Below are 71,520 nucleotides of genomic sequence, written 5' to 3' on the forward strand. Positions count from 1 at the left end.
GGGTTTCCAGGGAATGTGACAGACACCAGCCAGAGCTGAGAGAGGAGCAGGAGTCACCCAGAGCAGGGCTCCTGCCTGGGTCATTTCTGAGCTGGCAGAGGGGGGTGGAAGATAAGAAGGAAGAAGATGTGAAGGCAGCATTTTAAAGGCCATGGGCAATGAGGCAAGTCAGGAGGAATAAAAAGAGCCCTGTCTGCATGAGGACTTCACTTACAAATAACTTCTGGAAGGTGGCTCTGAGATCGCTGTGATTTCATACCCGACTGAACCGTGGTGCAGAGTCCTGGAGGCAGCTTACAAACACCATTTCTGCTCTGAGCTGCTCACAGTCGTGATACTCCAACCACATTTACTAATGGTGCTTTCCTCTGGGGCTCTCTCAGCACACCCAGGCTTGGTGTGGGCAGTGGGATGGAGGCACAGACCCCTGCCCCCAGCCCAGCTGGCACAGGGGTTCCCCAGACCCCATACCCCCAGCCCAGCTGGCACAGGGGTTCCCCAGACCCCATACCCCCAGCCCAGCTGGCACAGGGGTTCCCCAGACCCCCTGCCCCCAGCCCAGCTGGCACAGGGGTTCCCCAGACCCCCTGCCCCCCAGCCCAGCTGGCACAGGGGTGCCCCAGACCCCCTGCCCCCAGCCCAACTGGCACAGGGGTGCCCCAGGCCCCCTGCCCCCAGCCCAGCTGGCACAGGGGTGTCCCAGACCCCCTGCTCCCAGCCCAGCTGGCACAGGGGTTCCCCAGACCCCCTGCCCCCAGCCCAGTTAGCACAGGGGTTCCCCAGACCCCCTGCCCCCCAGCCCAGCTGGCACAGGGGTGTCCCAGACCCCCTGCCCCCAGCCCAGCTGGCACAGGGGTTCCCCAGACCCCCTGCCCCCCAGCCCAGTTGGCACAGGGGTGCCCCAGGCCCCCTGTCCCCAGCCCAGCTGGCACAGGGGTGTCCCAGACCCCCTGCCCCCAGCCCAGCTGGCACAGGATGGAGCCCTGCACCCCACACCCCGGCATGAGCAAAGGGATTTGCCAGGCTGCACTTTGGGTCTCCAAAATTCAACGTTCTCAGCAAGAGGGAAGGCTGTGGGCATGTGGGGGTGCTCAATAAACCCCAAAAGCTCCTGCAATGACCCCAGTGCCCATGTGGGAGTGACACTTCAGCCCCAGGGCACAGAGGGGACCTGGCCTGATGCTGTCCTGCATGCCAGGCTTGCTCACATTTAGCAGATTACTTTGGAATTTGCATTCAGGCAATGGGAGTTGAAACAGCAACATAAACCTGATCAGTCTCATGTATAAGGTGATTTACACAATTTCCTATTTGCACGGGGCTCTTGTTTAATTTTTTCACCCCTTGTATGATCAAATATACATACTTCCAGATGAAATGTGTTTCAAGTTTAGAGGATTAACCTGCCTGCAAGGAGTGACAATGTTAACAGCTTGTTATCGCCAAAATGCAATTCTAGGATTCCTGCAAGCTGGAGAGGCTCAGCTGCCTCCATCCCTGGAATGGCATCACTTCCAGGGCTTCGAGAAAGAAGTTCATACCCAGGACTCCCTTTCCCCCTCCTAGTGCCTAGGGCTGATGGGGGTGACAGAAAGAGTTGCCAGGTTTGGTGTCCGAGGCTCCCGGCTCCCACAGGGGTGCAGCATTGCTCCTTGTGCCCGGGATGGAGCCGGGCTGCTGCTGCTGCTGCTGCTGCTGCTGCTGCTGCTGCTGCTGCTGCTGCTGCTGCTGCTGCTGCAGGGACGGGATCACAGCCTCCTGCATCCCGGGGACAGGATCACAGCCTCCTGCATCCCGGGGACAGGATCACAGCCTCCTGCATCCCAGGGACAGGATCACAGCCTCCTGCATCCCAGGGATGGGCTCACAGCCTCCTGCATCCCAGGGACAGGATCACAGCCTCCTGCATCCCGGGGACAGGATCACAGCCTCCTGCATCCCAGGGATGGGATCACAGCCTCCTGCATCCCGGGGATGGGATCACAGCCTCCTGCATGCCAGGGATGGGATCACAGCCTCCTGCATCCCAGGGACGGGATCACAGCCTCCTGCATCCTGGGGACAGGATCACAGCCTCCTGCATCCCAGGGATGGGATCACAGCCTCCTGCATCCCAGGGACGGGATCACAGCCTCCTGCATCCTGGGGATGGGATCACAGCCTCCTGCATCCCGGGGATGGGATCACAGCCTCCTGCATCCCAGGGACAGGATCACAGCCTCCTGCATCCCAGGGACAGGATCACAGCCTCCTGCATCCCGGGACAGGATCACAGCCTCCTGCATCCCAGGGACAGGATCACAGCCTCCTGCATCCCGGGACAGGATCACAGCCTCCTGCATCCTGGGACAGGATCACAGCCTCCTGCATCCCGGGACAGGATCACAGCCTCCTGCATCCCAGGGACAGGATCACAGCCTCCTGCATCCCGGGACAGGATCACAGCCTCCTGCATCCCGGGACAGGATCACAGCCTCCTGCATCCCAGGGACAGGATCACAGCCTCCTGCATCCCAGGGATGGGATCACAGCCTCCTGCATCCCAGGGACAGGATCACAGCCTCCTGCATCCCGGGACAGGATCACAGCCTCCTGCATCCCAGGGATGGGATCACAGCCTCCTGCATCCCGGGGGTGGGATCACAGCCTCCTGCATCCCAGGGACAGGATCACAGCCTCCTTCATCCTGGAACAGCAGCTGCTGGGCAAGGAGCAGCTTTGTACCCGGCCTGTAGGAGCGATGTGCACTAAATTATTGCACTGGGAGCTGGGATAGCACGGGCTCTGTGGCTCTGTGGCTCTGTGGCTCTTTGGAGGGACAGAAGAGCTGTGCCATCACTGCCTGCCTCAGTTTCCCCACACCAGGTACCAGGATGGCAGTGCTGGCACCATTTTGAATAAAATTTTGGTCTGAACCCAAAGTGAGGCTTATGATCAGGTATGGCTGATATATGGACAAAGAATGAAAAGTTGCTGTTTTAGTTTGGAGGACAGGTGTCTGCTGAGAAAGGCAGGAGCTTCTCTCTGAAATGGAGAATGTAAACCCCCTCCCTCCAAATTATTATAATTAACTCCTCTTACCCTTTTGCTTCACACACATCTCCTCCCTGTGGAGACTGAGAAACATCACCCCAGCAGGGCAGGGGAAGCATGAAATCACTCCCATGGGGCAAAACTTTCAATCCAATAATTCTGACTAATTTGAGGAAATGGGACGCTCATTGGTTCCCTCCTCATCCCGCTCCTTTCTGCCTCAGTCTTTACTCCTTCTGCCTCCATGCTCCCACAGAAGTGCTGTTTTTCCTGGCCTGTGAAAAACCACTTTTCTTTTGTCCAAAAACCAAGTGGCTGCATCTGGAGAGCCATTGTTGGATCCTGCCTGAGCTGCTCCTGCAGCAAACAGCCCTGGCCATCCCACAGCAGCACATCAAGCTCCTGGGGCAATGGATGGCCAGACAGCCTGGGGGTTTCAGTGATTTCTTTTTTTTTTAGTGATGCTGTTTTAACTCAGAGAGTGTGAGCCTCCCAATGAATCACATCACAGTCAGTTAGAAGTTTCCTGTCAGTCGTGACTTCTTGGATATTTTTCCCAGCAGTGTAAATGCCATGCTTGGAGCCAAAATTGAGCTCAGCCAGGGAGAAACCCTCACTTGTGTAAATGAGGAGAGGACCCCCCAGACCCCTCTGGACACCCCCAAGTAAGGTCCCCTGTTGGACAGACACGATAAAATTATCGAGGTGGGATGTCTCTAAGAGGCGATATACAGCTCGGACTTTGCGTTGGTCCCCTGAAGAACACCTCTGCTGCCAAGTAAAGGTTTCCCTGGCCGCCAGCACAAACTGGTGGGTGTGGGCAGAGGCAGAGAGGTGGGGGAACCCTGGTGAGCCTGAGCCTGGCCATGTCCCACCGATTAACGCACACCCAAGGAACTCTGCACAAAGCCGTGACAATGAGCGTGGGGGATGCCCACAATTATCACCCCGACTCGCTCTGTCCTGGCCAGCTGCACCCGTAAAGAAAAGGAGGAGTGCTGAGCATTTAACGGCACTCAGCATGGGAGGTGTAAATGGGGAAAGACAATGATGTGCTAGGATCTCAAGGCAAGACACGAGAAAGGGCAATCAGAGATTTGTTCACAATATCCAGAAGAGAAATGCCAATCGAACACCTCTTCCCACTTGTGGACGATGCAATCGCTCGGTGTGGGTAGGGGGAAAGCAAAAGTCCGTATTTATGGGTTATTTTCAGGTGAATGAGTTATGTTATGACAATACCCGATTAAATATGTGTGTCATAGAAGGAAAAATGTATTGGGTGGGCAAAAATCTTAAGTTTGAGAATGGATTAATCTCGGACGGTAAACCAACCATCATCGACCTACTTGAAGAAAATGACAAACGGGTTTGTGCCCAATTCAACAACACTTTTTGTTTCTCCAGAAACAAGGAAGGCATGGATCCCGAAAGCAAAATAGAACAAATAGCCTTAGAACAGAATGTTGTGTCGAAATTGATTATAGAAAAACTATAAGGGATCTTGCTACAGAAATAAAAAGGGTGGCACATGTCCCAGTCCAAAAGCGGAATTCCATTCTCCAGGCATCTTGGTGAGAACAGTTATTCTCGGGAGCATAGTGGAAAAAATTTTATTCTTTATCCTGTGCTCAGTAGCTGAAATCATCTTCCTACCATGCTTGATACCTTGTTTAATCAAATTAATACACTCAGTGGCGCAGGGCATGCAAATAGCCGCTGTGCCCATGGACCCAGAATTTAAATCTGGAAGAGTGAACAGTAAAGCATCCAAATTACTGAAATCGGGAGAAGGAAAGGTAAACCAGTGCAGTAAAGGCACTTACAAAATTTGAAGAACAAATAGGAAAAAATAATCTCCCTTGCATAAATTATCGAGAAGAGTCAATGAAGGGATGGAATAGCAGTGATAAATCTGAAGAAAACTAAAAAGGGAACACAAATTAATTTGGTTGTATAGAAGGAGAGGGGTTGTGATATACGTTGTTATAATTCGTGTTTATATATAAGAAAGTTGTATAAAATAAATAAAGTAAGAAACTTTCCAGCCACTGCCCCCCACACCCGAAGCCACGGACAAAGGCCTTAATTAGCATCTCAACAAACCCAGCTCAAGGATCCTGAGACAACCAGAGGGACAGATCATCGGTAAAGAACTGTCAAGTACCGATATCAGAGCCCATCACCGGTTCCCGTAAGTGAGATAACAGCACTCCCAAGGAATTACACATCAATAGGGAGCACACACAGCCCCCATCACACCCAGGAGGGACTTTTGTGCAGGGCAGCACCAAGGAAAGGTTTAATTTGAATATGAAATCCTCAGCAGAAACAAAGGGAACTCTTGCCTCAGGCCAGAAAAATCCGTATAAAAACTGGGTTCCCCGGGACGGCAGTGCGATAGAGGTCAGATCAGCGTGTGTGATCTGCCGGCACCCAAAACCCCAGGAAAAACCCGGAGAAACCGAAAAAGATTTTAAAAAAAGGTAAGTTACCCGAAATAACAGAGGACAGCCCGCTGGGTTAAATGATAGAACACGGGGAGGGGAGTCCCGATAAGAGAAATAAGTCTAAATAAAAATTAATCCATGATTGCATAGAGATTTGGAGAAGAGGAGGGGACAGCTGCGGGTCCCCTGTGTCCTCCGCTTCCAGAGCGGGGCGGGGGGCAGTAAAGGAAATTTATCTAATTCGGCTTGATTTGGTTATTATCTACAACAGCTAATGAATGAGAAGTAAAAACTAGATTTTTTTTTTTAGTTTTTTTTTTTTGTGTGTGTGTGTGTTAGCCTATATAGTTGAGAGAGAGTTTATTGGAGGATGATAGAGGATATTATAATATCCTTCTAGTACACTTTATTACTTTATATAATGAGGTATGTGCCGAAAGTAATGCATTTTAATTGTATATATACATTTAGTTTTAGTTGCAGTAAAGTATAGATGGTGACTGTGCTCTTTAATAAATAGTGGTATTTATATCTGGTTTTAATTCAGTATTTTATTTTTTGGTGGTATATAGTGTGTTGTTTTATTTTTTGGTGTTATTGACTATGTGGATGAATTGAAGTAGGTTTTTAAAATAGACTTTTGATATGTGTGATGGGGATTTTGGGTAGGACCGGCTCTGCTGCTGGAGTTTTGGCTGTGAATTCATTAGATGGCTTTTGTTAGGTGCAGTTTTTAATATTTGAAAGTTTTTTTTTTTTAATGTAGTGCTTTTAAGATGGTTTTCTATAATATAATGTATAGTTTTGTTTTGTTTATACATGGTGTATGATAAGGTCTGTGGTATTGGTAAGGTTTTCTTTGAATTGTGTTTTACTGTTGGGTTTTTTTTTTGTGGGGTGTTGTTTTTAAAGGATATGTTTGTAAGGTTTACGATGGTGTTATGGGCTGTAGCATAAGGCAGAGGATGGGTTTTTAATTATTTTGTGACGACTTTTATTATTGTGAGTATGTAGCGGTTGTTTTGGTGGGTTTGAGGTCATGTCATATAGCTAATTTATTAGGCTTTTTTAATAATATAATTGGAACATTATATACGGGGTGTTATTGTATGCTTATGTTGGTTTATTATTATATCATAGGGGTTTTATTTATTTGGTTTGATTGTAACACATGTTTTATAGTTATGGATAATTTGGGAGATACTCTTTATGGTAAAATTTATCTTATTTTGTGTTTATTTATCAGTGGTATTTTTGTTTTGATGGTTTGAGGCATAACGAGTTCATTGAGTTAGGAGTAATTTTAGTTTTGTGTTGTTAAGTTAGGTTTATTTGGGCTATTTTTATTTTTGTAGTTTGATTGATTGATTGGCTGCTTTGGTGTCTTTTATTTTATTTTAGGGAACATGGATACCTATAGGGTGGATTTTTAAAGTAGGGTTTTGGTTTGTTTTTTGGTCTTGGTTTTTTTTCCGTTTATTTTCTAGTACTTTAGATTCTTTTAATGATGTTAAATGTGATTTATGACTTTTTCCATGGGGGACATGTGATATTTCACTTAGTACATAAGGGGACATGTTTTATATCACCTATTCTATATAGGGTGAGCCGTATATCGCTTTTTATATTTATTCTGTCCATGTGTGTCTGTTTCTGAGTGTCCGAGTGTGCATGAGTGTGTCTGAGTTTCTGGGTGTGCATGTGTCCGGCTGGGTCTGTTTCAGTTCTCCTGAAGCTACACGGTGTTTGTGATAATGCTTAGCTACTGTGTTAGAAACTCTCAGCTGGAAAGTGCCTGTAGGACAAAAGAGTTGCATCTTTGCTCGTTTATAGTTATGGGTATAACTCAATTCTTTTGCTTAAAGCTGATTTTAATTGTCAGAAAATCTGATTTTCAGTTGATGAATCTGGGGATGCTTTTATAACTACTCTGCCTGTGTGAGAGCTGCCCCAGCCTGGATGGGTGTGAGGATATCTCGCTCTTCCTTAGGGCTTGGAGCGTGGCAGGGTGCAGACCTCACGGTAAATCTTGTTTAAACACTTTTAATATCAAAATAAGTTCAAACAGACTTTGCAGTAATAACACACAAAAGTCCATTGCAAGCCTAGGTGCAAGCTGTCCTTATTAAAGATCCACGTTGATGGATGTTTTGTCTAACTATTCTGAGGCCAGAATGTGTCCAAAGCTTTGTTAACCCCTTGTCTTCTGCTTGGTAGGGACAGCGTCTTAGCCCAGGTCTCGGGGGCTGTGTGCACATTCCTCCCTGGAGCACGAGGCAGAGATGGGGACATCGAACCAGGTATGGATCTGTTTCTATTTAGCAATTGTTTTTGGCGGCTTTAATATCACAGCTGCAGCGTTCCTTCAGACACTGTGTCCTGCGAGAGCAGTTCCAGCTCCTGAGCTGGGCAGGGAACAGTACAGAGCCTTTAGGAAATACATCCAAATAAAGGGACTCTGCTTTTCCTGCTGTTTTCCTCCCTGTTTTCACCTGGGCTGGAAGGACGGGCATGGCCTGTATTTATCACATGAAAGTGATGTTCCTAAATTTCTCCAGAAGTTCTGATTAATATCATTACTCATTTTCTGGCAGAAAACACGCTCACTTTGCCTTTCCCACGTTGTTTTCTGGTGCTGCCCTGCTTTGGGGGGTTGGGGGCTTTGTTCCCCCCTACTCTTTCTCGATGTAGCATTTCCTTCCCATTATCATGGTAAAGGAAGATCCTCGGGCCGCACCCAGCTGCACCCAGCTCGTGATGGGCCATGGGCAAGGGGAATGGGCCAGGGACAAAGGGAATGGTCCATAATAAAAGGGAATGGTCTACGGGCAAGGGGAATGGCCCATAGAAAAAGGTAATGGGCCAGGGACAAAGGGAATGGCCCAGGGACAAAGGGAATGGCCCAGGGACAAGGGGAATGGCCCAGGGACAAAGGGAATGGTCCATGGGCAAGGGGAATGGCCCAGGGACAAAGGTGATGGCCCAGGGACAAGGGGAATGGCCCAGGGACAAGGGGAATGGCCCAGGGACAAAGGAGGTGGCCGGGTGGGGCTCGCTCTGTGTCCCCCGTGTCCGTGGGGGTCGGGGGGGAAGGCAATGATCCGGGAGTTTGGGAGAACCAGTGTAGATCCAGCCAAGCTTCAGCCGTGCCACATCACCTCGTCTCTCCTTAAGCCAGGCCTACCCTGCTAGGACAGAGTGCAGCTGATGTGCCCTGAGGCTCCGGGCATTCTTGGGAGATGGTGAGCAGTGAAATTATCAGGGTTTGGCTTGTGTGCTGCTGAGAGAATGCACCGATGCCTGGTTTTCTTTATTGTAGCTGACTGAGACAACAGCCCAGTGATGGCAGGAGTTTCCCAGACAGTGGAACAGCTCTTCACACCTGATTCTAATACACCTGGTTCTTCACACACCTGATTCTTCTCACCTGGATTCTAATCCCTTGATCTCTGACAGATAAGTGCAGGGGTTCAACCCACAGTGGGGATGGGAATGAGTCTCTGGGTCTGGAATTGTTGGGGGGGATTTTGGGATTGGTCGGGATCTCTGTGCAGTGATTGCTGGGCAGGCGGGGTCTCTGTGAGGGCCCCTCTGAGACCCCTCCTCAAATTCCCCATTGTCTCTCCCCAGAACCTGTGGGATGCTGCACTCGGTGGATCAGGTGAGTGGGGGGTCCCAGGGGGGGTCAATGGGGGTTTTCAGACCCCTCTGACCCCCCCTTGCTCTCTCCTCAGTACCTGAACATCAAATTGATGGACACCAGCGTCATGGACCCCAAGAATATCCGCACATGGTGCGGGGTGGGGGGCTCAGGGGGGGTTTGGGGGGTCCCAGAATCGCCGGTGAACAGAACGTCCGCTCGTCCAGCGCCGCCTTCTCGTCTGACACCGACAGCGCCCGGAGCTGGAGCTGCTCCAGCACCTCCCGGAGCCCCCCGAGCTCAGGGGGGGCAGGGGGGGACATGGGGGGGGTCACGGAGGGGGACAGCGGGCACGACCCCCCTGAACACACAGAGACACCTGAACACACAGAGATCCTCCAGAGCCCCCCGAGCTGGGGGGGGGATGGGGGGGTCATGGGGGGAGGACACCGGGTTAGAGCCCCCCAAACCCACAGAGACCCCACAGAGCCCCCCGAGCTGGGGCGGGGGGACAGGGGGGTCATGAGGGGGTCACGGGGAGGGGGGACAGCGGGCACGACCCCCCCCATAGAATCCACAGAGACCCCCGGACCTACAGAGCCCCCTGAGCTGGGGATGGGGACAGGGGGTCATGGGGGGGACACCGGGCACGACCCCCCCAGAACCCCCCAGTGCACCCCAACCACCCCTGAAATGTGGGATCCAAAAAAAGGGGGCGGGGGAGGGGAGGTGCTTAGGGGATGACAGAACGCCCCCCCCAGCACTCAGGACCCCCAAAATAACGTCCCTCAAATTCCAACCCCCGTCCCCATCCTCGGGGTCCCAAAGCAGCTCAAGGCCCCCCCCTCCCAAAATTCAACCCCACCCGGTGTTTCCCCGGTGGTCCCATCCCCTGAAACCCCTCCCCTCGCCCCCCTGGTGATCCCCCATCCCCGATAATCCCACCGCCCAAAGGTCCCCCAAAGCCCCCTCCCCATTCCCCCCACGGGGGGGCAGCGCCCGCACCAGGGTGTGCATGAAGTGCCCGAGGGGCTCGGACAAGGCCGGGACCCCTCCCCAAAAACGGGACCTTCCAAAACCGGGACCCCTCCCCACACGAGGCCCCCCTCGGCCGGGCGGGCAGTTTTGGGGTAAAACGCGGCGGTTTTGGGCAGGGTCTCACTGGGACAGGAGAAGGAGGAGGAGCAGGAGGGCGGAGGGGGGAAGGAAGGGAAGAAGAAGAAAGGGCGGAGCCTTCGGCCTCGGCGCTGTGGGGGGAGGACAGGGGGCGGGGTAGCGCCGCTGATTAACGTGGGCTCATTAACGATAATTACTGGGGTGCGGTGGCTCCTTGGAAACGTCCCTCGTGCACAAAACTGCACAAAACTTGAGTGGGGAAGCCGCCAGACCCCCGAAAATTCACCCACGCCCCGAAATCCACGGCCCCGCCTACCCATAATGCATTGCGGCCCCGCCTACCCGTAATGCACTGCGGCGGGCCCCTACCCATAATGCATTGCGGCGGGCCCCTACCCATAATGCATTGCGGCGGGCCCCTACCCATGATGCATTGCGGCCCCGCCTACCCATAATGCATTGCGGCGGCCGCCTACCCATAATGCATTGCGGCGGCCGCCTACCCATAATGCACTGCGGCCCCGCCTACCCATAATGCATTGCGGCGGGCCCCTACCCATAATGCATTGCGGCGGGCCCCTACCCATAATGCATTGCGACCCCGCCTACCCATAATGCATTGCGGCCCCGCCTACCCATAATGCATTGCGGCGGGCCCCTACCCATAATGCATTGCGGCGGGCCCCTACCCATAATGCATTGCGGCGGGCCCCTACCCATAATGCATTGCGGCCCCGCCTACCCATAATGCATTGCGGCCCCGCCTACCCATAATGCATTGCGGCGGGCCCCTACCCATAATGCATTGCGGCGGGCCCCTACCCATAATGCATTGCGGCGGGCCCCTACCCATGATGCATTGCGGCCCCGCCTACCCATATTGCATTGCGGCCCCGCCTACCCATAATGCATTGCGGCGGGCCCCTACCCATAATGCATTGCGGCGGGCCCCTACCCATAATGCATTGCGGCCCCGCCTACCCATAATGCATTGCGGCCCCGCCTACCCATAATGCATTGCGGCCCCGCCTACCCATAATGCATTGCGGCGGGCCCCTACCCATAATGCATTGCGGCCCCGCCTACCCATAATGCATTGCGGCGGGCCCCTACCCATAATGCATTGCGCGGGCCCCTACCCATAATGCATTGCGGCCCCGCCTACCCATAATGCATTGCGGCGGGCCCCTACCCATAATGCATTGCGGCCCCGCCTACCCATAATGCATTGCGGCCCCGCCTACCCATAATGCATTGCGGCGGGCCCCTACCCATAATGCATTGCGGCGGGCCCCTACCCATAATGCATTGCGGCCCCGCCTACCCATAATGCATTGCGGCCCCGCCTACCCATAATGCATTGCGGTGGGCTCCTACCCATAATGCATTGCGGCCCCGCCTACCCATAATGCATTGCGGCCCCGCCTACCCATAATGCATTGCGGCCCCGCCTACCCATAATGCATTGCGGGCCCGCCTACCCATAATGCATTGCGGCCCCCGCCTACCCATAATGCATTGCGGCGGGCCCCTACCCATAATGCATTGCGGCCCCGCCTACCCATAATGCATTGCGGCCCCGCCTACCCATAATGCATTGCGGCCCCGCCTACCCATAATGCATTGCGGCGGGCCCCTACCCATAATGCATTGCGGCCCCGCCTACCCATAATGCATTGCGGCCCCCGCCTACCCATAATGCATTGCGGCGGGCCCCTACCCATAATGCATTGCGGCCCCGCCTACCCATAATGCATTGCGGCCCTGCCCAATCGCATTATGCATTATATATAATGTGATTTTTTATTAATTTAATTGATATTAATTAATATTAATTAATATTTTATTTAATAATATTTAATATTATTAAATAGTTAATAATATTAATTATTATAATTTTGAAATCAAGGGGTTTTCAGGCAAAAATATGGAAATTAGGAATAACAGTTCTTTTCTAGGGAAATTAAAATAGAAATACAGCACTACAAAGAACAAACCCCAAACCCTGACACAGTCAGAGTACAGCCTGACACCCGTCAGGCAGGGTGTTGGCAGCAGTCCCATCCCATGGTGGCTGCATCCTCCTGCAGTGACAGATGTGGCTCAGCTGGAGCAGTGCTCCTGTACAAGGTGCAGTTTCCCTCCGGAGCTCCAGTGGGGATGTGGAGAAATCCGGTTTTCCTCTGGAGTCCAGTGGAGAAAGGGGCTCCCTTAGTGTCCCAAAACCTCTGTTTTTATCTTGGTAAGAAATGTTGGGCTCTTCCCCCTGGCTGGAGCAACTCCCAATGGGATGCAGTAATTTTATCAGTCCCACAGTGGGACTCAATGGCCATGAGCAGAAAATGACTCTCTGGAGGAAGGATGGGTTGTGAAAAGATAAAGAACAATGCCCTGCCTGATTTCAATGGATGGCCCATTAGCAGAATATCTGCCGTTGAGATAAGGATCACTGCCCCCACCCTCAACAGATGGTGATAGAACAGATACCTTTTATCACACTCTGTATTGAAACGTGCGGGTTATAATCAGGTGTGGCTTATGTATGGACAAAGAACGGAAAATTGCTGGCACCTGGAAGTGCAGCTTATACTCAGTGTGCCTTATAATCGCGAAATTACTGTTTGCAAAATGAGCTCTCGGGCAGCAGATTCACATCCACGTACGTACCCCTCTGCCCACAGACGGATCCACCAGAGCATGAGTCAAGGCAGCATCTGGCTCCTGGCTCAGGGAGAGGGGATTGTCCCGGGGTGGCAACGTGAGCGAGGGACCCGCCCTGGTCCCTGCCGAGCCCGGGGGATCCTCCATCCTCATCCCCTGAGTGATGAACGACTCTGACAGGAATTAATATTTAACATAGCCTTCCTCACACCTGCCATGCTGGCTGGACAGCCCAGGCTGCTTTTCCTCGGTGGGCAGAAAAGCCTGCATTGATCTGCTGCTAAAAATAGGAGCCCCAGGTTTGGAGGCAGCAGCACCAGCTCTGCCAGCGAGGCTGCGAGAGGTTCCTCGCATCTGTTGCCTGGCAGAGACCCAAAGTATTTTTCTGGTACAAGGGGCTTTTTTTTTTTCATGCATCACCAAAGAACAGAGCTGCTATTTTTAGCTCTAATAAGCATATTTAATTTCCTACTGCCTCGTTTCTACTGTTTTGTGCAAGTAGCGTTTCTGAGCATGACCCTGGGGAGCAGGTGAGGATCTTGTCTGCATCCCCTGGGTGCCCAAACTGATGCTGTCCCCTCAGCACCACCAAACCCTGGGATTCAAGGAGGAACAATGCACTGGGGCTGCCCCAGGTGCAAACCTGAGGCTCTCAGCTCCCCTGGCAGGGACTCCTCAGTGCCCCTGTTTCTGTCTGGGGCAGCAAAGGGCTCCCATTACACAAATAATTAATCAACACAGCATCGAAGGTCACTCATTGACATTCTACCGTGCCACAACTCCCCAAGTGCCACTGCCACTGCTCAGGGACAGCCTGGGCTGTGCCTCCACCAGCTCCAATGGAGACAAGGCAGGCCCAAATTCCAGCTGTTCCAGCTGTTGCTGATTTGGTTACCAGGGGAGGGGGTGCAAGTGCTGGGCTGTGTTTTGTGAGAAGTGACATCGGAGCACTCTGCATGCCCACAGCTCCCTGCCGAGGCTGGGCTGCAAACACACCCCCAGCAAGAAGGCAAATAAAGAAAATGGGCTGGTCCCACCCTGCTCCTTATCCTCCACTGATCAATACAGCTCATCAGGTCTGTGAGACAATCATGTCCTCTGCTACCCAGCCCAGAGCCTCTGAGTAATGGCTTGCCAATGCCAAGTAATTATAATGATGTCCTGCAAGTGAAGCAGAAACAACCAAGCAAACGGATTTAAAGCCGTTTAATCGGGCTGAGTTTTCCTGGAGTTCAGCGTCATTCCAGTACTCTATCAGCCCAAACCTGTGCTTTGTGAGATTTACTTGTTGGCTTTCAGCAGCTGCCCCTCCTCTCCAGCCCCGTGCTCACTGCACCCTCACCCTGGGAGAACTTTCCAGCAGGGTGGCAGAGCCCTGGAGCAGGGACAGCCTGTCTGGGACCCCCCAAACCCTGGGTGCTCCTGTGCTCTGCTCCTGTGCTCTGGGGTTGGGCTGGGCGATGGCCAGAGCTCCCTCCAGCCCCCTCCTGGCATCCTGCAGCCCACCCCACACTGACCTGTTCCCAGTTTGCCTGTCCCCCCCTCCCAGCTGCAGCTGGACACTGTCCCTGTCCCCGTCCCTGTCCCTGTCCCCATCCCTGTCCCCCCGACATCTCTGCCACCACTCTGGTGACAAGCCCAGCTCCTGCAGGCTGATAACTCCAATATTCTGTGGATTACTACCTGGCAGGGCTTAAGTGCTTGCTGCAGACATAAGCCTTGTCATGGCTGATTTTATTTATCATTGTGTAAGTGTATTTCCAAATAAAACAGAAAGTGAACAAATAAACTGGGTGACAGAGCCGTAAACCCTGCGCCTGCTCATTCACTTGAAGAAAAGCCTGCTTCAACTAATTAACCTGTGCAAGCCTTGTGTGTTCATAAACAAGCCAGGAATTAATAGTGCTTTTTTCAAACAGTCAGCATATGCCAGTAAATCTTTATTGGGCAGCAGAACAGAAACAGCTCCCCTTTCTAGGGTAGGTACTGCAACAGCAGTGAGAGGCTGAGTTCTTAAGTGAGAGTAAAATACCAGAACAAGTTTATTTCCTGCTTTTGCTGCCTGTGCTGAGGACATCTGGGGTGAAGATTGTGTGAGTGGAAGCTGCAGCCTCCCCAGCACCGGGGAATACAGAAACAAGCACCAAAACATGATTTTCTGCACTACACCTCCTCACAGATCCAGAGAGGATGGACTGCACCAGGCAGAGAGGAGCTGTGGAATGAGCCAATAAAGCTGTGGGTCTGTGGGGATGGGGAGGAGGAGGAGGAGGAGGAGCAGTGCAGGGGGAAGGCTGGCAGGGAGGTGCTGGGGCAGGGCTGGCCTGGCTGTGGGCAGGAGGGGTCTGAGGCTTTGCCAGACCTGCCCTGGCTGCTCACTGCTCACACACACACTGGGAGACCTGGGGAAACACAGAGGGGCAGAAATACAAATCAAGGAGTAACACTTTTGAAGGAGAAATTATAAATTGCAATTTAATCACATAATCACTTTGACACTCTCAAGCAAGCTAATTTCTTCCCTTGCCTCATTTCACCCACTTGGCAAGATGAATCTTGATTAATAATGTCCTATGAATATTTAATTTTTTGATCAATTTGAATTTTTTTTCTCCTATTCCTACCTGCTGGAAAAATCAGTTCTCTCCTCTTTTCCTCTCACAAACATACAGAGAACAACAGTTTCTTCTTCAACTTCCATCCTCCTGTTTTCATCCTTTTTTCCTCCCTTTTGGGAGGTTTTTGGCCATGCAATGATCATTGTCATCACCCCTTGTCCATCCTCTGCCATCTGGGGCCAGTCAGGGAGTTTCCTCAAACCAGGAAAACTTTGCAGACAGGCAAGAAAATTGACAATCTCCAAAGTTTTTAAAGCAATTGAGATGGAATCATGTTTGTGCAGGAATTTGGTGGCAAGGAGAGGGAATGATGATGTCCCTGTTAATGAGCACTGGCAGCAGCACCTGGGTGAGGGGTTCTGCATCCAGGGACCCTCGGGGTCCCCTCCAGCAGCTCCTTGTCCTTTAGAGCTCAGATCATGGTGTGGAGGCCTCTGCCCCTGCAGCTTCAGGAGCTGCAGGACGTGAGAGCAGCCAGCCCCTCCTGGAGCCCAGGGAGGAGAAATGCTCCACACCAACCCCTGCCTACTTTATTTGCTGTTTTTCTTTGTTTCTCCCAACTGTTCAATCCATTTCTGCCTAAAATTGCCAAATTAGGGAAGTGTTTTCCAGGTTAACACTGATTTAAGCTAGAAATCAATGCCCTTGAGTTCACAGCACCATCCATCCTCAGTGCTGCTCCCAATGCTGCAGGGATGACCAGACTGTGCTGAGGCCATGAGAAATGCAGAGCTGACTTCAGCCTGAAATCCACCGGGTTTGGGGAAGGATCCAGAGCAGCAGGAGCAGGGATTCCCCTGCAGGCTGTTCCAGCAGCCTGGAACGTGAGCACAAACCCTTCCCTGCAATCCATCGCCCAATATTCAAATCTGCCAACTGTTGGAGCGGCTGGCACGTGCTGCGTGTTGGAGCTGTGTTCAAACTGACAGTCAGACCACAGCAACCCTGCTCCCGTGTCTGAGGAGGGAGGAGGAGAGTGGCACAGAGGGTTTGTGGCACTGAGGGTGCCCTGAGTGCTGCAGGGACGAGGGCAGCGTGCCTGGGGAAGCTGCCGGGCTCTGCAGTGCTGGCTCCTGCTCCTGCCCAATTCCCTTTTCCCTCTGGGCACTTTGTCAGCTCACACTCCCTCCCTGCCCCTGTGCAATCCCATTTCTCCTCAGCTCCTGTCTCTGAGCCCTGCCCCACGACCTCTGCCTCCCAACATCCTTCTCCAAATCTTGTCCAAGATGTCCTGCATACACCTACAGGGCAAGAAACCTTCCCATCCCTGAAAACCCCAGCTCAGTCCTGTCTGTGTTATTTTAACGCCCCATCAGCACAATTCCCGTGCTCTCTCTCACAAACCCCTGTGTCCCTGAAGGCAGCAGCCCTGTGGCTGTGCTCTCCATGCCCCATTATGTCTGTCTGAGGCGTTTTTCCTCATTTGCAGGAGCAGAGCTGCTAATGGGAGTCACTTCATCATGAGCTGGGCTCTGCTGCACGCTGTGGCTCCACACCACACACAGCTGGCTCCTGCCTCACGGGTTTTAATTTGGGATTAACCGATCGGGAAATCAGATCAGTGCTCACATCAGTGCCCCCCTGTCCCTGCTCCGGGGTGCCTTGGCTGCAGCAGGAGCAGGGAATGGGCACAGCCCAGGCTGCCACAGCTCCAGGAGAGCTGGACAACGTCCTCAGGCACAGGCTGGGCCTTCAGGTGTCCTGAAACTGGACTGGATGATCCTCGTGGTCCCTTCCAGCTCAGGATATTCCATAATCTTTGTGCTTAAGTCAAAATTAATTTATTATCCTGTTTAAAGCAGTGTGCTGGTGTATCCATCACTATTTGTGTGTGCAGCCCTGCAGATGAATGCACACACACGTACACACACCTTATCTTGTAAATTCCTGCTTTTTGCTTGCATTTCTAGGCCAACACTTAATGGAAGATGAAACACAATAGAAGCCCCAGCTGGGGAAGCCAGGATACAACCCAGGCCCAGAAAGTCAATTACTGTGAAGGAGAGGGTGACGATAACGAAGGAGATTTGCATGGAAATAACTGATCTGCTGATACAAAGGATCACACAGGCTGTGCTGGCAGCCAGCACTGCAGGGAAAGGTGAAGGCAGAGGATCAAAATGCACCAGGCATGGCTGTGGCAATCAGCATTTCTTTGTTCCTTTGTTGGACACGGCCAGGAGGAGACTGAGCTGGTGGAGATCTGGCTGCATTCTTGCAAAAGCCATTCATTGAAAATTAATGACAGCTTAAGTTTTCAATTAAATTTTAATTTAAACTCTGTGACTGGTGCAAATCAGCATAGTGCCACTTGTGTCAGTGATTTATCTTAGCTGAGGATTTGGCCCCACATCTCGAGTGAAAGCTCTGCCAGAATAAGCTGCAGCAGAGATCCTCAGCCAGATTCCAAAATGTGGAGATGGGCATGAAATCAGTGCAGCCTGGGACCTCTGAGAGCTCCACTGGGAACCTGGCTGAATCTCCTGATGTGCCAAGAGCTGCCCCAAGTGTCACTTTCCCATAAAGGAAAAAACTGCTGAATCTCCAAAGCCTCTCTTCCTTCCTGAGCAGGGTCTGTTCATGGCTCAGGTGAAGATCAGAGAGCCCCAGAATGGTTTGGTCTGAGGGGCCCCCAAAACCCACCCAGAGCCACCCCTGCCATGCCCAGGGACATCTCCCACTGTCCCAGGCTGCTCCAGCCCCGTCCAGCCTGGCCCTGGGCATTCCTGAGGTTCCTTTGCTGTCCTTTGCGCTCTCAGGTGAGCTGGGGTCACCTCCCCAGGTGCCACCATCACGTGGGGACACGGGGACAGCCATGGGCACGTTCCTGGTGCCTGCATTCCAGAGCAGGGCTTTGACTTGGACTCGCTGCCTCTTTGCATCCCATTGAGTCGATCTGTGGCAGGAAGTCTAATAAGTTAGGAAGTTTAACACACTCTTTTTTTATGCTTAATGTAGTCATTTCTCAATCTACCATTCTCAAGAAGTTCTTTTTTTTTTTCTGCTTGCTGTTGAAATCTATCTGGATTGAATCATTGAATCATTATTCCTGACGTTCCACAAGTCTCGTTCTGAATATTTTTAGAATTAAAAAATGAGATTTCTGCTTGGGACTTTTTTGTTTATAAATTTTGCATAAATCTGCAATACAAAAGCAGCAAAAAGAATTCAACTGAATCTTTTCAAGAACAGGATCAGCCTGTGATGTGCAGAGCAAAACCATTGGGTTCAACAGGCTGAGGGGTTGGAAGAGAATGAAGCAATTAAGGGGAAGGAGGGATGTGGAAATGAGGGTCACTTGCACTTTACAGAAAACCAGACCAACACTGAGTTATCTCTTAAGCTGTGAGGGCCTGGAAAATCCAAGGACAGCAAGGCAAAGCTCCCTGATGTGGCTCACACTGTGACTGGCAGGAACACTGGGGGTGAGGAAAGAAACACCTGGCACTGCAGCTTCTACCCTGACAGTTGAAGGTTTTGTGCATCAGGCTGGAATAGCTGGCTCCAGCTCATCGGGAGATGCTCGGGCTGCTCTGGAGCTGATCACAGAAGCAGCTCAGGTGAGTCAGCTCCCCCAGCCCCAGCTGTGACTGGACACGAGTGACTCACACCCACAGCCTCGGTAACATTAACAGAGCACCCTGGAGTGCAGGGCTGCGAGGAGAGGAGTCTGTTGGGCTCATTTGCACTCTTTGGAGAAAACACATCGTGGGTTTGTTCTCACTGATGTTTGGGAAATTTCAGAGCGAGTGGCAGTGATGGATGGGCCTGAAGGAGCAGAGCCAGAGCCTTGAGCTGAGCTGGGAGATGGGAGCTGACAGCAGGAAAAGCTTCTCTGCCATCCCCTTCCTCCTCTGGGTGTCTGCAGAGGCTTCTCTGCCATCCCCTTCCTCCTCTGGGGCTCTGCAAAGGCTTCTCTGCCATCCCCTTCCTCCTCTGGGGCTCTGCAGAGGTTTCTCTGCCATCCCCTTCCTCCTCTGGGTGTCTGCAAAGGCTTCTCTGCCATCCCCTTCCTCCGCTGGGTGTCTGCAAAGGCTTCTCTGCCATCTCCTTCCTCCTCTGGGGCTCTGCAAAGGCTTCTCTGCCATGTCCTTCCTCCTCTGGGGCTCTGCAAAGGCTTCTCTGCCATCCCCTTCCTCCTCTGGGGCTCTGCAAAGGCTTCTCTGCCATCCCCATCCTCCTCTGGGTGTCTGCAAAGGCTTCTCTGCCATCCCCTTCCTCCTCCTGGGTGTCTGCAGAGGTTTCTCTGCCATCCGCTTCCTCGTCCTGAGTGTCTGCAGAGGTTTCTCTGCCATCCCCTTCCTCCTCCTGGGTGTCTGCAGAGGTTTCTCTGCCATCCCCATCCTCGTCCTGGGTGTCTGCAGAGGTTTCTCTGCCATCCCCATCCTCCTCTGGCCCTGCCAATGGAACATGGGAAGCACTGGGATGCTCCTCTGTGCACAGCCCAGCCCAGGTCCCCCCGTGGGGCTCAGACCTGTGCCCCTTCAGGCACCCCCAGTGTCTTTCCTTTCTGTAGATACAGCCAAGAGGGATTCTGGCCAAGCCTGGGACAGTGCTTGTCCACACAGACAGATTACAAGGTTCAAGTATCTTAAATATTTTAAAATCCAGCCTCTTGTCCAACACCAACTTTTCCTATGGCCACTGCACACAGCCAGTGGACCAGGGTCATGCTCAGCCTCCTGGAAGGAACATCCCCACAGAAGGGTTAAACCAATCCCAGCTAAATTCACTGGCCCTTTATTAACAAGTGTATCAAATCTACATAATTAGCATTTTTGTGTCCCAGCCGTGCCCAGGGACGTGCAGGGATGGCAGGAGCTCAGCAGAGCCATATGCTCCTCTGATTAAAGCAGCAAGAGAGGCAGAGCATGCAAGGAAAAGCGTGCAGGTCCCAGGGGCAGCGAGCCCTGGGCTGGGCTCGGGGCTGCAGTGGCCACAGCCCAGGAGCCAGCGAGTCCCCAGGGCCCTGAGAGCCCAGCCTGGCCTTGGACAGAGCTGTGTGAGCTCCCTGATCACATCCCCTGGGTGCCTCAGGAGGGTCCTGCAGGGGCTGAGCTGGGAGCAGGGGGTGGCAGCTCTGGGCACTGTCCTGGGCAGGGGCACGGTGGTGGCACAGCCAGAGCCTCCTCCCAGCACGGCTGGGCACTGCCTCTGTGCCTGAGCAGGGCTGCCAGCAGTGCCAGCCCACATGGTGACAAAGCAGTGACACTGTGGGACAGTGCCAGTGTCCCTGTCCTGCTCAGGGGTCTGCACACAGAAATGGCTCTGAGCTGAAAGAGCAGATTTCAGTGGGATATCAGGAGGAAATCCTTCCCTGGCAGGGTGGGCAGGGCTGGCACAGGTGCCCAGAGCAGCTGGGGCTGCCCCTGGATCCCTGAAGTGTCCCAGGCCAGGCTGGACACTGGGGTTTGGGGTACCCTGGGACAGTGGAGGTGTCCCTGCCATGGCAGGGGTGGCTCTGGGTGGCGTTTAAGGTCCCTTCCAACCCAAACTGTTCTGTGGCTCTGTGACTCACGGTCACCTCAGAGATTTTCTGTTTTGGAGGAAAGTCCCTTCCCTCCTCCTGTGCTGCAGCTGCTGCCTCTGGTCCCACTGGGGACAGGGACAGGCTTTGCTAACGCGGGTTTCTGAGAAGGGGCTTAAAGCTTTTAATGCTCCCACATCTCTGAACACAGCAGATGAGATAGAAAAGCCATTTTCCATCTGTCTGCAAAGGACTGTTAAGTTCTCATCCATACGTAGAGCAGAGCCAGCAGGGATTGTTACAGGCGCAATGACAGCGCTCTACAAATGTTAATATGGTTTTTAATTGGGAGGAATAATAGCTTGCTGCTGCATGCTTGGCAGACCAGGCTCTGCAGCTACTTGATCCTGTCCCTTTTTAAAACAGAAGGGGAAAATTGCAATTCTGCATTTCAGTCAGGATTTATTTAAAGTAGCTGAGGAGCTGAGCTGACAGTGACAGTGTCCCTTGTCCGCCTGGTGATCCTGGGGATGCAGGGCAGAGCCACCACTCCCAGTGCACAAGGATGAGTCCCCCAGCTCTGCCATGGCCAGGGGCACCTTCCACCAGCCCAGGGTGCTCCAAGGGCCCTCCAGCCTGGCTGGGCTGGTCTCAGAGTGCAGCTTGGTGCATCACCAAATTCTGATGAAGTTACCGAGGGCTTGTGTACCCAGCGAGATCAGGAAAATAATCGGAATTTAATTTTAAATTGATTAATCAAATTGCATTAAATACCTTTGTAAACGCTTTTGTTTACAATTAAGGTGGACTAACTTGATTTGGTTTGCTTCACGTTAATTGCAAATAGCACCATCCAAATGGAAGCTGAAAGAAATGTGACCAAACTTACACCTTGGTTAGACCCTGGATGTCCCTAAGCACTCAGAGCAGTGTGAGGCTGCTGGGCTGCTGTGGGGTGGGATCCCCCTTGGGGCACCTCCCAGGAGGGAAGGGACTGCTCTGACCCAGCCTCTGAGTCCCCACGGGCTTGGTGTTTGCACTGCAGCCGCTCTGGTGACATCTGTCCCTGGGCTTTTGGTCCTCATTGCCAGCTTGGCACATGGCAGGGCACGGCCAGGGGCTGGGAGGGCAGGCAGAGGGTCCTGGTGCTGCCAGGGAGCCCCTGCCTGCCCCAGCCCCTGCTCTGACAGTCTGACCCTCAGGGGTTTAATCCTTGCTTCATCCGGGTGGGGAAAATGAGAAAAAAGTGAGAAATCCCCTTGGGGCATGGAGGCATGTGGGGTAATCTGGTGATGGTTGGTGATGGCTGGTGATGGCTGGTGATGGTTGGCAGCGTTTCTGCCAAGCCCTGGCACTGCCCCTTGGCTCAGGAATTCTCAGAGTCCTCACTGGAGGGTCTGGGCAAGGCTGGACAGGGCTGAGCTGTCCTTGGGAGAGGAGGAGAGCTGGGAATGGGAGGCCCTGAGCAGAACCAGAGCCCGGCTCTGCCCTGGACACCCAGGCTGGGCTGGTCCTGGGGGCAGAGGAAGTGTGGAAAAAGGGAATTTGGGGAGTGGCCCCTCGTGCCCTGCAGGCTCCTGTCCCAGCCCAGCACCCCCAGGCTCCTGCAGGGAAAGGGGAGGTTCGGAGAACTGCGGAGCTGGCTGGAAATGATGTCAGCTGCGACAGGATTGTCAAGGGCAGAGGGAGGCAATCCCTGCCCAGCCTCACTCCCTGTGCAGAAAGGGAAGGGCAGCCATGCTGCTCTCCCCCTTTTTGGAAGAATTACAATGCAGTTGAAGTATTTTTAGCAAGGCCTTAATTAAATCATAAAAATATTTCAGGCTGATGTTCATCAGCAAGTAAATTCAGGGAACAGGACAAGAAAAGCAGCTGTGCATTATTTTTCTGAGTAATGATATTTGGATCTCTGTGCAATAGAAAGTGGGGGAAAAAGATAAATTATACAGAAAATGCATTCAGGAAGGCTTTAATGTTATTACAAACCTTCATTATAATGTATGATCAAGCATGTAAGTGAAAATCTTAGGACCCGGGGGTAACATATCGATTCTGGAGGACATTAAAATTTCTATTTGATGCTTAAGCAAAATCTAATCTGACTTCTGATTTTGCAAAATATTTTAGGGTAATTAGACATGTTTGTGCTTTATTGATTCTTAAAATGAACATAAGTATGTGGAGAATTGCTAACACTCTGGATTAAAGAACAAAAGACTCCTTGCTTTGCAAAAGTTCCTGTAATTAAATCACTTTCTGCAAATGCGACCCTCATTATCCTGGATGGAAATGAATGCAGGAGCAGGTAAGGGAGTTGAAAATCATAATGATCATAAAAGTGAAGCTTTAGTGTTTAAAGGAAAGTTTGTTTTCTCATCGTTTTCCCACAGGCTTTGGGGTGAATCGCTCATCTGGAGGGCTCTGGGAGTTGTCCCTGCTGAACTTTGGGTCCCCTCAACCCCAACCATTCTGGGATTCTGCCAAAAAACCCCAAACAGCCCCAGGGCACAGGCTGTGGGCAATTCCTGTCAGAAATGGGCTCTGGAGAAGTCAAGCTCAGAGTGAACACCAAGGGCAGAGCAGTGACCTGATCCGAGCTGTGCCAAGGGAGGGGACACCAAAACCACCCCGAGCATTCCCTGGCCAGAGACCAGAGACCAGTCCTGCCAGTCCTGCCAGCCCTGACACCCAGCCCAGACTCGGAAATAAGGAGTCCCTGCTCCGTGAACTTCTGCTGCCTTTCCCCAGGTGTTTGGGAAGAACGAGGGCAGCTTCGTGCAGAAAACCACGACACCTGTGCAGGGCTGCTCTCCATGGGGCTGGGCTGCAGAAACAGCCCCAGACATTCCTGAGCATCCTCAGCCACAGCACCTCCTCCCTGTCCTGTGACCCAGCACCTTGAGCATCCTCTGGCTCTGTCCCCTAATCCAGCCATCCCTGAGCATCCTCAGGCCCTGTCCTGTGACTCAGAGATCCCTGAGCATCCTTGGGCCCTGTCCTGTGACCCAGCATCCTGAGCATCCTCCAGCTCTGTCCCCTAACCCAGCCATTTCTGAGCATCCTCGAGCCTTGTCCTGTGACCCAGCAACCCTCAGCATCCTCGAGCCTTGTCCTGTGACCCAGCAACCTGAGCATCCTCAGGCCCTTTCCTGTGACCCAACCATCCCTGAGCATCCTCGGGGCCTGTCCCCTAACCCAGCCATCCCTGAGCATCCTCGGGGTCTGTCCCCTAACCCAGCCATTTCTGAGCATCCTCGAGCCTTGTCCTGTGACCCAGCAACCCTCAGCATCCTTGAGCCTTGTCCTGTCACCCAGCACCCTGAGCATCCTCGAGCCCTGTCCTGTGACCCAGCCATTTCTGAGCATCCTTGAGCCTTGTCCTGTGACCCAGCACCCTGAGCATCCTGGAGCCCTGTCCTGTGACTCAGAGATCCCTGAGCATCCTCGAGCCTTGTCCTGTGACCCAGCACCCTGAGCATCCTGGAGCCCTGTCCTGTGACTCAGAGATCCCTGAGCATCCTCGAGCCCTGTCCTGTGACCCAGCCATTTCTGAGCATCCTGGGGCCCTGTCCTGTGACCCAGCAACCCTCAGCATCCTCAGCCACAGCATCTCCTCCCTGTCCTGTGACCCAGCACCCTGAGCATCCTTGGACCCTGTCCTGTGACCCAGCCATCCCTGAGCATCCTGGGGCTCAGCACTGGAGCCCAGCACCTCCTGCCTGTCCCCTAACCCAGCACCCTGAGCATCCTTGGGCCCTGTCCTGTGACCCAACCATCCCTGAGCATCACTCACAGCCTGTCCCCTAACCCAGCCACCCTGAGCATCCTGGGGCCCAGCACTGTGACCCAGCGCCTCCTCCGTGTCCCCCAGCCCTGGGATGCAGCCCCAGAGCCCGCAGATCCCTCCCAGCCGTGCCGGGGATGCTCGGGGAGCACAGAGGACAAGGTGGCCTTGGGAGGGTGAGAAGTGTGCTCCAAAGGCACGGAAGGACATTTGCAGCAGGAGCTGAGCGGCTCGGAGCAGATGGCCCGGGAACATTTGCTGGGAGCCCGCAGGTCCCCAGCAGGGCTCTCTGTCACCATTTACTGCTCTGGCTGTTCCAGCCGCACACACGTGCGAGCCCCGGCCCCGCAGCTCACGGAGCCATAAATAAGCAACGAGCAGAGATAAGTGTCTGATTTATTGGGGAGCTCAAAGGCACAGACAAGCACAGCAAGGTCACAGCCACGGTTCAGCACGTCCCTGACACAGCTCGCTCCTCTCTCCCCTCCCTGCTACCCCTGCCAGGCCTGGCAAGCGCCAGGACGGAATTTTTGTGTGCAGTGAAATTTTTGTGCACACTGAAATTTTTGTGCAGGTCCCTGTGTGTGCTGAAGGCAGCTCCTGTGCTGCCAGTGCAGGCATTGCTGCTGTTGATGCCGGTGCAGCACAGCCCTGGGATGCAGGCCCATGGCCGGGCCCTGCTCTCCGTAGCGTGGCAACAAGTGCTAAGCAACACGGAGCCCCAGCAGCCTGCTCTGCTCCCATCTGCTCAGGGAGCACTGCTGCAGGAGCTGCTGTCTGAGGGCAGTGTCCCTCTGCAGGGCTGGCAGCAGAGCCTGCCTCGGGTGGGAGCTCATCGTGGGACCAGCCCTGCCCAGCGAGGGGAACCCATCCCACCCACACTGCTGCACCCCAATCTTTGTCAGGATTGCAGCTGGGGTTTGGCACCTCCCAGGGAGGAGGCAGCTCTGGCACAGGGTGTCTGGGCTGTGCTGGGGTTTGTCCCTGGCTGTCCCCAGCTCTGCCATGCCCAAGGGACAGCTCCCACTCTGCCCCTGCTCCTGGGTCGCGGAGGCTTGGAAGGGTTTTTGTTGGAAAGGACCTTAAAGCTCATCTCATTGCCACCCCCTGCCCTGGGCAGGGACATCTTCCACTGTCCCAGGTCACTCCAAACCCCATCCAAGCTGCATTTGGCCTTGGACACTCCAGGGATCCAGGGACAGCCCAGTTTCTCCGGGCACCCTGTGCCAGACCCTCAGTGCTCTCACAGGGAAGAGTTTCTTGCTAATACCTGATCTAAACCCACTCTCTTTCAGTTTAAGGCATTTCCCCGTGTCCCATCACCCACAAAAACTCCCTCCCTGGCTCTTGGAGCCCCACCAGGAGCTGGAATTGCTGTGGCAGGGCAGTCCCAGGAGCACAGACACATCTCCAGAATTTCACTGCACAGCAGGAACAGGAGCTGTCCTGTGCACACCTGGGAGGACACGCTGCTGTCTTTGTCTGTCTGCCCTCTGCCATCACCCACAGCAGTAAATAAATCCAGCTGGCCAGCGAGAGAGGGTTGAAGTGATGCTTCCTCGTGACACGCTGGATTTTCTGTCACTTGGTGCTAAATAAGCCACGGCAGATTTAAAAGCACTGCAATTGCTGAAAAAATAACCTTAATAAAGTGGGTATAAATAACTGTACAGCAGCATTTCTGCATATTGGAATTGTTTATGCAGGTAAAATTTAATAGCAGAGGTGTGACTGCATTTATAACAGAGTAATCAGTGTGTAATTCCACAAACCCAGTGTGTTTGCTCACAGGAGACAACCCTAATGTCTTTTAAAAAGTCGTTAGATTTAAGTAATAACCAGCACCCAAGCACTCGATCAGGCAGATAGAGAACAAATCAACTTTTATTGCCAGGAAAAAACTAGAAAACCTAATTCCTTGGAAGCTAATAAAAATTTTATAATTTTTTTTTGGAGTCAAATAAGCACAGGGTTTATTACTTTGTAGACGTCTTCATAAAACCTGGAGCAAACCTAATCTAGATGAAAACAACAGCTGTGAGGCACAATATATTTGACCAAGATGGATGCCTCAGAGGTATGATATTCATTAGCTCAGTAATTCCAAATGGTAAACAAGGTTTAATTAATTTTGATTTCAAGCTACAATGGTCGGCTGGCCACGCAGGGTGTACAGAACGTACAGCTCCTGCAGCAGCAAGTGCTGCTGGAGAAACTCTGCGCTCTCCTGACACTTCTGCTGGGACAGGTGCTGGGGACAGAGGAGGACAAGTGTTGGAATTGTTCCCTGGGAGGGGCTGAGGGTCTGGCAGAGGTGCCCAGAGCAGCTGGACCCTGGCAGGGACCCAGGCCAGGCTGGACACTGGGGCTGGAGCAGCCTGGGACAGTGGGATTCACTTGAGGGACAATTCCTGGACACTGGGGCTGGAGCAGCCTGGGACAGTGGAATTCACCCCCAGGGACAATTCCTGGACACTGGGGCTGGAGCAGCCTGGGATGGTGGGATTCACTACCAGGGACAATTCCAGGACACTGGGGCTGGAGCAGCCTGGGGCAGTGGAATTCACTTGAGGGACAATTCCTGGACACTGGGGCTGGAGCAGCCTGGAACAGTGGGATTCACTTGAGGGACAATTCCTGGACACTGGGGCTGGAGCAGCCTGGGACAGTGGAATTCACCCCCAGGGACAATTCCTGGACACTGGGGCTGGAGCAGCCTGGGACAGTGGAATTCACTCCCAGGGACAATTCCTGGACACTGGGGCTGGAGCAGCCTGGAACAGTGGAATTCACTCCCAGGGACAATTCCTGGACACTGGGGCTGGAGCAGCCTGGGCCAGTGGAATTCACTCCCAGGGACAATTCCTGGACACTGGGGCTGGAGCAGCCTGGGACAGTGGGATTCACTCCCAGGGACAATTCCTGAGCCCCCTCCACAAACAGAACCTGGTTTGAGGTGCAGAACTCCCCAAACAGCCCCAAGCACAGCGTGAGGAGATTTCCCTGTCCCTGATGGATGTGAGTGCCTCTCCTCGTGGTGCCTCCTGCTCAGAGGCAGCTGTGCTGAGAGGTTTGGACCAAGGGAAGCCACCCCAAAGGGTGTCTGGGCACTCAGAGATCTCCTTCCCTGTGCCTCCTCTGGGCAAGGACCAGCCTTCCTGGAGCCACACAAGAGCCTGTCAGTGTGGGGAAGGGACCCCAGAGTCCCCTCCAGTGGCTGCAGGGTCTGCAGGTCCCACAGCCCAGCTCTGAACACGCAGAGCTGCTGCAGCGACACAGGGCAGGAACCAAACTCCCACGGACAGCTCATTAAACATCCCAGCAGACAACTGGCTGAAGAATTGCAGAGCTAATGACACGAGCAGTGCCTTTGTCTGCTCCTGGTGCCCTGTGGCAGGGTGGGACACTGCAGCCCTGCTCCAAGGGCTTGCTGTCACCTCTGAGTGACACCAGGACACGCACTTGTCTTGTGCTTGTAAACTAGAAATGTATTTAATTCTGGCTTGAGGCAAAGTCATGGCTCACAGCCCTTTAGTGCACTGCTGAATTTGAAACCAGCTTGCAAAACTATTCCCAAAATAACCCCGTGAGCCTCTTTTATCCAGAGAAATGTTCAAAATATTTTTGTTCAAAGACAGAGGTGCAAAGAATTTAAATGTCACCACTCTCCCTGGAGGCAGAGGATGGGTTTGGGGACTATTTCCACTATGAGTCAGGGCTGGATCCCCGGACAGCAGAGGCTGTGGGGTGACAAATCCTTGTCTTGGTGAGATGTGCAAGAAAAGCTTTCAGAATGAATAAAAACTCCACCCCAGAATGAATAAAAACCCCACCCCAGAATGAATAAAAACCCCACCCCAGAATGGATAAAACCCCCACCCCAGCACCTTTTCCATGGGTTTCCTGCAGCCACCACTGCCCAAATCCACTTTCCTACCCCAGAGGCTGAGGGAGCTCCTGTTCCTGCCAAGGCAGAGCAGCTCCCCAGACCCTGCCCAGGGATTCCACAGCCAGGGCTGGGCTGGTGCAGCTCTGCCAGGGCTCAGCAGGAACCTGCAGCATGGAGACACGGTCATTTGTACAGGGAGGCTTTGTGGATAAATAACAGAGCTGGAAATATGCTTTAATGAAGCACAGCAACAATTAGCTTTATTCACATTTTCCCCCTCAAAACACAGACAAATATATGCACTTAAAGAATGATGATGTTTTGAGTAATCACAGCTAAACAAATAGAGCAGAAACTTTGTACACTTTATGCAAAAGACTTTGCTGGCTGCAATATTTCAAATTTCATTTAAAAATAAGTGTTTGGAATGAAGCCTCTACCCCAAACCATAACTTTGCATTTTCAAGGGCTGTGGCCATAATGTAACAATGAATATATGAAAATATCTGTGCTCTGCAGACCATCATCCTGCAGCTGCTGTGTCTAACACAATCTGCCATAACACACCAGCAGAAGAACTGAAAGGCACTGAAAAGAAAACGGATTCTCTTGCAAGCCCCTCTTGTCTGTTTTTTCATTTGCTTATTAATAGCCCACTGTGCAATTAATTACAACTCAGGTACAGTCCTTGTGGCCCTGCAGAAGAGAGCTGAGGAGTCCTGCAGGCATTTCCAGCCTGCAGGGAACATTTCCCTCCTGAGCTGGGCTGGGGGCTCTGCAGGGACCTGCACACGGCAGCTTGGAGAGCCCAACCCCGGAGAACACGCAGGACAAAAACTGTTTGCTTAGAATATTCAGGTCAGTCTTGATGAATAATGAATGTATCCACAGAAATGGGGCTCAACCACACACAAAACAGTGGTAAAATTAATCAGGTAATTTAATGGCAAGCAGTAATTTGACATCTTGTGTCTCACGGGTGCTACTTGCCCAGCCTCCCTCCGAGCAGCCTGCCTTGTTCTCGTCGCTGCAGGCTGGACTTTCTTAGTGCCAGGCTTTTAATTATGCAGGCTGGGCTGCTTTAATGTGAGGCTTTTAATTATCCTTAGATCAATATTTCTCATCAGCTCTGAGGAAAACTTCTCCTCCTGGTGTGAGCTGGGGAGTCAGAGGAGCACGGTCTGTGTTAAACATCCCCCCGGACCTGGGGGAAAGGGACAGCCACTGTCCTGGGGTACCAGAGTGCCACTGTCCTGGGAGACCAGGGTGTTCTGTCCTGGGAGACCAGAGTGTCACTGTCCTGGGAGATCAGAGTGTCCTGTCCTGGGGTATCAGAGTGTCCTGTCCTGGGAGATCAGAGTGTCACTGTCCTGGAGTACCAGAGTGTCCTGTCCTGGGGTACCAGAGTGTCACTGTCCTGGGGTTCCAGGGTGTCACTGTCCTGGGGTACCAGGGTGTCACTGTCCTGGGGTACCAGAGTGCCACTGTCCTGTCCTGGGAGACCAGAGTGTCCTGTCCTGGGAGACCAGGGTGTCCTGTCCTGGGAGACCAGGGTGTCCTGAGCTCTGAGGTACCAGGGTGTCCTGTCCTGGAGTACCAGAGTGACACTGTCCTGGGGTTCCAGGGTGTCACTGTCCTGGGGTACCAGGGTGTCCCCATCCTGTCCTCTGAGCAGTGGGGTCACACCACAGAGCCCTCAGGACTCACTGCCCTTCCAGGACAGACCTGCAGGAGGTGGCTGCATCCTCCAGCCTGGATCAGACAGGAAAAAATCAGCTCCAAGGAACAGCTCCTGCTCCTGTCCTGCTGAAGCACAAGGAGAATTAACGGCGTTGTTTTTCATGTTGAGGGCGACTTGAATTATTTACAGAGCTCCCATCAAGACTCTCAGCCTGGCATGTGCTTTTCCTCCCTCCTGTCCTTTCCATCTCCGCTCTGAGCACAGATCCCCTTCCCAGGACTCTGCTGCAGCATTTCCCGTGCCCAGGACAGCCTGGGGCCAGAGCCTGTGCCCAGCCCGGGCTGCTCCCTCCCCTCCTCTCCCCCGGGCACCCCCGGCCCCACTCAGCACCCCGGCCCGGCAGAGGAGTGATCGGAGCTAATGAGTTTGCCCTCGGGCAGCCACCTCCTTCACTCGGTTATTTTTATTTTTTTGGAGCCTTTCAGCCCAGGGTGCTTGTTGCTTCTCCAGCATCAACAACATTAACAAGCTCTGACATCTCATAAATTTCCCTTGGTAAAACAAAGGAGAAGCAAATAGAAAAACAAGTTTCATCAGTTCAGGGGGTTTGGTGCTTTGAAATTTTTCCTTCCTTTTCGTTGTGAGCAGCCCCTTTTATCCTGCTGGTGTCTCTCTGCTGCAGCCAAAGTGCCTGGGACAGCAGCAGCTAGAACACACTGCTTTTGGCTTTGGGTAGAAAACGCTGAGATAAAGTGAGATCTGATTATGAGAAATAGAAATAGATCCAAGGCAAGCCCAACTATAAAAATGCAACAAGTTTGGAAATCAGAGAAAGGAGATTAATCCTGCTAATCTTTTCTTTCAGTTTAAAGCCATTCCTTGTCCCATCATAATGACCAAATGATTTATAGAATGTTTTAGGTTGGAAAAGACCTTGAAGGTCATCGAGTCCAACCATTAACCCCACAGTTCCCAGCCCAGCTGTGAGCCATGTCCCAGGTGAAGAGTGGAACAGGTGAACAGGTGAACAGGGGAACAGGGGAACAGGTGAACAGGGGAACAGGGGAACAGGGGAACAGGTGAACAGGGGAACAGGGGAACAGGTGAACAGGGGAACAGGTGAAGAGATGAACATGTGAACGGGTGAACAGGGGAACAGGTGAACAGGGGAACAGGTGAACAGGTGAACAGGTGAACAGGGGAACAGGGGAACAGGGGAACAGGGGAACAGGTGAACAGGGGAACAGGTGAAGAGATGAACATGTGAACGGGTGAACAGGTGAACAGGGGAACAGGGGAACAGGTGAACAGGGGAACAGGTGAACAGGGGAACAGGGGAACAGGTGAACATGTGAACATGTGAACATGTGAACAGGTGAACGTGTGAACAGGGGAACAGGTGAACAGGTGAACAGGGGATCACTGCAAGGCCACTTCCACCCTCAGTCTCCCCTTTCAAAATCATCTATAGCAATAACTTGTAATTGTAATAAAAATCCTCGGTAACACTTTATTTAGAAATTGGGCAGTTAAAAACTGGGATTGATCATCACTGTCACAAGGAACTTGTTCAAACAATCTCTGCCCTGGCAGCCCCAGGCCCACTCCTCACTTTCCTCCCTGCTCTCTGTAATCCTTTGCCAGTGCCCAAAATACAAATTGGCTTTCTTGGGGAATGAGAAATCTGCTGCCTGGGAGCTGCAGTTGGTGCTCAGGATGCAGGAGCTGCCTCCCCTTCCATCAGAGCTGCTCTGGGCTGAGTGAGGAGCTGCAGGGGATGGAGCAGCCACGAGTGTTCTCTCTTTTCCTTGCAGTTGATTTTGTTCAAACACGTCCCAGAGCTCCCCAGAGCAGGGCTCTCCTGTATTCCTTTGTTTTGGGAGTTGGATGCAGCAGGTCAGGCAGGAGCCCGGGATCTCTGAGGGCCTGGCTTTTCCAGGAACGTTTTTATCAACATCTACCCCAGGCAAAGGGGGCTAAATCAGTGGCACAGGCTGGCAGCGAGGGCACAAACCCAGCGTCAGTGGCACAGGCCAAAATGGACTTTACCAACCCCACCACCCCTAACTCAGATCCCCAGGCTGGTGTTTTCTCACAGTTACTGCTCCATTGTTAGGACAACACATAAATTATCATTAAAATGATGCTACAGGGAGGCAATGTGAGGTGGAAGAGAAAACTGATTTTCCAGGGATAAAATTATTCAGCAACAACACTGGACATGTGAAATGGAATTTTGGGCTCAACAGCCACTGCTTTATAATGAGGCAGAGAATTTTCCTTACAGATCCAGTTCTTGAAGCCCTGGAGCTCCTGGCTGTGTCCTCTGCTTTACTGCCACAACATAAATATCAGGAGTTATGGCTGCAGCAAGCACACTGCACACTGCTGAGCTGGTTTGAATTTAATATGAGTTTAATATCAGCATCCCACAGTGCCCCAGCAGCTGTCAGGAGCTGCTGTGTTTATCCTGTTCTGCTTTCTGCATTCAGCCTTTGACCCCAGACACATCCCTGGGTGCAGAGGGGAGCAACAGGAGTTTTCCAATTAAAGCTCTTTGCAATAACAGGCAGGGGTCAGAAGGGGGATGTGGACATTTCCACTGTTTTGGAGAACACTGGGAAGCTGCTTTACTGTCACCCAGCAGTGAATGCCCCACAGAGGGTGATGGCACAGAGCTGCTGCTGGAGGAGCTGGGCTGAGAGCCCTGGGAGCAGAGCAGAGCAGAGCAGAGCAGGGCAGAGCAGAGCAGAGCTGAGCAGAGCAGAGCAGAGGGTGAGGATGGGCACAGCAGAGGGTGAGGATGGGCACAGCAGAGGGTGAGGATGGGCACAGGGCACAGCAGAGGGTGAGGATGGGCACAGCAGAGGGTGAGGATGGACACAGGGGCTCAGCAGAGGGTGAGGATGGACACAGGGGCACAGCAGAGGGTGAGGATGGGCACAGGGGCACAGCAGAGGGTGAGGATGGACACAGGGGCACAGCAGAGGGTGAGGATGGACACAGGGGCACAGCAGAGGGTGAGGATGGACACAGGGCACAGCAGAGGGTGAGGATGGGCACAGGGGCACACAGACAGGTCCTGGGGGGACACAAGGAATGATGGCAGCTCTGCCCTGGCTCTCAGAACCACTGGCTGGCTTTGCCAAGAGGAGAGAAATTGATACAAACCAAAAAGATTTGAGAATGAACTCTGTGTCAGGCAGCTCTGGCATTATTAAGCTTATCTTGGGAGCAGACAGAAAACGAAGAGACAGAATGTCAATTAATTTGAGTGCAAGAATTCCCGGGGCCGGCGGCTGGAGGAAGGCAGCAGAGCTGCCCAGATGGCAGTGTCAGGAGGAAATGGATTTCTCTGCACAGACCCAGAAACCTGAAACCCTTCTCATTTCTATTTGTTTAAAGATTCTGCTCAGTGTGGAACAATTTGGGCTGGGTGAATGCTGACTTACAGCAGTAATTGATGCCCTAATGGAGAAGAAAAGTCCATCTGGACAAAGCCAGAATGGGGTGAGGAGTTCTGGGAAGTGAACAGACTCATCCAGCAGGACTGGGACCTGGTCCCATCCCCTCCTGTCCCTCCCCTCGCTGTCAGGGCCATTTCTGCTGCCAGGAGGGGACACCTGGGGCTGGCACAGTCCCCACGCTGCACTGTGAGCAAAGTGCTTTGAGTTTGATTTACTGCAGGATCTTGGGCTCGGGCCATGGAGGAGCTCACAAATAAAGCACAGCTCAGTGCCTGCCCTGCAGGTGATTGATCAGGGATCTCACACGCCGAGGATGAGCTCATTTAATGCACTCCCATCCCTGTGTACTCACAGCAGCCCCAGCAACGCTGTTTGCATCTGGGACGTCCATCACAGTGACAGGAGCCAGCAGAGCCATTGTCATTGTCACTGTGTCCAGGAGAGCAGGGAGGCTCCTCTGCTTGGATTTCCTTCCTGCTCAAACACTGAATTAATGAATTTTTGTGGCACCCCCAGGTATCACAGTTTTGCTTTCCCCCAGCAGGCAGGCACAGCCTGGCTGATGCCAGAGGGTCCCTTTGCTGGGGCAGGAACAAAGGGCAGGGGACAGGGACCAGGCTGGGACCTGGCTGTTGTCACTGCAGGCTGGCCCCAGCAGCCAAACCCCTCTGAGCCCTGCGTGCAGCAAAGTGCTCTCAGCTCCTCACAGACCTTCCAAGGAACACAAAACTCTTCAAAGATCTCCTGTGGCCTGAGCCATCTCTCCTGGCGTTTGCACAAATGGAAATTAAGGGACAGTGGGGCTGGCTCCTTCTCCATCCCTCAGTGGTGCTGTGTGGAAGGAAATTTGTAGCTGATGGCCACAAGGCTCAGGGAAAGGTTTCTGCAGAAATAGGAGAATCCTGACCAAGAGCCACACGGAACACGTGCCATCCCACACACTCCTCCCCAGGCACAGCCTGCTCTCCACCAGCACTCCCTCCTCTTGATTTCAAAGCTGCTTTTCTCTCGCTACAGTGAAGTACTGAGAGCTTTTACTCCTGTAAAACACTCCTGCTCCTTGTTTAGGCCCTCCACGGCTGGTGGAAAAAAATTTAATTAAAAGCTGTTCTGCTTTTATGTCCAACATGCTTCAACTGGCAATACATCTTTTTGATGCTGGAATTGCCTGCTTGGTATTTCTTACACCCTCCAAGCAGCTGGTGCAAGGCAGCACTCGAATTAGAGCAGGAGCTGGATGGAAACCGCCTGGTGTGGCCACAAAATCCTCTGCATCTCTGGTGATGCTGCTAATTATAGCACAGGCTGGATTCCAGCTGGTGTCCTGGGAAAACAAGGCTGCAGGCCTAGGGATCAGGGGAAAGTGCTAAAACCAGCCCAGCACCTCCTCACGAGCGGCTCTGCCACCTGCAATTCACTTGGTGACACTGGGAAATGTCTGAAATGAAGGATGGTTCCCCTGCAAAGCCAGGGGAGAGCTCTCATGGATTAGGAGGAAATCTCCTCCTGAATTTCCATCCCTTTGGGCTCAGCGCTGAGATGCACAGGAGGTGATTCCCCCACATCACCCCACGGTCAGCACAGTGCTGCCCTGAGCTGGCTCACAGGGCACAGCTGCCTCACCCCTTGGCCTCTGCCTTAAAAACCTCCTCAGCTCTGCCTGGAGTGGTTTGTGGTGCTCAGCCTCCATTCGTGGTGCTCAGCTTCCATTTGTGGTGCTCAGCTTCCATTTGTGGTGCTCAGCTTCCAGGGGACAAGTGCCATGAACAGACACTGAGTGAGGCACATGGCACACTGGCACGGTGTGCTGGGGAAGGAGAGGGAAGGGAAACAAGAGGAGAAGTGGGGGAAACAAGAGGAGAAGTGGGGGAAACAAGAGGAGAAGTGGCTGCAGAGCTGCAGGGCTGCAGAGCCAGCTGTGGGGAAGCTTGCCCAGCTGTGGGGAAACTTGTCCAGCTGTGGGGCTGCAGAACTGTGGGGCAGCTTGTCCAGCTGTGGGGTAGCTTGTCCAGCTGTGGGATAGCTTGTCCAGCTATGGGGCTGCTTGTCCAGCTGTGGGGCAGCTTGTCCAGCTGTGGGGAAGCTTGTCCAGCTGTGGGGCTGCAGAGCCAGCTGTGGGGCAGTTTGTCCAGCTGTGGGGAAGCTTGTCCAGCTGTGGGGCTGCATAGCTGTGGGGCAGCTTGTCCAGCTGTGGGGCTGTTTGTCCAGCTGTGGGGAAGCTTGTCCAGCTGTGGGGCTGCAGTGCCAGCTGTGGGGCAGCTTGTCCAGCTGTGGGGCTGCTTGTCCAGCTGTGGGGCAGTTTGTCCAGCTGTGGGGCAGCTTGTCCAGCTGTGGGGCTGCTTGTCCAGCTGTGGGATAGCTTGTCCAGCTGTGGGGCAGCTTGTCCAGCTGTGGGGCAGTTTGTCCAGCTGTGGGGCAGCTTGTCCAGCTGTGGGGCTGCTTGTCCAGCTGTGGGATAGCTTGTCCAGCTGTGGGGCTGCTTGTCCAGCTGTGGGGCTGCAGAGCCAGCTGTGGGGCTGCTTGTCCAGTTGTGGGGCAGTTTGTCCAGCTGTGGGGAAGCTTGTCCAGCTGTCCTTTCGCAGGGGAGGTGGCTCTGTCCCCCACGCCCTTATGCAGAACCAGGAGGGGTTTTGGGGTTTCCTTTGGGGTTTGCTTGTGGCTGCTTTAACTTCTGAGCCAGGGCAAGGCAAGGCCCAGCAAATCTGAGCATAGCCAAAGGAATTGCATTTTTTCCTCTCTTTTATCAAGTGAAATGTTAATAGTAAGCTGCAAAATGGATTCTTTGTCCTTTTATGAAATCAGCCTGCACAGCCTCAAAGCTCCTTCCCCTTTCTGGATATGTGGGATTTTCCAGGAGCCCCAAAATCCACCCACCCATCAAATGCCCTTACAGGTCACTGTCAGGCTGTGTACAGGAATACAGATATTTAATATGGGAAACTACTTAATAAATTCAGAGCAACACTTAGTGACATTTCCCACAAGACTTCAGTGCTGTTTACAAATTCCGAAGAACACCCCGAGTCGTTTCTGGCACGATTTATGATTTATTTCAAAGCAAAATGGGTCAGAGTGTGTGGGTCTGTGTTTAATGCAGAAAGGGATTTGGAAATGAAAAGTCAACTGGCATGAAAGATTGCTGGGCAAATGTAAAAGCAGCAAAGCGTGTGGGTGGTCTGTGAGCATGTAATGGGATATTTGTAAGGAAAAGAAACATGCAGGATTCCAAGCTTTAATAAAACAGTTCCTTTTCACCCAATCAGTCACGTAATTGTAATTTTCCAAGGCAAACTGCTCTAAACTCCCTTTTCCCAAGGAAAGAGAGGCACAAACGGGCCAAGGATGAACAGTGAGGGCAGGAGGAGCCTGCACAGTTTGGGGTGACCCTTCCCTGCTCCAGCTGGGGCAGGCAGGATCAGGCAGAGCAGGATCAGGCAGGGCAGGATCAGGCAGAGCAGGATCAGGCAGAGCAGGATCAGGCAGGGCAGGATCAGGCAGAGCAGGATCAGGCAGAGCAGCTTTGGCTCCTGCCAGGGATGGATAAACCCAGTCTGAGCAGGGCTGGAGGATTTTCTGCTCCATCTCAGCTGCCCACACATGGCTTTGGTGCCTTTGCCAAGGATGCTCTGGATGTGCTGGGAGAGGGAAAGGCTTTGCAGGAGAGAAGGAGGACTGCAGTGAGATCTGGAATGCAGCAGGGTGGTGGAGGAGGTTACAGGGACTGAGGAGGAGCTGGCACCAGAGCTCAGGGTGGGAAGAACTCCCCCAGGGACAGAACAGGCAGTGGCAGGACAGGAAAATCACAGACTCTAAACGCAGATACGAGCAGGGAGTTATTTCCATCTGAGAAGACTTCCCACGAACTGTGCTCCTGACTCTGCCCAGTACCAACCATGGGATGGCCGAGGCTCAGAGGATCTCTGGTCCAACCTTGCAGCAGCAGCTCTGCATTCCCCACAGCCCAGTCCCCACATCCACACTCCTCTGGAATCCCAGGGATGTGCCTCCCCCGCTGCCCTGGGCAGCCTGCACAACGCCTGGCCACCCTTCCAGGGAGGAAATCTTCCCTTAAATCCAACCTAAACCTTATGGAAGCCCGAGCTCCATTCTGAGTTGCATCATCAGAAGTTCCAGGGCAGTTCAGATGGAGAAGAAAGGCTCACAGGAGTGTCTCTGGCTGCATCTCCACTCCTCAGCAGCTCTGGTGGCTCAGTGCAAAGCAGACAATTTAATTGCTGTGGATGAGAGCAGAGTGTCAGCCGTGAGCACGGCGCTGCTCAGGCTCCTGACTGGCTCTGCTCCCCTTTTTGCCTCACAGGGCTGATTTCCTCCACCCCTTTATCAAGATGCACACCAGTTCCCAGTGGAGAAGATTATACATTCATGGGGGTCTGTTCATTTCTAACTTTTAGGGAATAAACAGTTTCAATAGGAAGAAAATGTAATATCTGTCAGATGTTCTGGACTCGAGTCAAGCAATAAAACCAGCACAAAGATTGGTGCTCCAGTTGGGATGGAGTCACAGGATCATGGAATCATCAGCCAGAGCTGTGTGATGGCTGGAAACCTCCCTGCAGCCCTTCCTCTGGCACTTCTCCCCTGGGAGAGCGGCTGGACGTGCCCTGAGTGCCGTGGAGCAAATCCTTCTGAGAGGGATTCGGCCTTTGGGACAGTTCTGGGGCAGAAATTGGCTTCAGGTCCTCTTTGCTGTGAAGGAAAAAGGGAGAGTTTGAAAGGCCCTGCCATTATCCTCCAGGACAATAACACAACAATTAAAATCACTCTACACACTCCATTTTCCTTCCCGATTTGGGAGACTATAATAGAGAGAATAACAATTGCCAAGACCCTTTTCTTCTCCCTCCAGAAGAACCTCACAAGTGACAGAGACTTGAGAGCTCAGAGCTGGCTCTCAGGGAGAAGATAAAATGCTGCTCAGAATATAGATTTTGGTGCCAGCTGGGAATTACAGCCCTGATCCATCCTGCTCTGTCATTGCAGCCTGTGTTGCTCTGTGGGCTAAATGGAAGTGAACACAGTTACTTTCCCTGTCTTGGGGGAAAAAATGACATTCCATTTTGTCTCCAAAAAATACACATTATTTAACTTATAAAATATTTAATCTGTGTAATTAATCCTCTCATGACAGCGCTTTGCACATTTTTCTGGCAATCCATACTTTGAATGGCCTATAGTTACAGCTAACTTTGTTTCCTTTTTCTCATGGAATTAATCAAAGGCTTGTATTCTAAATTATTCAGGAACTGAATGAAGCCTGCTTTCTATGGCTTGCAGCAAGAAAACTCCTATTTCTTTCATGTGCCAGCAATACAGAAATTCCATTTCTCCAAGGGGGAAAGGACTGGGAGGCAGCAGCGACACACAGGCTGTGGTGTGACAGTGCTGTGTGACAGTGCTGTGTCCTGTGACCCTGCTGGTGTGACAGTGCTGTGTCCTGTGACACCTGTGCTGTGTCCTGTGACACTGCTGTGTCCTGTGACACTGCTGGTGTGACAGCGCTGTGTCCTGTGTCACCTGTGCTGTGTCCTGTGACACTGCTGTGTCCTGTGACACCGCTGGTGTGACACTGCTGTGCCCTGTGTCACCTGTGCTGTGTCACCTGTGTCACCGGTGCTGTGTGTGCCCTGTGTCACCTGTACTGTGCCACCTGTGTCACCTGTGCTGTGTGTGCCCTGTGTCACCTGTGCCCTGTGTCACCTGTGCCCTGTGTCACTGTACTGTGCCACCTGTGTCACCGTGCTGTGTCACCTGTGTCACCTGTGCTGTGTCACTGTGCTGTGTGTGCCCTGTGTCACCTGTGCTGTGTCACCTGTGTCACCGTGCTGTGTGTCCATCCCAGCTGCAGTCTGGGGCTCTGCAGGGTCACCTGTGTCCTGTGTCACCGTGCTGTGTCACCTGTGCTGTGTCACCATGCTGTGTGTGCCCTGTGTCACTGTGCTGTGTCACCTGTGTCACCTGTGCTGTGTGTGCCCTGTGTCACCTGTGCTGTGTCACCTGTGCTGTGTGTGCCCTGTGTCACTGTGCTGTGTCACCTGTGCTGTGTGTGCCCTGTGTCACCTGTGCCCTGTGTCACTGTACTGTGTCACCATGCTGTGTCACCTGTGTCACGGTGCTGTGTGTCCATCCCAGCTGCAGCCTGGGGCTCTGCAGTGTCACCTGTCCCTGCAGGCTCTCCAGGACAGGGCTCCAGGGCCCTGTGACTGCCCTGGCAGGGCTGGCACTGCCCCGAGCCTGCCCAGCCCTCCCTGCCCCGGGCACTCAGCTCTGCTGCCACCCCCGTTTCCCTCTCTCTGTTTGGGGGTTCCAGAACCTTCCAGCAGCGTTTGCTCTCCCTGCAGCCCAGGCTGGCACAGCTGATCCCAGCCTTGGCAGGCTCTGAACTGCTTCAGCAGCACTTGCTCCTCTCGGCTCCAGACGTGCACAAGGCTCTTGCTGGATTCAGAGTTCAGCCCCTTTGAAGTTTCCACCTCCAGGCTAATGTTTTCCAGCAGAAAATTTTCTCTACCACCACTTGTGGAGGAGTCATAGGGAGCGTCTCACTGCAAGGGAGTTGCTGTGTCAGAGCTGCATTTGAATTTCCTGAGATCCTTTCCTTTTTCTTAGCAAAATAATTTCTTCTTTCTCTGAGCAGCCACTGTTTGCAGCCCCCAGGAGTGTTCTTCACCTGAGGTTTCAGAGAGCACAGAGCAGCAGCAGTGGGAGCTCTGGCTCGGGTTGGGGCTCTTGGAGGTGAGGATCTGGCTCACCTTGGGGCTCTGGAGGTCAGGATCTGGCTCGGGTTGGGGCTCTGGAGGTGAGGATCTGGCTCACCTTGGGGCTCTGGAGGTGAGGATCTGCGACCATCACCCCTTTCTCTCACACAGGCTCTGGGAAGTGAGCAGTGGGATGGAACAGCCCCAATTTCAGTAAAACCTGAAGAGGAAACACAAAGCACTAGCCTTGCTGTGGGAGCCAGCAGCTGCTTTGGCAGAACAGAGCAAACTTTCCATCTCTTGTATTGTTAATCAGCTCTGAGATTCACAGGGAAAGAGAACGTAATAAAAATAATTAAAACCCCAAAAGCAAAGCCTTGGTTAAACCATACCCTGCTGCAGCACAAATTTCAGTTTGCAGGGCTCTGCAGGGCTCTGTCCTAATGCATCAAAGCCCCAGTGCAGCACCCTGCTCCAGATACAGGAAATCTTCTAATGATCAACCCAGCATTAGGAGCAGCATTGTTAATCAGGTTTTATGGATTTATGGAACAAATATACACACTTGTCTTGTTAAATGTTATACAGATGCCCTGAAATTATACCATTCATAAATAATGCAAGCAATAAAACCTTTCTCTTATTCCCTGGTGCTCACAAATGCAAGATTAAATGTGGATTTAACAAAAAAAAAAAGGTAGAACTTTGGGTTTAAAAACAAAAAGCAAGTGCTAAGTGCCAGCTACTCCAACAGCAGGAAGTGAGTGCAGCTTCCAGGCTCCAAATGAGAATGAATTGCAAGGAGAGGATTCATGGCCTTGATTTCCTGGGGAGATTTGGTTGGTCTGGACACAGGGCCTGGATGTGTGATCCAAGTGGCAATGGAAGCACAGACACCTGCAGGAGCTGCTGCAGGAAATGCTGCAGGAAATTCTGTGGGAATTGCTGCAGGAGCTGCTGCAGGGAATGCTGCAGGACGTGATGCAGGAACTGATGCGGGAATTGCTCCAGGATTTGCTGCAGGAATTGCTGCAGAGAGGTGGAGCTGCTGCAAAAATTGCTTCAGGAGCTGCTGCAGGAATTGCTGCAGGAGTTGCTGCAGACAGGTGGAGCGCTGCTGCAGGAGGTGATGCAGGAATTGCTGCAGGAATTGCTGCAGGATCTGTGCAGGAATTGTTGCAGGAGCTTCTGCAGACAGGTGGAACGCTGCTGCAGGAGGTGATGCAGGAATTGCTGCAGGAATTGCTCAGGAGGTGATGCAGGAATTGCTGCAGGAGCTGCTGCATGAGGTGATGCAGGAACTGCTGCAGGAATTGCTGCAGGAGCTGCTGCAGACAGGTGGAGCTGCACGCCCGGCTCCGGTGCTGTGCTGACCCTGCCAGAGTTTTTGCTGTGCATCTTCTACATAATTCACAACCCACAGAGTGCTGAAAATCAGGAACAATAAATAAATAAAGGAGCACAATCGGTGTTCTCGGGCTGGCTTCCCCCACCAAAACACATCAGAGAGAAAACCACGGCTTCCCTTGGGTGAATTTGGCCAAACTGGAACCACGGGCAGAGCTGCACTCCCGGGGGACACAGCTGCCTCTTCCTTCCTGGTGGGGACACTCGAGGGGTTTGTGGAGCTCACACACCTGGGACTGACAGGGAATGGGAATGGACGGGGTCTGGGGGCTGTGGGGTGTTTGGGGTAAGGAATGGACGGGATCTGGGGCTGTGGGGTGTTTGGGAATAATAATGAACGGGGTCTGGGGGCTGTGGGGTGTTTGGGAATAGGAGTGAATGGGTCTGGGGGCTGTGGGGTGTTTGGGGTAAGGAATGATCAGGGTCTGGGGGCTGTGGGGTGTTTGGGGTAAGGAATAAATGGGATCTGGGGCTGTGGGGTGTTTGGGAATAGGAATGGACGGGGTCTGGGGGCTGTGGGGTGTTTGGGAATAGCAATGAACGGGGTCTGGGGGTTCTGGGGTGTTTGGGAATAGGAATGAACGGGGTCTGGGGGCTGTGGGATGTCTGGGAATAGGAATGAATGGGATCTGGGGGATGTGGGGTGTTTGGGGTAAGGAATGAACGGGGTCTGGGGGCTGTGGGGTGTTTGGGGTAAGGAATGAACGGGGTCTGGGGGCTGTGGGGTGTTTGCCTACCCTGACCCCCTGTGCCTGCAGGGGCAGCAAGGCCAGGCAGGGTCCCTGGTCCAGAGCAGACCTTTCCATCTCCTCTCTCTCCCTCCCAACGCTAATCCCTGAAAATCTAGCCCTGACTGAATGCAACTCCCTGCCAAAAAATGAGAAAAAATTCACTTTGCTGGTTCCTGCCTAATTTTGAGAAATAAAATTCTTGCTATCCCCCTGCTCAGGAATGCACAGGCGCAGCTTTGGGAAGGAGCTGCCGTGTCCCCAGGTCAGAGGGGCCGTGGTGGCAGCTCCTGGGGGCAGTGTTCAGGTCCAGGATGATTTTCCAGTTCCAGATGTGTGTGGAGCCCTTTCCTGCTGCCCACCCTGGCGCTCTGGGCACTGCTGCTCCTCCCTTGCCGTGTGCTTTGGCTCCTGCAGGCACGGAATATTTGCAAAGCATTCAGCATTTGTTGAAATACTCTCTCTGGATCAAAGCTCAATATTTCTTGGCTTCTCTGCATTTTCTGAGCCGCCTTCTGCTCGCTGTTATGTGTTTGCCTTTCTCTCCCAGGTTGTTAATGGATCTGAACAGCTTTTGTTTATTGGTTGGGCTTCTCTGGGAAGAGAAGGGCAGCAGAGCTGGGCAGGGGCTGGGGGAGCTGAGGGGGCTCAGCTGGAGAAAAGGGGGATCAGGGGAATTCCTGGCTCTGCACAACCCCCTGACAGGGGGATCAGGGGAATTCCTGGCTCTGCACAGCTCCCTGACAGGGGGATCAGGGGGAATTCCTGGCTCTGCACAGCTCCCTGACAGGGGGATCAGGGGAATTCCTGGCTCTGCACAGCTCCCTGCCAGCCGGGGGATTTGGGATTTGGGACCTGGGAACAGGGACAGGAGGAGAGGGAGCTCAGGCCGGGCCAGGGGAGGGGCAGGTCGAGCATTAGGGAAAGGTTTTTGAGTAAAAATGACGTGATCTTGCCAGAAGCTGCCAGTTCTTATTGAACTTAGAGCCAACAGTGCATCAAGTGCCTTGGGATGTTATTGATCAGAAAACTGCACGAAGGAGCAGGAGCAATGACCCCACAGGCTGCCCACTGTGTGTGTGTTCATGGCCAGCCACTGCTTGGGCCTGCTGATATAAATGTGTGTAAATGTAAAATATACTTATGTAAATGTGTGTGCAATACATGTAAAATAGACATATAAAATACACATATATAAATGTGTGTGCAATACATGTAAAATATATAAATGTGTGTGCAATACATATAAAACATATAAATGTGTGTGCAGTACATGTAAAATATATAAAGGTGTGTGCAATACATATAAAATACACATATATAAATGTGTGTGCAATACATATAAAATATACTTATATAAATGTGTGTACAATATATATAAAACACACATATATTAATGTGTGTGCAATACATGTAAAATACACATATATAAATGTGTGTGCAATACATGTAAAATATACTTATACAAATGTGTGTGCAGTACATATAAAACACACATCTATAAATGTGTGTGCAGTACATGCAAAATATATAAATGTGTGTGCAATACATGTAAAACACACATATATAAATGTGTGTGCAATACATATAAAATATACATATAAAATACACGTATATAAATGTGTGTGCAATACATGTAAAATAGACATATAAATGCATATGCAATACATATAAAACACACATCTATAAATGTGTGTGCAATACATATAAAATAAATGTATTTTCTCTCTCTCTCAGCTCTAGCCACCAATTGTCTTTCACCTTTCAGGTGTTCTCTGGGTCTCAGCTGCTTTATGGGGAAATGAGTTCCTGTATTCAGAGCATTTAAAGACTCTTGTCCCCCTTCCTTGGCAGCTCCCTCCCAGCTCCCTGGGCTGCAGCAGCATCTCACAGGCAAGTTCTGTGTCTGTAGCACTGGGCTTTATGCACTGGGAACATGCTCAGCCCTTAGAAGCTTTTCCATGATCTATTTTCAAAGATTTAGAACCTTCTTTTTTTTTTTTTTTTTCCACTTGCCTTTTATAAAAATCTCTGTGTTTGTAAGATCTGTTCAGGGTCAACAGATTTAGTAGTATCTCTATAAAAATAAGAGGGAATTTCTGAGCCTCTGTGTCCATGGCCTACACAGCACACCAGGGAAAGGAAAATAACTTGAAAAGTATTAGAACATACTTTAATAAGCTCAGGTCTCCTGCCTGTGACCCTGAAAGTGTGTTTATCGTTGGGCTTGTCTTCAGCAGTTGTTATTCCACCACCATTTTAGGATAAGCACGAATGCTTGAATTTACAGCTGCAAATCCCACGGGTCTGCTCGTAATCCAGTGGTTTTCCATGGAAAAAAGGTTTGAGATGCTGCACCTGTCCTGCTCCTGCACAGAGGGGATTATGTTTTTATGTAATTATTGTATGATTGTGTCTAATTGGATTTCCAATGCCATTTATTTCGTCATGAGGCTAACCTGGAAGTGACCTCCAACTGAATTCATTAATTCTAATGAGTTATTAAATTTGTGATTAATAAACACCAAAGACAACAGAGGCAAAACAAGTGCTGTCCCCATCCCCTTGCAGTGCCTGAAAAGGGCAGGAGATGCTGAGAGCAGCACGCTGGGCTGTGTCCAGGGAGGAGGATGGAGCTCCTAACCCTGAAACTGTTGGACTGGATGATCGTGGAGATCTTCTCCACCCTAAATGATTCTGTGAGTCCAGCACAGTCCCAGTGGCATTTTGGGGGGTGGAAGGTGGGTACTGACCCATCAGAGCTGTTTCACCTGCTCTGTGAAAGGCAGCTCCAGCTACCACAGCCATCTGTAATTAAAATGTGTGATCCTCCTAGAAGCATGACTTGGTTTTTTAGGCAAATCCATATTCTTCAATCTGCCTGTTCCCACTTCAGGAGTGCTCTGGCAGATCAAACACACGGCAGTGCAGTCTGTGATCAGTGCTGGGGAAACTTCAGATGCTTCAGATCTCTGCTCTCCACTCAGCTTTATTTATTTATGCATGATGATGTCTTTTCCTGGCGAGCTCTTGACCCTCGTGTTTCATGGCTTGCAGCAAAACTTCCCCAACAATGAGAGCTTTTAAACATCTCCCCTTGAGTGGTGCTGAGATCAGGCTCTTGATTTCACACCTCGGTGGGCTCTGACTGTCTCTGCTGCTGCACCATGGCAGTTTCCATATTTCCTCCCAGAAAGGGGCTGGTGCTTGGTCAGACTCAGCTCTGCTGCATCTCTGGGAGAGAATTCTCCTCCCTGCTTCTGCTGCAGCTCCTGCCTCAGGTTTTTAACCAGCATTGCCCAGACAGCCCTGGGTGAACACAGACCATGGGGATATGAATGGAAACCTCCCACAATGGGAGCTGTTATTGTGAATATTCACTGGCTCCAGGCTGTTACTGTGAATATTCACTGGCTCCAGGCTGTTATTGTGAATATTCACTGGCTCCAGGGTGTTACTGTGAATATTCACTGGCTCCAGGGTGTTATTGTGAATATTCACTGGCTTCAGGATCTTACTGTGAATATTCACTGGCTCCAGGCTGTTATTGTGAATATTCACTGGCTCCAGGACAGTTATTGTGAATATTCACTGGCTCCAGGCTGTTGCTGTGAATATTCACTGGCTCCAGGCTGTTACTGTGAATATCCACTGGCTCCAGGCTGTTATTGTGAATATTCACTGGCTCCAGGCTGTTATTGTGAATATTCACTGGCTCCAGGACAGTTATTGTGAATATTCACTGGCTCCAGGACAGTTTTTGTGAATATTCACTGGCTCCAGGACAGTTATTGTGAATATTCACTGGCTCCAGGACAGTTATTGTGAATATTCTCTGGCTCCAGGCTGTCATTGTGAATATTCACTGGCTCCAGGACAGTTTTTGTGAATATTCACTGGCTCCAGGACAGTTATTTTGAATATTCACTGGATTCAGGCTGTTATTGTGAATATTCACTGGCTCCAGGCTGTTATTGTGAATATTCACTGGCTCCAGGACAGTTTTTGTGAATATTCACTGGCTCCAGGCTGTTATTGTGAATATTCACTGGCTCCAGCCTGTTACTGTGAATATTCACTGGCTCCAGGCTGTTACTGTGAATATTCACTGGATCCAGGACAGTCATTGTGAATATTCACTGGCTCCAGGCTGTTACTGTGAATATTCACTGGCTCCAGGCTGTTATTGTGAATATTCACTGGCTCCAGGATGTTATTGTGAATATTCACTGGCTCCAGGCTGTTGCTGTGAATATTCACTGGCTCCAGGTTGTTACTATGAATATTCACTGGCTCCAGGCTGTTATTGTGAATATTCACTGGCTCCAGGATGTTACTGTGAATATTCACTGGCTCCAGGCTGTTATTGTGAATATTCACTGGCTCCAGGCTGTTATTGTGAATATTCACTGGCTCCAGGACAGTTTTTGTGAATATTCACTGGCTCCAGGCTGTTACTGTGAATATTCACTGGCTCCAGGCTGTTATTGTGAATATTCACTGGCTCCAGGCTGTTATTGTGAATATTCACTGGCTCCAGGACAGTTTTTGTGAATATTCACTGGCTCCAGGCTGTTACTGTGAATATTCACTGGCTCCAGGCTGTTATTGTGAATATTCACTGGCTCCAGGCTGTTATTGTGAATATTCACTGGCTCCAGGACAGTCACTGTGAATATTCACTGGCTCCAGGCTGTTACTGTGAATATTCACTGGCTCCAGGCTGTTACTGTGAATATTCACTGGCTCCAGGACAGTTTTTGTGAATATTCACTGGCTCCAGGACAGTTTTCCTGCATTCTCAGAGCAGTGGCCAGAGCTGGGCTGTGCCCTGCAGCCCTTCTGGCTCCCAACACATGGAAACAACTCGGGGGAACCTCCAGCATCCAGCGAGTTTATGGGCAATGCAATTTATTTTATGATCAAATTACATCAGGGTAATGCTGCCTCGTGCTCAGACAATTCAGTCGCAGTGATTGCTGCCCTGGGGGTCTGCTCCCCTCTCTGTGCCCCCACTGCCAGCACTGATGGTGGCAGTGAGTGGGCAGAGGAGGAGAACAGACCTCGAACAGCAGCCACAGACCTGGAACAGCAGCCACATCCCGCTGAGGACAGAGCTCTGTGGTTGTGTCTGCAGGGCTGGGGGAGCTCTGAGGTTTGTGCCTGTCCCAGGGAGGGTGGAACCTGCCCAGGAGCTGCTCCAGCCATGGCTGGGACCAGGCTGCTCTGTCTCAAACACCAACACAAATCCAGAGCCAAGCTGGACTGTAGGTGAGCTGTAAACATTGTGGAAATGTGGATTCAGCCCTCTCTGGACCAGGGAAAGCCCAGCCCTGCTGCTCCGTGTCCTGTGGGATCCCTGGCAGGTTCCCTGCCTGGCACAGCACACAAACCAAACCAGAACAATCCCAATTTGCACGGAATGTTTGGGGTCTGCACCTCCCCTGTGCCTCTGAGGGTGGCTGGGAGCAGAGGGACATTAATCCAGTTTGCATCAAGTGAAGTGGATGTGGGAACAACATTTTCATCGTGTCTGCTGTCTCAGAGCCCGTGTTGAGGGGGGCTCTGATTTCAGGAGCTCAAGCAGCCTGAAACCTGCCAGTTTTTAAATTTATTATTGATTGCTTTCCCGTCTCCAGGGATTGCTGCAAAAGAGCCAGACTAAACTAAACCCCTTCTTTATGATGCATGGCATTTCCAGCACAGGATGCTGATGGGGGAGGATTTGGGAATGGCAATTATTCAGCAAGAACACGCCACTGTTGAACTAATCATGGCTTTGAACATAAACTCCTCTAATCCCTGGGGACTGGGACGTGCCACAGATCATCCCCAGCGCTGGGGCTGCGTGGCCTCGTTCCTGAGCCACTGAACCAAGGCTGGGGGGAAATGCTGGGGTGTCCCCTCAGCAGGACAGGACCTGGGGATGGAATTGTGTCCCAGCTTCTTCAGAGAGCACACAGAGATCTCAGCTGGTCTGGACGGCAGCGCCTGCAGCTCCTGGTGGAGTTTGGGGATGGAGGGAGCGCCCAGGGGCTGGGATTGTGCTGGGGCTCTGCTGTGCCCAGGTCCTGCAGGGCTGGAGCTTCTCCTGGCACATTCACTCTGGCTTCTGATAAAAGTTTCCCCATCCCTGGGGGCGCTGGCCGGGGCTGCAGCAGCCAGCACAGCCGGAGGTGTCCCTGCCTTGCAGGGGTGGGGCTGGGGGGGCTCTGAGCCCCTTCCCACCCAAACCAGCCTGTGGTCCTGTGAGATACACAGCAGCATTTCAAACTGCCTAATCAAACCTTGAATTCAGAATTAGTGCCAGATTAGCAGCATTCCTGTTGCAGACAGAAGGAATGAGCAGAGCAGTGCTGTTTGCTGACAGCATTTGGAGTCCTGGGGCTGCCAAACAAGATCTGCCCCACCAATGGTTAATCCAGTTCTCAGCTGAGCATTCCTTGTAATCATTCCTGGTTATTTAGTCAGATCAGATTTACAAATTATTAAACCCTGCTAATAATTACTCTAAGTGGACATTAATTAGCATTGACTAATCATGAGATTCTCCCTACACCCACTGGCTTATCCAGAGAACTTCTGCTGTTGATGGATGCAGAAATGAGAGCCAGATGAATCAGTAATATTTAGAGCTTATGGAAAAGGATTGCCCGAGTCAGAAGGAGGAAATTAGCTGGTAAATCCAGAATTCTGGTAATTCCAGAGAAGTGCAGTGTGCAGTTGTGCTGCCAGGAGGTGCCTTTGCTGTGCCAGGACCCAGCCAGGGCACAGGGACAGCAGCACTGGGGGGCTCCAGCACTGGGGGCTCCAGCATTGGGGGCTCCAGCATTGGGGGCTCCAGCAGCACTGGGGGGGCTCCAGCAGCACTGGGGGCTCCAGCAGCACTGGGGGCTCCAGCAGCACTGGGGGCTCCAGCACTGGGGGCTCCAGCAGCACTGGGGGCTCCAGCAGCACTGGGGGGGTTCCAGCAGCACTGGGGGCTCCAGCAGCACTGGGGGGGCTCCAGCATTGGGGGCTCCAGCAGCACTGGAGGCTCCAGCAGCACTGGGGGCTCCAGCAGCACTGGAGGCTCCAGCAGCACTGGGGGCTCCAGCAGCACTGGGGGCTCCAGCAGAACTGGGGGGGCTCCAGCAGCACTGGGGGCTCCAGCAGCACTGGGGGTTCCAGCACTGGGGGTTCCAGCAGCACTGGGGGCTCCAGCAGCACTGGGGGCTCCAGCACTGGGGGGCTCCAGCAGCACTGGGGGGGCTCCAGCAGCACTGGGGGCTCCAGCAGCACTGGGGGGGCTCCAGCAGCACTGGGGGCTCCAGCAGCACTGGGGGCTCCAGCACTGGGGGGGCTCCAGCACTGGGGGCTCCAGCATTGGGGGGGCTCCAGCATTGGGGGCTCCAGCAGCACTGGGGGATCCAGCAGCACTGGGGGGGCTCCAGCAGCACTGGGGGGGCTCCAGCAGCACTGGGGGGGCTCCAGCAGCACTGGGGGCTCCAGCATTGGGGGCTCCAGCAGCACTGGGGGGTTCCAGCACTGGGGGCTCCAGCAGCACTGGGGGGGCTCCAGCAGCACTGGGGGGCTCCAGCAGCACTGGGAGGGCTCCAGCAGCACTGGGGGGGCTCCAGCAGCACTGGGGGGGCTCCAGCACTGGGGGGGATCCAGCAGCACTGGGGGGGCTCCAGCCCAACACTGGGGGCTCCAGCAGCACTGGGGGGGCTCCAGCACTGGGGGATCCAGCACTGGGGGGGCTCCAGCAGCACTGGGGGGGCTCCAGCAGCACTGGGGGCTCCAGCACTGGGGGTTCCAGCACTGGGGTCCCTTCTTCAGCTGCAGGATGAGCTCAGAAAAAAATGCTCAAGCACCTTCAAGTTCCACTGATTTTTATTATTTTCCCTGTAAGTAATCGATGCTGAGAGGAGTCGAGGCCCCCCTGAGGAGTCCAGCCCCGTGTGCCCCAGCTCAGGGCATTCCTGCTTTTCCAGAGCTTCATCCCTGCAGAAGGTGGCTGTGCCCTGCTGCCAGCAGCAATAGAGCACCCCCCTTGCAGCTGAACTGCAACAAATGGAACAGTTAAACACCTTCTGAGAGCTGCAAAACCTGAATTCCAAATCCATCCTTTCTATTTTTGTCATGATTTCAAAGTCTTCACATGATGGGATTTGGGGTGGGTTTTTTTCTCTCTCTTTTCACAAGCTGTAAAATGTTTCAGCACACTTTGAGCATATCCTCCTGCTAACTTCTTATGCACATGTTTAATTTCTGTGGGGCTTTTCATTCAGTCTCTGGGACTGATGCACAGCTCTCTGCAATCCTTTTCATCTCAGCTCATTGCACACGTGGAAATGGGGCTGCAAACACAACATGCCATGGCAAAGTTTCCCTTTCTGCTCCAGGAATGAATTCCATTGCAGGGATCTATATTTGGAGCTCTCCATCCTGTGCCTTTTGATGTTTTATACATTTGTCTGAGCTGCCTGTCTGCCAGTTGAGCTGGCTTGAAGTGATCAAAATTTTATCACTTTTCGAGTAGAAAAACACTTTCCCCAGCCCCCCAGTGCCCCCCCAGTTCCAGCATTTTCCTGCAGAGCTGGGTGTGCTGGCTCTGCTCCTGCCCTGTCCCAGCCCTGGCAGGTTTGGGGAGGCTCTGGGGATGCTCTGAGCTCCTGCTGATCCCCCAGGGTGGATGGGGAGCTGAGAATTGCTGAATTCCTCGTGTTCTCCTCCTCCTGCACTTGTACTTTGGAGTGTTGCTTGGTCCAAGAAATTCCAGCTGGTCAGAGCAGCTCAGGCAGAGGGATTCCAGTGGGAGTGCTGCCCTGGATGGACACAGCACCTGAAAATGCTTGGCAGAACAAGATTCCACATCTTCCCTGCACCCAGGGAGCTGAGCCATGGCTCTGCCTGAGCTGGGCCCTTGCTCTGCCCCTCCAGCTCCAGGATCTGGGACTCACAGTGGCCAATAAAGGTGCAATTAAGTGGAGACACAAGGAGAAAGAAGATAAATTATGGCCTTGCATTTATATTGCACATTTCATCCCAAACCATCGAGTTAAGTGATTGATATACAAATTACATTTTGAGAGATCACTCCTCTCTCCATGCCTGACATGCAGATATATATAATGTAATCATTATTTTTTAAAGCAAACTTACTTATTAATGCAAACCCTACAATTGGGGTGAGCTCTTCTGGGCAAAGATGAATCAGAAGTGACAAAACTGCACCATCTCATGACGAGCATGCTTAAGAATGAATGGAATAATTGAGAGACTTGGATCCCTCCGACACTGCAAGTTCAAAGGCAAACAGAAAATGCCTCTCTTCTCCAAGGATTCAAAACAGAGTTTGCTAAAATGTAATTAAGCACAAAGTCCCTTGAAATCAATCACTTCCAGAAACTAATACCCACCTTGCTGATTAGGCAGTGGCTAAGCCAGGGGCAATTAATGCATTAGCATGAAAATTGTTAACTGTGAGAGCAACCACTTTGGATGGGATAATTGCTCTGAGAAAGACTACTTGATGGTTAACACCAGAAACAGTGATGTCTTTGGGAGAGGGGAAGCTACTATGTTAACAGCAGCTAATTAAAAGTGACCTGATTCTCATTAATAATCTTTTTGATTGGACACAAGCTGGAATCTGGGAGGCTAATTGGGACCATGGCACGTGTCACCACAGCTGATGGCAGCTGGGGATGTTGTGCTGTTTCTGGGGGAAGAGGAGCTCACTGTGGCCATGGCAGGGCAGAGGAGTTTGGGTCAGGGTGTGAACAGGAGCTCACTGTAGCCATGGCAGGGCTGTTTGGGTCAGGATGTGAACAGGAGCTCACTGTAGCCATGGCAGGGCTGTTTGGGTCAGGATGTGAACAGGAGCTCACTGCACCCCTGGCAGGGCTGTTTGGGTCAGGGTGTGAACAGGAGCTCATTGAACCCCTGGCAGGGCTGTTTGGGTCAGGATGTGAAGCTCTGGCTCCTCATTCAGTGATTTCTCTGTCCCGGGGCAGGGGTCCAGCCCTGCCACTGCTCCCTGCCTTGCTGTGTGCAAGAGACGTGGAACTGGGGTGTAACTGTGGTGTAACCGTGGTGTAACTGTGCTATAACCATGGTGTAACCGTGGTGTAACTGTGATGTAACCGTGGTGTAACTGTGCTATAACTGTGGTGTAACCGTGGTGTAACTGTGCTATAACTGTGCTATAACCATGGTATAACTGTGCTATAACTGTGGTGTAACCGTGCTATAACTGTGGTGTAACCGTGGTGTAACTGTGCTATAACCATGGTATAACTGTGCTATAACTGTGGTGTAACCGTGCTATAACTGTGGTGTAACCGTGGTGTAACTGTGCTATAACCATGGTATAACTGTGCTATAACTGTGGTGTAACCGTGGTGTAACTGTGCTATAACTGTGGTGTAACCGTGGTGTAACTGTGCTATAACTGTGGTGTAACTGTGCTATAACTGTGGTGTAACCGTGCTATAACTGTGGTGTAACCGTGGTGTAACTGTGCTATAACTGTGGTGTAACCATGGTGTAACTGTGCTATAACCGTGGTGTAACTGTGCTATAACTGTGGTGTAACCATGGTGTAACTGTGCTATAACCATGGTATAACTGTGCTATAACTGTGGTGTAACCCTGCACATGTGGCAGCCAAACTCCCTTCAGCAGCCAGAATCCAGCCCAGGGAAATCCAGCCCAGGGAAATCCAGCCCAGGGAAATCCAGCCCACCGTGGTTCACTACTTTGAGTAACGTGTGATGTTTCTCAATTGTCAAGCATGTGTTTGCTCAATGTGGCTGAGAGGAAGTGTCAGGGAAAATGTTTGGTTTTCAGACTCCTGCAGTTAATGACCAATTTTCCACAAATCATAATAGTTTTACAGCATTAGGTTTGTAATTAGGTCTTTATTTCGTGATCCTGTTTGCTCAGCACACGCTGGGGTTTGACAGCAGCCCCGTGGTGCCAGGCCAGAAGTGAATTTGTGACACAGGGCAACTTCCAAACCATGGCTGAGCTCCTGTGACAGCCCCAGAGATCACTGGAGGGCAAGGAGGGGGCAAATTCAGCAGGAAACACAAAATAACCCCGGCATGGAGCTGTCACTGAGTGCAGCACCATCCATCCCATGGATCCCATGGATCCCATTGATCCCATCCCATTGATCCCATTGATCCCATTGATCCCATTGATCCCATCCCATGGATCCCATGGATCCCATCCCATCCCATCCCATCCCATCCCATCCCATCCCATCCCATCCCATCCCATGGATCCCATTCCATTGATCCCATGGATCCCATTGATCCCATGGATCCCATTGATCCCATCCCATTGATCTCATCCCATGGATCCGATCCCATTGTTCCCATTGATCCCATCCCATTGATCCCATTGATCCCATTGTTCCCATTGTTCCCATCCCAGGGTGGGGTGGGACCCCACAGCTGCCAGCAGCCCCCAGGCAGAGCCTCAAGGGCTGAGCAATAGTGACAGAAAAACAACCACAAATAACGCATTGACCAGAAATATCCAAGTTATTTGTGTAAAGTATTGGCAATGAATAATCTGACCAACCCCTATGAACTCCTTTGCTGATTTCACAGAATCACAGAACATCCTGAGCTGGAAGGGGCCTGCAGGAGTGTCCAAATCCAGCTCCAGGCCCTGCTCAGGGCACCCCAAAATCCCAGCCTGTGCCCCAAAGGGTCAGGCAGGGCCAGCCCTCCCCAAGGACGGGATCTGCAGTGCCCAGGGGTGTTCAGGGCACCAAACACCCCAAAGCCTCACTGGGGGCAGGGTTTGGTGCTCCTGCTCTGCCCCATCCCTGCAGGATCTGCAGTGCCCAGGGGTGTTCAGGGCACCAAACACCCCAAAGCCTCAGTGAGGGCAGGGTTTGGTGCTCCTGCTCTGCCCCATCCCTGCAGGACCTGCAGTGCCCAGGGGTGTTCAGGGCACCAAACACCCCCAAAGCCTCACTGGGGGCAGGGTTTGGTGCTCCTGCTCTGCCCCATCCCTGCAGGATCTGCAGTGCCCAGGGGTGTTCAGGGCACCAAACACCCCAAAGCCTCAGTGAGGGCAGGGTTTGGTGCTCCTGCTCTGCCCCATCCCTGCAGGATCTGCTCCTCACGTTCCCTCCCCACCCTGAGCTGCTGCTCACTCCTCTGCTGCCTGCAGCCTCCTCTGAGGATGTTCAGCACAGCTAAAGAGGAGCTGAGATCTGAGCTGCCTCATTGCCTTCACACCATCCCAGAGAGGACTCGCAGCAGCCTGGAGTTGTTGTGGCAGTGGAGGAGCTGAGCGGGGCTTTGTATTTACATTGCATTATTCTGCTTGAGATAAAGCCTGGCTTAAAATCCCTTAACTCTTTTTGACAACAAATTAGTTTCAGATCAAGGGCTCCCGCTCTGTCTCAAAAAATGACTTTCACTTCCAAATTATTCATCTTGCCAGAAGCTGTTGCTAACCAAAAAAAAAAAGGAAAATTTTTAATGGTTTGTATAATGTCTTGTTCACTTTCAGTTTTCTTCATAGAAAATTCTCTTTGTCACTTCATGCCAGAGAGTGAAGTCTTCTATCACATTAATTTAGCAAGGCAGCCCAGGCTTTTGGGCAGGAGCCTCTCTGGGGGAGTTTTGAGTGACCTCAAAGCTCAGCACCCCTCCTGGCCGAGTCCAGGCTGGGCAGAGCCACCCTTGGCCATCACAGCCTCAGGGTGGGAGAAGAGTCTCCAAAATTGGGAATTTCAGTCAGGACTGGAACTGGTTGGGCAGAGTTTCCAGGGCTTTAATTGCTCAGAGAGAAGAGCACTGCGGGGCCCAGGGGCTCCTGAGGAAGGAATATATTCCTGAGGAAGGAGTATTACACAGTTCAGGGAGAATGAGCATATTTCCCCCTTTTAATTGTTTGCTGCTTGGCGAGTTATTGATTAACTTTTTTTGCAGAGTTCCTATTTGTTTTTCTTGGCAATATATTGGCTTCTTGAGGCTTTTAATCAAGTGTAATTGATTGTGATTACCTCTAGCTGCTCTCCAGCCTGCCTGGCTTATTCCAGGTGCTCAGAGCAGGGCTTGCCTTGCTCTGTGTGCAGAGATTCCTTCATCCTTCATCCCTTCGTGCCCTGCCTGCCTCTGTCCCCAGCCAAGCCTGACTTTTGGGACAGGGGACATCAGCCAAGCACAGCAGCAGAAATGCAGGCATTCATTCTAAAAATTCCTCCACTGCTCACAGAGCTCACATCATCATCCCAGCTTCCGTGTGCACTCCTCAGGGCAGTTTGAGGATGGCAGAGTGTGCATGGCAGTTTGAGGATGGCAGGGTGTGGATGCAGTTCTCTGCGCTCCTCGGGCCAGTTTGAGGATGGCAGGATGGGGATGGCAGTTTGAGGATGGCAGGGTGTGGATGGCAGGGTGTGTATGCAGTTTGAGGATGGCAGGATGTGCATTGCAGTTTCAGGATGGCAATTTGAGGATGGCAGGATGTGGATGCATTTCTCTGCACTCCTCGGGGCAGTTTGAGGATGCCAGTTGTGGATGGTAGGGTGTGGATGCATTTCTCTGCACTCCTCGGGGCAGTTTGAGGATGGCAGGATGTGCATTGCAGTTTGTGGATGGCAGAATGTGGATGGCAGGGTGTGGATGCAGTTTGAGGATGGCAGGGTGTGGATGCATTTCTCTGCACTCCTCGGGGCAGTTTGAGGATGGCAGTTGTGGATGGCAGGGTGTGGATGCAGTTTGAGGATGGCAGGATGTGGATTGTAGTTTGAGGATGGCAGGATGTGCATTGCAGTTTGAGCATGGCAGGGTGTGGATGCAGTTTGAGGATGGCAGGGTGTGGATGGCAGGGTGTGGATGCATTTCTCTGCACTCCTCACAGCAGTTTGTGCATTGCAGTTTGAGCATGGCAGTTTGAGCATGGCAGGGTGTGGATGCATTTCTCTGCACTCCTCGGGGCAGTTTGAGCATGGCAGGGTGTGGATGCAGTTCTCTGCACTCCTTGGGGCACTTTGTGCATGGCAGGATGTGCATTGCAGTTTGTGGATGGCAGGGTGTGGATGCATTTCTCTGCACTCCTCGGGGCAGTTTGAGGATGGCAGGATGTGCATTGCAGTTTGAGCATGGCAGGATGTGGATGCATTTCTCTGCACTCCTCGGGGCAGTTTGAGGATGGCAGGGTGTGCATTGCAGTTTGAGGATGGCAGTTGTGGATGGCAGGATGTGGATTGTAGTTTGAGGATGGCAGGGTGTGGATGCAGCTCTCTGCACTCCTCGGGGCAGTTTGTGCATGGCAGGATGTGCATGGCAGGGTGTGGATGGCAGGGTGTGGATGGCAGGGTGTGGATGCAGCTCTCTGCACTCCTCGGGGCAGTTTGAGGATGGCAGGATGTGCATTGCAGTTTGAGGATGGCAATTTGAGGATGGCAGGATGTGGATGCATTTCTCTGCACTCCTCGGGGCAGTTTGAGGATGCCAGTTGTGGATGGCAGGGTGTGGATGGCAGGATGTGGATTGTAGTTTGTGGATGGCAGGGTGTGGATGCATTTCTCTGCACTCCTCGGGGCAGTTTGAGGATGGCAGCTCCTCTGCTGCACTCGGACACTCCTGCAGGTGTTCTCCTTGCAGCTGGAGCAGCGCTGGGACGAGCTGGCTTCATGATTAATGATTAATTAATGGCTTGGTGATTAATTGTATCCAGTGGAAGATGATCCACAGGCACAACAACCAGCACGCAGAGTTTCCAAATGTTGGTTTCTTCTATAAATGGGTGTTAGCAAAAAGCAGATGGCAAAGATAATTCAGTGTCTGTGCAAACCCTCAGCACTGGCTCTGCTGTTGCTGCTCTCTGTTTGCAGTTCTCAGCTCCACGCTGTGACAGGCTGGGATTTGGGGAATTCTGTCTGCTGCTTTATTTACAAACCTCTTGTTCTGTGGTTTGCTTTGGGATGGGAAGGGTCCCTGTGAGGTTAATTTTGGGGCTCTCCTCAGAGCAGCAGGTTCAGGTTTTCTGCCCTGGCAGACACTGGGAAGGAGCAGACACTGGAGGAGGACATCTGGGCTTTGTGGCTCTGTAATCCCTTCCTTTGGGCACCTGAGCCAGGGAAGATTCAGCCAGCTGTTAGCAGGGAGCCCCCGAATCAGAAACCACCCTGAGCCTCCTCCTTCCCGTGCCTTGCACTGCCCAGGAGGAAGATTGGAATGACAGCAGCTCCTTTACCACAACCAAGGGGCCTCCTGGATGTTTTAAAACTCTGGAGTGAAGGAGTTTTGGTGTGGGAGTGCCCAGGTTCCCTGCAGTGTCCCCAGCCTCCCCTGGGGATCTCAGCATTCCCTCCACGAGCTGCTGCCGCTCCTCCCAGCTCTTCTCCTGCTCTGCTGTTCCTGTGAGCCTTCCTTGGTTCAATCATGACTTGATTGCTTTTTCTGCTGGTTCTCCCCTGCAGCCACACAAACGTTTCTGTGGTCTGAAGACAAAGTGGCTCCTGCCAGTCGTTCCTCGGCCTCTTTGACACAGCGATCATTGAAAAGCCCAAGAACCTCAACACTGTAGCTGTCACGATGTCACAGGGACCTTGAGACCTGTCAGCTCCTGATCAGCTGCTGAGACAAGGAATCAGCTGGCTGGAGGCTTCTGGAGAAGCAGGAGGAGTCATTCTCCGAACTGAACAATCCAATTTTCCTGCCCACACCGAGAGAAGATTCTGTGTTCAGCTGCTCCAGTGCAGCTGCTCCCTCGCCGTGGTTTCTGTGACAGCCCATTAAGGATCATCATTCCATCTGTTCCCTGTGCTGCAGCAGGGCTGGTTCTGCTTCCCCAGGGCTGGTTCTGGTTCCCCTGGGCTGGTTCTGGCTCCCCTGGGCTGGTTCTGCTGTCCCAAGGGCTGATTCTGGTTCCCCTGGGCTGGTTCTGCTGTACCAAGGGCTGGTTCTGCTGTCCCAAGGGCTGGTTCTGGCTCCCCTGGGCTGGTTCTGCTGTACCAAGGGCTGGTTCTGGTTCCCCTGGGCTGGTTCTGGTTCCCCTGGGCTGGTTCTGGTTCCCTGGGCTGGTTCCTCTGTCCCAGGGGCTGGTTCTGGTCCAGCCCAGGCTCAGCACCAGTGGCCCGTGCTGGGAGCTGCTGGCCCTGCAGGATCCCAGCTGGGCTCAGCAGAGGCAGGAGCCCTGCAGGGCTGCAGAGCCACCCACAGAACCCCGCTGCATTTGCAGCATTCTCCATTCTCCAGGCCATTCTCTATAAACACCCTGCAGTATTTCCTTGGAAAGCTGTTTTGTCCTGCCTGCTGATTCAATCTGTCCGTGGGAATCCCTCTGGTCGCTGGTGCTCACCAGCTGTGCTGGGTTTGAGTGGACATTCAGCAGAGCCTGAGGCTCCTGTCCAGCCCTGAGCTGTTCCCTGTGAGCCTGAGCTTTGGGGCTGGCACCCCACACTGCTCCTGCTGCTTTCTGCTCAAGCCATCTCCACAAGAAGTCACAGGGAGTCAAATCAGCAACACTGACAAATGTGTTTTCTTGTTCAGAAAAGAAACCTTGCCATTGAAGAGAGAAGCAGAGTCAGGGTGTGTGGAGCAGATGTGGTGACAGACATGGTCACTTCATTTCTTATCCAGCAAACACAGGACACTGGGAAACGTGAAAAGAAAACCTCAACAAACATCAAAGTTTCTGTTCAAACCTGTTTGCTTTGGTACTCCAGCTGCAACTTTTCATGGTACAAAAGGATATCCTCCTTGAAATCCAGATCTGAGTGCCCCTGAACATTTCACTCAAAGTCAAAACTCAAAGCCTTCAGGTTCAGGGATCTCACAAGGACAGAGAAACATCTCAGAGTCAATGAGTGTACAACTCTCTCTGAGGCCACACTGCCAGTGTAGGACGTTCCTCACTACTGTAACACCCAGAGAAATGATTTTTGTTCAGCTTTAGGGCTTGGAGACAATCCAGAGGCAGCTCTTACAATCCTTGCTGACTGCAGGCTGACTCACACCCTTAACTCACACATGCCATTGTCTTTATTCAGATTTCCCACTTGCACTGCAGGCATCTGACACTGCTTAATTACAGCTTTTTTTCCCCAGCCTATACTCCTTTTGTTTCTCCCCTTTATATTTAGTACGTTTATAAAGGGGTAGAGCAGGCACTAATGAAGATGTTTGGATTTCAAAAGTCTTTGGTAGCACTGGAGAGGGATGGAAAAATTCAGAGTGAGCATCTAAGGATCTTTGTTATTCTCACATCTCCAAACCATTTCTAACATGGTGGAGTTGATAGGAGGCATTTTAAAGTAATTTCTTATCTAGCCAGAGAATTAGGAAAGGAACAAAGGGTTCCCTTCAGTGCAAGGGTTTTGTGTCCCAGCTGCTCTGCTCTCACACACAGAGAGATTAAAGCTGATTTATAACGAAGGTACTGGACAAGTGTGTGTGTTTACAGCTTGGTTTGGAGATCAGATTGATTACAGAGTTACACCGATTTACATTACAGTGAAAGCTGCCCTCCTTCCCCGTTTTGTGGCCATTACAGCAGCCTGCTCTGGATCCTCTCTGGTGCTCAGTGCAGGCATTGGGATCGGTTTGTTGCTGTGGATTTCAGAGGATTTGTGTCTTCCTCACCCTGGCTTTACTATGTCAGGGTTTTTCCTTTTTTATTTTTGCTTGTTTTTATTCCCATTTCATTTATCTGTAGGAATGTTTTAACCCCATCCTGCAAACCCAGAGGATGCCAGCCCCACCACGCTCCCTCCTTCCCTGTGAGCAGCTTTAGCCAGGAGCGTGTCCATGATCGATCCTGGAGGGGTTCCTGCCTGTCCCAGCCCTGCCTTCCCTGCCACATTTACTCCAGCATATGTCTGCAATCTTCTGGGGAGCACGAGGGGATCAGCATCCACATGACTGCACTGGGAGCTAAAAATAACCTGGAGTGAATGCACCGAGTTCTTTATGCAAAACGCCTCGTGCTGAGTCTCTGTTTGCACTGCTGATAAAATGTGTGTTGAAATATCCACGGCCTTGATGTCTCACATTCACAGGAAAGGGCTTTGGCAGCCAAAAATCCCTCCCACCACACGGCTTAACCAGCAGGCACATGAATCTCTCTAATTTCCCCACTCTCTGCTGTTCTGAGGGTCAGGTGTTTGCTTGCTGCACCCAAACAGCCTCCAGCCCACACCACAAAGAGTTAAAACTGGACAGGTTGGGCTTGCAGAGAGGTGTCTCCAGTAGCCATTCAAATCCAGCAGGAAATTTCAGGAGATGCTGCTCGTTACTCCTGGGTGTTTGCTCTCTGCTGATCTGAGAACACACCTGACCTGTCTGCTCTGCCTCAGTGGAGCTGCTGGAGCCAAACCTGCAGCTCTGCCAGGCTGGACAGCCCTGGGTGAGGACACTGTCCCCAGGATCCAAACTGAGTTCTGTTCTCTGGGAGAGAAGATTGATCCCACCTCGATGGATCCCACCTCGATTGATCCCACCTCGATTGATCCCACCTCGATTGATCCCACCTCGATGGATCCCACCTCGACTGATCCCACCTCGACTGATCCCACCTCGATTGATCCCACCTCGACTGATCCCACCTCGATGGATCCCACCACGATGGATCCCACCTCGATGGATCCCACCTCGATTGATTCCACCTCGATTGATCCCACCTCGATTGATCCCACCTTTACAGCTCCTCTCAGGGGCTTAGAGAGCAGTGTGGGCCCCAATGTGCTCAAATATCTATAAATTTATTTATTCATAGTTAATCATCTTTCCCATTAGGAGCCTCAGAACATTTCTGTGAAGCACAGTAGAACTGTTTATGGAGGGAGGAAAGGCAGCAGAGCTGGTTTGAGGACAGGCTCGTGTTCCTCCATTCTGAGCTGTCCCTAGCTGCAAGTTCTGCATGACACAGATCCATGCCATGGAAATCAAAAAGCCAGAGCCCTCTGAGTAACAAACATCAGGAAAAATGCATTATAAAAAATCCGTGATAGTTTTTGCTGCAGAACGAGGTTCAGCTTTGGGGGTTGGTGAGCTTTTCATGAGAGATGCCAAGGGCTGCAGAGAGCTGGGCAAAGGAAACACAGCTTGGTGCTGTGGTGTGGGAATGGGAGTTTGAGGCACTGAATGGGAGTTTGAGGCACTGATCCCTGACATGTGCCACCCCTGACATGTACCACACTGGGCATGAGCCACCCCTGTCATGTCACACCCCTGACATGTGCCACCCCTGGGAGCTCCTGTCCCACCTCTGGGAGCTCTGTCCCACCCTGGGAGCTCTGTGACAGAGCCAGGACAGGGACAGGAGTTGGTGACCAGAGCAGAGCAATGTCCTGGGCTGGCCTGGGAGCCTTGGAACTCCTGTTTTGAAAAGAACCTTTATTTTGTGTAACAGAGCAGCCTTGGCTCTGCCATGAGAGCTGGGGAGGGCTGGCACCTTCCCCCCGGACAGCTCTGGGAGCTCCTTCCCACCTGGAAATGCAATCCTGGGGATGAGCTGGGCTCTGGGGAGCAGGGACACAGCCACTCGTGCCAGCTGCCCAGGGCCAGCAGCAGTGCCACCCACGGGGACATCCATGGGGACACGGGTGACACTGCCACCTCCCCTGACATTTCCTGAGGTTTTAGTGCCAGGATCTCTCTGGGGCTGTCAGCAGATGTGACACAGCCACAAAGCAGCAAAGACTGCTCCTGACAGCTCACATGGAGGAAATATTAAGGGAAATGGATTGAAATAAAGTAAGGAATGAGGTGACAGAAGGGGCTTTATTTGATAGAAAGGGTTTTAAAGTGGGATGTCTGATAGGCCTCGTTAATCATCATCTGCAAACAGGAAAAAGCTTTCATTTATGATCATGGAATTGCTAAGGCTGGAAATGACCTTTAAGATCATCAAGTCCAGCTGTCAGTGCAGCAGCAGCAGCAGCACCTTGTTCACTCCTAAAACTTGAGGTTTACCCTGCTCACCCCTAAACCTGTGCCCAGTTTCACCTGCTCGCCCCTAAATCTGTCCTGAGGTTCCCCTTTCTCACCCCTAAACCTGTGCCCAGGTTCACCCTGCTCACCCCCAAACCTGTGCTCAGGTTCACCCTGTTCTGCCCTAAAACCTGTCCTGAGCTTCACCCTGCTCACCCCTAAATCTGTGTCCAACTTCACCCTGCTCACCCCTTAACCTGTGCCCAGCTTCACCTGCTCACCCCTAAAACCTTTCCTCAGGTTCACCCTGCTCTCCCCTAAACCTGTCCTGAGCTTCACCCTGCTCATCTCTAAAACTGTGCTCAGCTTCACCCTGCTCATCTCTAAAACTGTGCTCAGCTTCACCCTGCTCATCTCTAAAACTGTGCTCAGCTTCACCCTGTTCATCCCTAAACCTGTGCCCAGGTTCACCTTTCTCACCCCTAAACCTGTGCTCAGGTTCACCCTGCTCACCCCAAACCCTTCCCCACGTGCCCCCTCCAGGTTCTGAGCACTTCAGGGATGGGGACTCCAGGAACAGGGAACTCAGCAGGTGATTTAAAGGCTTCTCCAGGCCCTGCCTTGATCTGCCCTGGCCCACCCCAGCCCTCTGGAACATCAATATCGTTTTTAATCCCCCAGCTCTTCAGCAGGATCACAGTGAGGCTGGCTGTGGCACTGGCACAAGTGCCCTGAGGTGCTTCTCTAATTCTTCTAACTGATATTTCCATAATAAGCTTTCCACTGGAGAGAGAATTCACATTAAGTAGCTTTTCTTGTCCAATATTCCTTCTCATTTTTCTTCCTTGTCTCTTACTAACATCTGTTGGGCTAAACTGATAACGGCAGGGGATCCACTGCAGTCGTTCCAGGGCTGCACATCAATCCAGATGCTCGGGAAGTTGAAGGAACTCAGAAAGCTGCCAATACTTCTTAAATCCCACCCCAGCCCACTTAAACATTTTCCTGAGATTTAGACCGGGTCTGACTCAAAGCAGGCTGCACAGAGGGGGAAAAAAAAGATCTTTTTGACATGTTTTGACCAATTTTACTCTTGCCACAAAGTGCTTTTTCCTCCTGACATCCAGAGGAGGAATTGTTCCGTCTCCTCTCCAAAGGGATGTCATTAATTCAGGCATCTGTGTTATAAATGTGTGTTTTGCTGATATGTTCTGGGTGTCTTTCAAAGCCAACTCGCTCCCATCTCACAGTTCTGCAGCACATCTCAGTCTGGAGCAATGCACCATTGAGAAAAATAATTATCCAAAAAGTAATTAAATTAATTGACCAGGGAAGTGATTATGTGAGACTGTGGGGGCAATTAAAGCTAACACATGTTTTGGTGCATTTACAGCTCAGGGTGTTTGCAGCACTCTGGCCAGTGCAGCATCCCCAGCGTGCCCACGGACACCCCGAGCCCCTCAGCCCTGGGAGGGCAGCACTGACAGCACAGGGCTGAAAATGTTCCTAAAATCATGGAATTGTGCACAACAGATCCAGGGTGCAAAGAAAGGTTGGGTCTGGCAGGGCTGGAAAGGGAACCAGGCCTGGGAACAAATGTTGGGCTTTGTCTTTATTGGATCAGGTGAAACTGCACCTGTGTGATCATCATGTGATAAATAATGGGATTGGTAAATGTAATAATTGTTTGGTAAATTGGATATATTATTGTTTAATCATAACAAGAATCAGGACAATCAATGCAATGGTAACAGGAACCGTGAGAAAGGATGTTTGGGGAGCTGATGAATCCCTGCTTGGATAAAATCAATGTGTACAATAGAACAGTATGGGTTTAATAATTAATGTATAATTACATAACAAAAGGGTGTAAAAACCTGTCCCTCTGGAACCCATGTGGAGTCAGATTTGGGTTTGCACCCCTGATCCCAGAGCTCTCAATAAATCACCTGCACACACTCATCCTGTGGTTCTGAGTTTCTGCTGCTGAGGCTTTGGGGTCTGCTGGAAGCACGTTTGCTTGGGTGGACACAAACCCCGTGGAAGATGCATGGACAGCCTTAATTAACTATTTCTTGTGTCATATCCTTAATAATTCGGCTGCTATTGCTGCAGTCTGTTACAAACTTCATTACATCCACTTGCCTCAAGGGCATTTCTCCCTCCTCTCATCAGCCTCCCTCCTGTCAGAGACAAATTGCCTGATGGGATGAGTTGATCCTACACAAATGGAGCTTGCTTTGAACTTGTGGTGATAAGTAGCACCAGACAGGAGGTTTTTCTGTTGTTTATCTTTGCACTGATATGGCATGAAATAAAAATGGGTGTCTCTTTGCTGGCTGAGCTGCATCCATCAGCTGAGCAGATTAGAAAATACCACTCAAAGAAACAAAAGGAACTAAACTGGAGCACTTAAGAATAGACTTGTAGTTCTTTGATGTGTGCATTTAATATTGATGTGCTGATGCGATCGGTTTCAAAATTTAATCGTTGCTGGCAGATCAAAACCCAGCTCCCAGTTCTGGGATGGTTTTGGGCTGGAAGGAACCTCCAAGCTCATCCCTCGGCTGGTATTTGTGAGGAGCAGCTGGCCAGAGTGGCTGTGTCCCCTCCTGCTGTGGCTGTGGGTTCTGCAGGGATGCCCTGAGCTCTCCCAGGGCTGGGATTGGGAATTTGGAATTTCCTCCTGCCAGGAGCCCCAGCCCAGCTCCCACCCTGCTCAGGGCTCAGGCTCTGCCAGGGCTGGGACCCCAGAACAGCTCCACAATTACAGCAGCTCCAGTGCTCTAGGGCTGATGGGGCTCTAATCTCTTAATTAACACATATTTTATAAAGCACTTAATGCCTATGATAAAAAAGCATTGAAACTTAATGCACTAACTCAATAACAGCATAACCTACTTTCTTCCAAACAAGAAAGCAGGGAATTATTCGACATCAATGCATCATTCTCTAATGAGTTGTAATTCTGTATTAATTTACCAACTAGCTGATTAGATAGGAGAGATTTACAAAATATATTAGAGACTGTGGTTCCAGAAAACCAGCTCAACATCAGGGATAAGTCATTAAATTTTTCTCTGTGGTGCACCTGAAATTATTAATTGAAAATTGCTTGTTTTGTGTGAGCTCAGTTGTGACAAAATGTTCAATGCAAGTAAGGAAAAAAACACCACAAATGAATTGAACTAAATCTTTAAACTATTTGTTTGAGCAGGAAGACACAGAAATTCTGCTGTGCACTTTGCCATGAAATGTGTTAATCCCAACAGTTCCTGACAGGGGTACCAAAGGGAAGTTCAGGTGAATCCGGAGCGTTGTGAGAGGGAACGCAGAGTGCAGAGAGGCCTCGGAGCAGCAGAAAAGCAGAGATGACATTTCTCACAGTGTCTCACTCTGCTGAAACTTGAAATAACCAAGAAGAAAGAACTTATATAAAAGCTCGTGCATATCTGGAACAGCTGCAACATCAGGAGGGAAAATGGCACAAGGACGCGAGTTATTGTTGTGAGGTATTTCTGTGCACACCCCAGCTTCTGCTTCTTCTTCTTCATCATCTTCATCTTCATCTTCATCTTCATCTTCATCTTCATCTTCATCTTCATCTTCATCTTCATCTTCATCTTCTTCTATCTTGTCTTCTTCTTCTTCTTCTTCTTCTTCTTCACCTTCTTCCTCTTCTTCTTCTTCTTCCTCTTCTTCTTCTTCTCCTTCTTCTTCTCCTTCTTCCTCTTCTTCTTCTTCTTCCTCTTCTTCTTCCTCTTCCTCTTCTTCTTCTTCTTCTTCTTCCTCTTCCTCTGGAACAATGAACCTCAGCTCAGGGCTCCCACACAGCCCTGCCCTCAGGGCAGCTCCTGCAGGCAGGGCCGTGCTGGTGGGCTGGGAAAGGGAAATGTTCTGTTCTGGGAAAGGGAAATGTTCTGTTCTGGGAAAGGGAAATGTTCTGTTCTGGGGAAGGGAAATGTTCTGTTCTGGGCAAGGGAAATGTTCTGTTCTGGGAAAGGGAAGTGTTCTGTTCTAGGGAAAGGGAAATGTTCTGTTCTGGGGAAGGGAAATGTTCTGTTCTAGGGAAAGGGAAATGTTCTGTTCTAGGGAAAGGGAAATGTTCTGTTCTAGGGAAAGGGAAATGTTCTGTTCTGGGAAAGGGAAATGTTCTGTTCTGGGCAAGGGAAGTGTTCTGTTCTGGGGAAGGGAAATGTTCTGTTCTGGGGAAGGGAAATGTTCTGTTCTGGGAAAGGGAAGTGTTCTGTTCTAGGAAAAGGGAAATGTTCTGTTCTGGGGAAGGGAAATGTTCTGTTCTGGGGAAGGGAAATGTTCTGTTCTGGGGAAGGGAAATGTTCTGTTCTGGAAGGAGCAGCCCCAGCAGCCCCAGCAGAGATGTGCGAGCCCAGCCTGGGTCCTGCAGGAGCAGAGTCACTAAAGGAATGGAGCAGCAGCTATTTCAAGCTCCTCATCTGTTCCAAGCTCTGCCTAATTACCTTTATTTCACCCCAAATTCTGAGTTTTGTTGGATTCAGTTCAAATTCCATCGCAGACCCTGGACAAGAGAGCGAGCAGGAGGCCAGGACTGGGGGTGAGGGCTCAGCAGAGCTGGGGCTCCCACACCAACCCCAAACTGCTGCTCTGCTCTGCTCTGCTGCCAGCTGCAGCCTCTGATCCCCCAGCCCTCAGGAACAGCTTCTCGTTGTGTTTGGGGCTTCATTTTCCCTGCTGCAGATGCACAGTGTTTAATATTTTCCCAAACTTTATGCGTAACCATCACAGCAGACAAGAAGGGGCACAAATAATTCTGGTGCTTCCCAAGAAAATCAATGTCCTTATCAACAGCAACTGGTAGCTGCAGTTATGAATATTTAACACAGAGGGTTGCCATGAGTTTAGAAATGCCTTGTATGCCCCCAGCACAGCCCTGTAATAAATGCCATGGTCTTGTGGGACACTTTTTAATAAAAAGAAATCAGAAGCATTAAAGCTAAGCCATTAAGTGCTGGAAGTAGCCCTGAATGCCAAATGTAATCTGTGCTACCTGTCACTATCCCAGCCCAAAGTCTGGGCCCTCCCTCATGGATTTCAAATTTATTCTTTTTGTATGATAAACCATAAAATGTTCTTTGTGCTGCTGAATAAACAGCGAGTGCAGGTCACTTTAGCATGATACCAATACTGGAGTGAGGTGAATTACCAGCCAAGGCCAGCCCCACTCCTGCAGTGTCAATGCTGCTGTTCCTGTGAGTCCATCCATGCTTGTCCCAGATTGGCCATCTTGGGCAGCTGGAGGTGATGCAGAGAAACCCAGAAAAACCAGCCCAGGAACAGCAAACCCAGAAAAACCAACCCAGGAACAGCAAACCCAGAGAAACCAGCCCAGGAACAGCAAACCCAGAGAAACCAGCCCAGGAACAGCAAACCCAGAGAAACCAGCCCAGGAACACAAACCCAGAGAAACCAGCCCAGGAACAGGAACAGCAAACCCAGAAAAACCAGCCCAGGAACAGCAAACCCAGAGAAACCAACCCAGGAACAGCAAACCCAGACAAACCAGCCCAGGAACAGGAACAGCAAACCCAGAAAAACCAGCCCAGGAACAGCAAACCCAGAGAAACCAACCCAGGAACAGCAAACCCAGACAAACCAGCCCAGGAACAGCAAACCCAGACAAACCAACCCAGGAACACAAACCCAGAGAAACCAGCCCAGGAACAGCAAACCCAGACAAACCAACCCAGGAACAGCAAACCCAGAGAAACCAGCCCAGGTTCAGCAAACCCAGACAAACCAGCCCAATAACAGCAAACCCAGAGAAACCAGCCCAGGAACAGCAAACCCAGACAAATCAGCCCAATAACAGCAAACCCAGACAAACCAACCCAGGAACAGCAAACCCAGACAAACCAACCCAGGTTCAGCAAACCCAGACAAACCAGCCCAGGAACACAAACCCAGACAAACCAGCCCAGGAACAGCAAACCCAGAGAAACCAGCCCAGGAACACAAACCCAGACAAACCAACCCAGGTTCAGCAAACCCAGACAAACCAGCCCAATAACAGCAAACCCAGAGAAACCAGCCCAGGAACAGCAAACCCAGACAAACCAGCCCAGGAACAGGAACAGCAAACCCAGACAAATCAGCCCAATAACAGCAAACCCAGACAAACCAACCCAGGAACACAAACCCAGACAAACCAGCCCAGGAACAGGAAAAACAGACAAACCAGCCCAGGAACAGCAAACCCAGACAAACCAGCCCAGGAACACAAACCCAGAGAAACCAGCCCAGGAACAGCAAACCCAGAGAAACCAGCCCAGGAACACAAACCCAGACAAACCAGACCAGGAACAGCAAACCCAGATAAACCAGCCCAGGAACACAAACCCAGACAAATCAACCCAGTTCAGCAAACCCAGAGAAACCAACCCAATAACAGCAAACCCAGACAAACCAGCCCAGTTCAGCAAACCCAGACAAACCAACCCAGGAACAGCAAACCCAGACAAACCAACCCAATAACAGCAAACCCAGACAAACCAACCCAGGAACACAAACCCAGACAAACCAGCCCAGTCCCACTCACAGCAAACCCAATTTCTCCTTCCCCAGGCTCAGGAAACATTTCCCAGCTCATTCCAGTGCATTCCCAAACATGAGGTATTCTGCCTTTATTTCTCAAAAATCTTTACAGATCCTTTCAAAATTTATAAAGTTATTAACAAAATTAATATTTGAAAATGACACTATTTTGCTGCTACATCCATTACATTTAAATAACAAGCCAAAAATGGATTTTTTTCTTAGAACATTAAGTCCTGAAGTTTTCCTGAGAAGTTCCAGTGCCAAAGTGCTGGAATCTGGGGTGACCTGGGGTGGGCTCTGCTGCCAGGTGGTGCAGCAGGGGGTCACGTCCATGCTGGGGTGAAAATATTCCATTAATTGTTTTTATATTTTTCACACAAGGTCCCAGATTTTTAAAGTAGGTTATACAATTCTGGATTAATACTGAAGCTTTTAATGGAGATCACCCAAAGCCATTTGCTGGGCAGGAAGGGATGGGAGCTGGGAAGTTGAATAAATACTTGATGTTAAAGTTTCACTTAAGAAAATGACTTGTGTGCATAAATAACACGGGAGCTGTCAATAAAATCATCCTCAAATTCTGTCAGATAGAAGAGTAATTATGGCTTTTGCTTGTTACAGGCAAAGTGAAATGTTAGCTGAAGCTCACACCAAAAACAAACACCTTCTGATTTCACTGAAGATTCTGCTAATGTGCCAAATTGCCAGCCTAAACCGAATTGCTCTTTTTAATCTCCCTTCAGTGGTAAGAGGCAGCCACAGAAGTGGCTCTGGTGACCCTGGATTTGCACAGCCTTGCCACAGGAAAGGCACAGCTAAAATAAAAGCTTTTTATTTCTGACTGGGTGCCTTGGGTGGGGGCTGCAGGACCTGAGTTCACCTTTCCTGGCATTCCCTGAGCCCCCACAAACCAAGGAACCATTTATCCCTCTGTGTGACAACCTAAACCCCAAATTTGTACTTCCTTAAAGACAACGAATCCTTTTCCTTCCCCGTTTGTGTTTTCAACAATGTATTTGCAGAATGGAAAAATATCACCCAGCTCCTTCCCATCTCCATGGCAACCTCGTGCTCTGGCTCCAGCTGATGAATCCCTCACAGAGCTGTTACTGCAGGGTGGGTGCTGCACGGATGGGAAACTGTCCCTCCCAATGGGAACTGTCCTCACAAATGGGAACTGTCCATCCCAATGGGAATTGTCCTCACAAATGGGAACTGTCCATCCCAAATGGAATCTGTCCATCCCAATGGGAACTGTCCTTCCCAAATGGGAACTGTCCTTCCCAAATGGTAATTGTCCATCAAAAATGGGAATTGTCCTTCCCAAATGGGAATTGTCCTTCCCAAATGGGAATTGTCCCATCCCAATGGGAATTTGTCCCTCCCAGATGGGAACTGTCCCTCCCAGATGGGAACTGTCCATCCCAATGGGAATTGTCCTTCCCAAATGGGAACTGTCCATCCCAGATGGGAACTGTCCTTCCCAAATGGGAACTGTCCCTCAGAAATGGGAATTGTCCCTCCCAATGGGAATTGTCCTTCCCAAATGGGAATTGTCCCTCAGAAATGGGAACTGTCCCTCAGAAATGGGAACTGTCCTTCCCAAATGGGAACTGTCCCTCCCAATGGGAACTGTCCCTCAAAAATGGGAACTGTCCATCCCAATGGGAATTGTCCCTCCCAATGGGAATTGTCCTTCCCAGATGGAACTGTCCCTCCCAAACGGGAAACTGTCCCTCAGAAATGGGAATTGTCCCTCAAAAATGGGAATTGTCCCTCCCAAATGGGAACTGGTCCTCCCTAAATGGGAACTGTCCCTCCCAGATGGGAATTGTCCCTCCCAGATGGCTCTGGGGTGTTCAGCTCCTTCCCTGGGTGCACACCACAGTCGGTTTTGGCCCTTGCCCACCTGAGCATCCTCCCTTTGTCCTGGGGAGACAGAGAGGATGGCACAGCCCAGGACAGGACAGAGGGGATGGCACAGCCCAGGGCAGGACAGAGGGGATGGCACAGCCCAGGAGAGCTCAGAAAGGATGGCACAGCCCAGGACAGAGCAGAGGGGATGGCACAGCCCAGGACAGAGGGGATGGCAGAGCCCAGGACAGAGGGGATGGCACAGCCCAGGACAGAGGGGATGGCACAGCCCAGGACAGAGGGGATGGCACAGCCCAGGGCAGGAGGGCTCAGAGGGGATGGCACAGCCCAGGACAGAAGGAATGGCACAGCCCAGGAGGGCTCAGAGAGGATGGCACAGCCCAGGACAGGACAGAGGGGATGGCACAGCCCAGGACAGGACAGAGGGGATGGCACAGCCCAGGACAGAGCAGAGGGGATGGCACAGCCCAGGACAGGACAGAGGGGATGGCACAGCCCAGGACAGGACAGAGGGGATGGCACAGCC

The 71,520-nt window shown here is 51.6% G+C and overlaps 1 long non-coding RNA gene across 1 annotated transcript; it reads left to right on the forward strand.

Moving 5' to 3' along the window:
• Window positions 1–7,585: 7,585 nt before the first annotated feature.
• Window positions 7,586–9,256, forward strand: LOC117007270. The gene is made up of 3 exons (XR_004420106.1): window positions 7,586–7,783; window positions 8,658–8,725; window positions 8,803–9,256. It is a non-coding gene; the product is annotated as an uncharacterized LOC117007270 (long non-coding RNA).
• The last annotated feature ends 62,264 nt before the right edge of the window (window positions 9,257–71,520 follow it).

Source organism: Catharus ustulatus, chromosome 25, assembly GCF_009819885.2.
Source record: "Catharus ustulatus isolate bCatUst1 chromosome 25, bCatUst1.pri.v2, whole genome shotgun sequence".
Taxonomy (NCBI): domain Eukaryota; kingdom Metazoa; phylum Chordata; class Aves; order Passeriformes; family Turdidae; genus Catharus; species Catharus ustulatus.